Source organism: Carassius auratus, unplaced genomic scaffold (assembly GCF_003368295.1).
Source record: "Carassius auratus strain Wakin unplaced genomic scaffold, ASM336829v1 scaf_tig00017341, whole genome shotgun sequence".
Lineage (NCBI taxonomy): Eukaryota > Metazoa > Chordata > Actinopteri > Cypriniformes > Cyprinidae > Carassius > Carassius auratus.
Window position 1 is genome coordinate 1 of NW_020524775.1, and position 72,089 is coordinate 72,089.

Genomic DNA, 72,089 nt, shown 5'->3' on the forward strand with positions numbered 1-72,089 from the left:
TCAATAGCTCCAGGGTCATTTCTAGCTGATAAACTACTGTAGTTAAGAATAAACTAGAAAAATGCATATTTGCTATTGAAATTGACATTAATATTTAACATTTCCCATTATATTTTCCAGGCTCGGGGTTCACAGATGTTCCCGTGCTTTGCCATGATTGTGGAAGCCTTGAATACTGTAATATGCATAAAAAATTCATTTGGCAAGTGACTTAAGGTAAATTGGGGGCATTTTTTGCCATTGAGATTACTGAGAAATGGATGTCCCAGCTATCCTAAATTAATCTATGATTAATGAACTAGAACTAGATCTAATATCAACTTGAGAGCATTTTTGACTCAACATTTCAGACTGCCCAAGACATTTCCACACAAAATTAAGATGATATACGAATGCCACTTGCTAAATAATATATATATATATAATATATATATATATATATATATATATATATATATATATATATGCATAGTGAGTTACCAAAAAAATGTCATTCTACTGTTTCAAACTTTTTCTTTTTTTTTTGTCATTGCATTGGTGCATTATTTCACATTATTAATGGGACTGCACTTTCGCCATCCCCCTGACCTCGCTGACGCCCTCTCGCCTGTTACAGTCCAGTTCTGTCACAGAAAGACGGGTGTGATTTATTTTAACGCAGAATTCAATGAATGTCTGTCAGGTAATGGTGCCATTTTATGCGTGGTATTAAAAATAAATCGCGCTCTTAAAAAACAGTAGGCTGTATATACTAGTATTGCATTCTGAACAAACACTGAATGCTCGTTTTAAAGGGGAGGGAGGAGAAGGGAATCTCCATCTGCAGAAAAACCGAGGAAACCCCGCCTGCACGGTGCAATCCCGTCAGTCCCGAGCATTAAAGTGGCCGTTATCACATCGCTGACATTTAGTTTCATAACATCAGATTCAACAATCAAAACAATGATATATGAAGATCACACAATAAGCGTTCCGTTTATGTAACCAAAACATTTACATCCATCAAACATTATAACAACGGGTTTTGTCATGCATTTAAGACTATGCCATCCCCTATACGAACTGCTTTCATTTAAAATGATCACACTGACAGAGAAATAAACAAGTGTCCACAGACACCAACGGGAATCCCACATGAGTTTTATGTTTATATGCATGCACACATTATAAATATAGGCTGTATCCTAAAATCCTGTATAACAGTGTACATCCGCACATCATCCACACACAAACAAACATGCACTAACAATACTTTTAAGAGCTCCAAAAATAATAGCAATACTTTGCATGTTATCTGCACCGAAAGGACCAATAAAGAACATGATCTAACATTAAAAGCAAAACAAGCTGAAGGCGTCGTTTTATTCCATTACACCTGCTCTTTATCTCGTGCTCGTTTACTTTTCAGTCCCAAACAGAAGCAAGCATCATCATACTGAGATCATCTGAAGGATGAAAACGCTCTTCTCGTTTTGCGCGATCACACAGTTTGTTGATGGGAGAAGTTGTGTCTGATGTTCTGTCATACCTTGTATCCTAGTTCACGGTGTTGTTCAGGGCAGGCGTGGCTGAGAAGCGCATGTTTCTGCTGCTGCTGCTGCTGGATCATTCATTGAAACACTGCTCCGCTTGTGCTCATATGTGTGTCTCTCTGCGGGCTGACTCTGGTGTATTTCACTCTCTCTCGTGCTGTGGAAATACTCGCGTGCGCTCACTCCTGGGTGGGGAGGGAGGTACGCGAACGCGCAGACAGCTGAACGCGAGAGCGCGCATTGTTTCATCTGAAAGGTTCTATCTATCTGTCTGTCTGCAGTATGTGCTTCCTCAAGCACTCATACAAACCGTTGAAATGTATCAATATGAAATGTTATGGTAGTAGAGACCATCATTTTCTTAACTGTAGCCTATATTCAGTAATTAAAATAAAAAACAATTTCTGATGTCTGCTTTCTTAAAACAAAAAGTGAAAAAAAAAAGGGATTGTGGTTAAAGATTCTGCTTAAATCCAGAACAACCTTTGCTGAATGTAAAAGCCATACATTTTAACTGTTATAAATGACACAAGTTAGATATAGGACGTGGTATTTAATTTCACAGTTGCTGCTGTCACTTATACAGCTGCACATGTTTTTCATGTTCCAACCCTGTATGTGTTTTATCTTATGTGAGACACAAGGCAATATTTTGAAATATGTGTCAGTGGATTCCAGTGTTCTTCGAAATACCTTATTTTGTGTTCTGCAGAAAAAAGAGACCTCACGTAACAATTAAGGTAAGAATTATTAGGATTCGAATTTTAATGTTAGGGGAAAATATTAATTTAAGGTGCTCTGGAAGGAAAAAAAGTAATTAAAATGTCATTGAGAATGGCTGTAAAACTAATGTGTAATCGTTTAGCAAAGACATAATTGTTCATTTTTATTTCATTAAATTCCTGGTACATCAATACTAATATTTCCACATCCCGCCACATTCTGTAAAATTCTGTTCAATTATTTGAAAAGTCATTAACGCCCTCTGCTGGTTATCATGAGAACAATGCAGTCTAGTGATGCATCACAGGACAAAAAAAAAAAAAAAACATACAACTACTTCAGACATATTTCATGCATAGTCTGCGTATCTGTATTATTCTTTCCTAGATAGTCTCTATTTTGTCAAGATGGAAATTAGAAGTCTTAAGGCTGATCGTTTCAGTGATAGAAAAAGATATAGTAAAAGTCAGAAGTCAGATCAGAAATGTAATTAATCATGAGATGTATTATGTATCTTTACAAAACCAGATAGTGTGTTTGAGACTTTTTGTTCAGAAATATATATATAATCTTTATTCTTTGTGACAAAATGTTAACAAAGATGCAACATTAATGAAGTGTCAAGTCCCACAGGTGGTCTCCTAAACGTTAGTATAATATACAGATTGTTTAAACCGTGTCATGTGTTGCTTCAGATTTTACCAGCGAATCTTGCAATGCAAAATCGAGGAAATGAGAAAACGATAGGATAACTGCCAAACCCCCATTTACTTACAGCCAATCAGATACGCCTTCCGGGCACATTACGTAATTCATATTCATAAGCCATGTGTGGTTTTTGGAGCCAGATACACTCACCTAAAGGATAATTAGGAACACCATACTAATACTGCGTTTGACCCCCTTTCACCTTCAGAACTGCCTTAATTCTACGTGGCACTGATTCAACAAAGTGCTGAAAGCATTCTTTAGAAATGCACATCCAGGGCACGAAGCTCCCAGGGTACCACATCCCAAAGATGCTCTATTGGGTTGAGATCTGGCGACTGTGGGGACCATTTTAGTACAGTGAACTCATGTCATGTTCAAGAAACCAATCTGAAATGATTCAAGCTTTGTAACATGGTGCATTATCCTGCTGGAAGTAGCCATCGGAGGATCGGTACATGGTGGTCATGAAGGGATGGACATGGTCAGAAACAGTGCTCAGGTAGGCCATGGCATTTAAACGATGCCCAATTGGCACTAAGGGGCCTAAAGTGTGCCAAGAAAACATCCCCCACACCATTACACCACCACCACCAGCCTGCACAGTGGTAACAAGGCATGATGGATCCATGTTCTCACTCTGTTTACACCAAATTCTGACTCTACCATCTGAATGTCTCAACAGAAATCATCAGAGACTCATCAGAACAGGCAACATTTTCCAGTCTTCAACTGTCCAATTTTGGTGAGCTCATGCAAATTGTAGCTTCTTTTTCCTATTTGTAGTGGAGATGAGTGGTACCCGGTGGGGTCTTCTGCTGTTGTAGCCCATCCGCCTCAAGGTTGTGCGTGTTGTGGCTTCACAAATGCTTTGCTGCTTACCTCGGTTGTAACGAGTGGTTATTTCAGTCAAAGTTGCTCTTCTATCAGCTTGAATCAGTCGGCCCATTCTCCTCTGACCTCTAGCATCAACAAGGCATTTTCACCCACAGGACTGCTGCATACTGGATGTTTTCCCTTTTACCACCATGCTTTGTAAACCCTAGAAATGGTTGTGCATGTAAATCCAAGTAACTGAGCAGATTGTGAAATACTCAGACTGGCCCGTCTGACACCAACAACAACCATGCCACACTCAAAATTGCTTAAATCACCTTTCTTTCCCATTCTGACATTCAGTTTGGACTTCAGGAGATTGTCTTGACCAGGACCACACTCCTAAATGCATTGAAGCAACTGCCATGTGATTGGTTGATTAGATAATTGCATTAATGAGAAATTGAACAGGTGTTCCTAATAATAATTTAGGTGAGTGTATATCTTACACTTTTCATCACCATCGATGGCATCATTGTGTTATGACGAGAAGCGTCAATGCCGTTTTATTAGTCTTATCTAAAACATACTGTAAGGTTACACATTAACTAGAAAAAAAAGCCCTATCAGGCTAAAATTATTTCTTTCCTGATAACATGGAAGAAACCATTTTAGTCTTATAGGGCTTATAGTCTTGGAGGTTTTTCTAGTTAATGTGTAACGTTATAATATGTTAAGATACTGCAGTACAATCCAAAAGTGAAAGAGTTACAGGAGCCATTTTCCTTCAAACAACTGCATCAAGTTATCATAGGACAAAAAGTAAGTATCAAAGATAATGTTTGATACACAAAACTTGCGTGATGACTATATTTGTTAGATAAATGATTTGTAAAACGGTGTAAGTCTGTGTCGAATAAAATCGACGCGAAAGCAGATGAAGGTCGAATGTAGATTCGACGTCGCAGGGTTCTATATTAACCTAAAACGCCTTAATATAAATCACTAAAACGATGAACTATCTTCAATTATTGTTGTACTGCTTAGTTAGACTATTATTCTGACTCATTCAGCTTTAATGATTTGTTTTTTGTTGTTTTTGGATTGTATGTTGCTGACGCCACATGTACCCACTTCAGTGCTAATGACATTTAATAATCGTTAAAAAATGAGAATCATTTAAAGCAAAAAAAAACAAAACAATAATTATATCTAGAAACTAGAAACCCAGCAATAGAATATAACCTTCATTGCTAAAAACAATTATAAGCGTCTTTGCTCAGATCAGTTACAATCATAAGTGAACTTGACTTGTTCAGTAACATATTTTAATAGCCTTAATCCATGCCTTCTGTCTCTTGTTGTTTACTCAATCAACCCTTTAAATTTCAGAAATTTCAATAGCAACATTTCTACATGCAAGTTCATAAACATTCCCTGTGGCTAAATTTCTAATCTAAATACTGTGATAGTGTTTAATATGTCTGAATCAGTGTTATTTCCAGTCAGAGTCGGGAAGATCAGACTAATCAGACACACCAAGGGAATAGCGGGGATTAAAGTCCGAAACCTGTCATAAAATAATCTAAAAGATCAATCGGGACATTTCCCAATCAGTGTTGGGAAAGTGTACTTTGGAAATTTAATAGGTTATAGATTACAAGTTACCCTATTAAAATGTAATAGTAGTGTAACTTTTTCAATTACTTTATTAATGTAACTGATTACTTTTGATTACTTTTGGATTACTTTTCTAAATTTCTAATGAATGTTTATTTTACAAATGTTAAAGGTCCCGTTCTTCGTGATCACATGTTTTACTCTCTGATTTTACATTTCATATTTAAAAGATCTTAGTGCACACACAAATACAATACACAAATAATTATATAAATCTTCATACCAATTAATGTTTATAATACTGTTATTGAATATGGAAGCATATGGGTAGCAATATTCAATTTGGGATGTAATATGCAAAATGACAATGCATTTCTGTATTTACATTTACATTTTCCAATACATTTGTGCAATGTATGGTGCAAAATGAAAATGAAAGTTAAATTACATAATTTTCATTTGCCATTTCATACACCAGTTTTAATATGTAAAATGAATACTAATTTGAACTCTTTATAAGTTGCAAAATTACAATGAAAATGTATTACAGAAATGATTAGATATGTCTAACATGTTCAAGCAAAAACTGTGGCAAAATGATCATTTAAATGCAATTTTTCTTAAATGCATTAACACTCACAGTCAAGAAAATTACGATTTCATTTTCATTCAATGTCCCACAATGAATATAGCAAAATTCAATGTGCACATTGAAAATGCATTCCGAGCCGATCACGTGTCCGCCCCCTCCCTCCATGTCAATCACTGCGTGAACAAGGCGGGGCTTGCAGAAGGTCAAGAGACTCTAATCTCAAGAAGAGATTTATATTTATTTCTTTGATTATTTAAGTTGCATTTTCTGTATGCTTTTATCTTTGGACTGATAACGTCAAATAATTTTATGTCACAGAGTCAGCGCTGTAATATCAATGTGTTCCTAACTTCCTATTGGTCAGTTTAAGAGTAGATCACCTTAGCCTAACAGTAATCCTGCTCTTAATCAGTTTTCCAGCATAAGTTGCCACAGTGACAGTTTGAGTTATGGTAATTTTGCATTATGAAACCAAATCAAGTTCAAATAAATCAGACTAACTGAAATAAGCCTGGATTATTTTTTTAACTTGTTTTATGTAACAGCCCCCAGAGCAGCTTCATGAGGACAGAATGTGTCTAGTAAAAAATTTTTTTGAAGATTTATTTTTAATTAAAGACAACATGACATCAAAAGTTTACATTTTTACTTTGCTACACTTTTTCTGGTTTTATAATGAAAGACACTCATCAGTTGATGTCACCAAGCGCTCTTGTTTGCTCTATTACAGTTCAGTCCAGGAAGAGGGATCAGATTCTCAAGATTCTCAAGAGCTGTGTGTCCGAGAAGAGTTGACTGACAGACATGAAGGATGGAGACAAACCGCAATGTGTCAGGTGCACAGTTGCTTATGGTTTTACCATGACCTCTTGTGGTCTCTCCCAGTCTCTTAATGGTTTTATAAAATAGCAGCAATGATAAACCCCACCAGCATTCATTAAATATTGGGAATTTTGTAAATTGGTTTAAATCCCCTTATGAAACAAAAATATATTGCAGTATATTGGAAAATATCATGTAATATATTTGGCATATATTCTTATATATATGTATTTTTTTCCAATATATTGCAATATATTGAAAGCGGCAATCATTTGTATATTTTGCAATATATTATATAATATGTGTATCATCAATATATTATTAAATGTATTCAAATATAAAAAATATTAGAAAATAAAAAGGGAAAATAATATATTACAATATATCAAAATATATTTTAAGAAATATATTGGTAAATATATTTTCCTTTCGTATGGGTCTGTTGTGTTAAACATAAAACCTATTTGTAATTGTACGTATTGTTAAATAAATTAGCCACAAAAATTAGTAAACAAGCGTGGTGGGGATAATATCTAACATCCGGTTCTGCATTTGCAGGTTCCTGCTCATGGATTCACATTGTAAAGGATGAATATATGATAACTTAAAGAGTTAAATGTAACCTCTGTTCTGTTATAGGTCAGTTAAGCGGAAAACATCAGACATAGAGTCCAGCTGTGTGTCTATGAAGAGTGACGGGTCTATAGAACCTCCACCAACCTTTAAGGATGCAGACCAGCAGACTGTCAGGTATATAGTTGCTTATGGTACTGACCAGTCTCTAAATGGTTTTATAAAATGGCAGCAAAAAAAATTATAAACAATTACATTCATCAGTGATAATAACTATAAAAAAGGGTGCACATAAGTTTATCACCATGGTTCTCATAAGAGAACCTGGAGATCTGGGGCAAGTTGTGTAAACCATATTAAGATTGTGTCTTCAGAACTACCAGTTGCCAAGGGTTAATCAGTCTTACTTTTCCAATACAAATAAGAACAATGTACCTTTTCATAACTGATTTTAAAACACTTTGACCAGTCTTGAAGAAAAAAAAAAAGATGTAGATAGATGCAACCGTCCCGTGGTCTGGACCTCACGCATGGTACGACTCAGCTCGGCATGGTTTGTGCTTTCACTGCAGTTTAATACCGCTTTAAGTGGGTGGGATTAAAAGTGTCACGGCCAAGAGGTGAGCAAACTCCTGAAAAACTTTTTCATTCTGCATCACCCCATCAAGCTCTAGCTGGATCCGCTCCTCGGCAATCTACTAAAGAAGAGGTGCCAAAACTCAGTCCTGAAGGGCCGGTGTGCTGCCGAGTTTAGCTCCAACTTGCCTGAACACACCTGCCGGAAAGTTTCTAGTATGCCTAGTAAGAGCTTGATTGGCTGGTTCAGGTGTGTCTAATTGGGGTTGGATCTAAACTCTGCAGCACACCGGCCCTCCAGGACTGAGTTTTGGCACCCCTGAACTAGAGGAATGTCTGTGGTTCCTCAACAGACCACAAAATCATTTATTGGTTGTTAAAAAAGGTGTTGCTAGTTCAGTGACAAGGGTAGTGGCGATTCTCTCCAGCCAATCAGTGATCATCAGGATTTACGTCACATTTTGGTAACAGTACGGCTTGCTTGGATCCTCAGACGAGGTGGTACTGAAAAAAGTTCCAGGTACTGTACCCAGTGGAAAACTCCCCAAAAGTGAGCTGTACCTAACTGTACAGAGTCAACCCGTGCATTGGTGATGCACCAATAGTGTGACCCATTAAATATAAAATATAAATTAATAATTGTGATAAAAAAGATTATTTTTAAACAAAATAAAGTGGGTTAATAATACTATTATTTTTAAATAAAAATACAATTATTTTATAGTAAACTTAAAATGTAAAATGCTAATATTTACTTTTTTAATATCAATTTTTATAATTTTAAGACTTTACATTGGCAAGCATATATTTTGGCAGGTTGCTGGCAAGTAAGTATAGCTTCAAAGTATCTGATTTATTTACTTTATGCTGTTTTAAGGCGATCCCAGCAATCCTCAGCTGTAACAGAACCCATCAGTAAGAAAATGAAATATGATGAGTCGGTGAATCAACCACAAGACATCAATGAAAGCATGTATCCTGCTGTCAGGTAAAATACAAGGTCTTGATGCTGCAAAGATTCATCATATAGTTTATTATCAATAACATGATTATCCTTCACTTCAGTAGACTTCTGCACTTTTATACACGTGATGTGGTTAATTTTACAGCCATGAAGACCTCAACAAATTAAGATCCAATTTGAAGAAAAAGTTTCTGTATCTTTATGAAGGAACAACAAAGCAAGGAAACCAAACACTCTTAAATGAGATCTACACAGAGCTGTACATCACAGAGAGTGAGAGTGGAGAGATCAGTAATGAACACGAGGTGAGACAGATTGAGACACAATCCAGGAGAACAGCAACAGAGGACACAGCGATCAAATGCAGTGAAATCTTTACAGCTTTACCTGGAGAAGACAAACCCATCAGAACTGTGCTGACAAAAGGAGTCGCTGGCATTGGAAAAACAGTCTCTGTGCACAAGTTCATCCTGGACTGGGCTGAAGGACAAGAGAATCAGGACGTCCAGCTCATATTTCCACTTCCTTTCAGAGAACTCAATCTGATGAAGGACAGAACACTCAGTCTTTCAGATCTTCTACATGTATTTTTTCCTGAAACTAAAGAAATAGAAAAATCCAGTGATGAATATAAAGTGTTGTTCATCTTTGATGGTCTGGACGAGTGTCGTCTGTCTCTGGATTTTCAGAGCGATGTGAGGTTGTGTGATGTAAGTGAATCAGCATCAGTGGACGTGCTGCTGAAGAACCTCATTGTGGGGAATCTGCTTCCCTCTGCTCTCATCTGGATCACCTCCAGACCAGCAGCAGCTGATCTCATCCCCTCTGAGTGTGTCCATCGAGTGACAGAGGTACGAGGCTTCAGTGATCCACAGAAGGAGGAATACTTCAGGAAGAGAATCAGAGATCACAGTCTGGCTGATAGTATCATCTCACACCTGAAATCATCAAGGAGTCTCTACATCATGTGCCACATCCCAGTCTTCTGCTGGATCTCATCCACTGTTCTGGAGAAGATGTTGAGTCAAGCAGAGAGTGGAGAGATTCCCAAGACTCTCACTCAGATGTACACACACTTCCTGATGGCACAGATTAACATCAAAGACATGAAGTACAACAAGAAGGACACAGACAAAGAGATGGTTTTCAAATTAGGAAAACTTGCATATGAACAACTGGAAAAAGGCAATGTGATCTTCTATGAGGAAGACCTGAGAGAGTGTGGCATTGATGTGACAGAAGCATCAGTTTACTCAGGATTGTGCACTCAGATCTTCAGAGAGGAGTTTGGCTTGAATCAAGTGAAGGTCTTCTGCTTTGTTCATCTGAGCGTTCAGGAACATCTAGCGGCTCTATATGTGCACCTCTCCTGTACAAACAACAACATAAATGTGTTTGAGCCAGTCAGAAAACGTGGTTTGTTGACTAGACTTAAGGACTGGTTTCTATCAAAACAGGTTTCATTATCTGAGCTGCATCAGAGTGCTGTGGATAAGGCTCTACAGAGTAAGAATGGACATCTGGATCTTCTCCTGCGGTTTCTTCTGGGTCTGTCAGTGAAGTCTAATCAGGGTCTTTTACAAGGACTAATGAAACAGACAAGAGGGAGCTCTGAGAGCAATGAGGAAACAGTCGAGTACATCAAGAAGAAGATCAGGAGCTGTCGCTCTCCAAAAAAGTCCATCAATCTGTTCCACTGTCTGAATGAGCTTGGTGATCATTCACTAGTGGAGGAAATACAACAATATCTGAACTCTGGAACATTAGCTGAAGCCAAACTCACCTCTGTGCAGTGGTCAGGTTTAGTGTATTTCTTGTTGACATTAGAGCAAATGAGCGATGTGTTTGAGCTGAATAAATTTATTGGAAGAGAAAATGCATCTGATAAAGACGTTCGGAAGCTGCTTCCTGTGATTAAAGAATCCAGATCAGCACAGTAAGTAACACTGATGAAAACACTATCAAAACATTGGGATCTGTGAACCTCTGTTAGTTTCCAATGACTTTGCTTGTAAGCCTTTCTTCTAGGTTTGATATCATATTTTGACATATGATGCCATTAGACTGTTGTTTAACAATATAATTATTTAAATAAAATAATAATAATTATTATTCAGCTTTTTTCACCCCGATGAGTTTGCCTCCCTGGAGAAGTAATTTGCTAAAGTAAAAAAAAAAAAAAAATGGAAAAGCAAAATGTTGTTGTTTTATTGTTACTGTGTTGAATTTACTGTACCTAAATGTTCAATCTCTCTACAGTTTGGGTGGCTGTAATATCACAGCTAAAGGTTGTGCTGCTCTGGCTTCAGTTCTGAAATCAAACCCCTCAAACCTGAGAGAACTGGATCTGTCTGGGAATAAAATACTAGATTTGGGCATGAAGCATCTCTCTGATGGACTTAAGGATTCTCACTGTAAACTGGAGAAACTAAAGTAAGATAATCTCTTTAATGCTTTCTATTTCTGTGTGAGATAAGACATTGTGCATTGATTGATCAAAAGTGACAGTAAATACATGTATATTGTTTAATGTTACAAATGATTCCAGTTTAAAAAAAATAGCTGTTCTTTAGAGTTCATTACTCATCAAAGAATCCTGAAAAATAATTTGACAGTTTCCACAAAAATATGAAGCATTTATAATTAACAGAAATGTTTCTCAAACAGCGAATCAGCATATTAGAATGAGTTCTGAAGGATGATGTGACACTGAATTATCATAATTATTTCATTCTTCAGCTTTGAACACAATAAATTAGATTTGAACATATTACAATGGGAAACAGTTATTTTAGCTTGTAATAATATTCAAAATATAACTGTTTTTACTGTATTTTTTTTACTGTTTAAACACTAAGCTTCTAAAAGGCTGTGCGGTGATATAAAAGTAATACTAGTAGTAGTCAATTTACCAGTTCTAAAAACTTGAAATGAACAAAGATTGATCTTGAGACAAAAAGTTTGAGAGTGAGAATTGTCCTTGTTCTCTACAGGTTGAGAGATTGTGGGGTCACAGGTGAAGGTTGTGCTGCTCTGGCTTCAGCTCTGAGATCAAACCCTGAACACCTGAGAGAACTAGATCTGTCTGGGAATAAACTAAGAGATTCAGAAGTGAAGTTACTTTCTGATCTAAAAGATGATCCAGATTATAAACTGTCAGAACTATACTATTGTGAGTATATTTTTATTATACACTTTTGATATGAATATGCTAATATCTCTGGCTGTGTTTTTTCTGGCTGTGTATCTGCTGATGTGATGTGACAGCAGTAATCTCTCATACTGTCTGTGTGTTTTACTTTAGGACTGAGTATATAGACATCAATCCTGTTTCCTCAGGATCAGCTGATGTTGAACAAGGACCTGATACAGAGACGTCACAATCAGCAGAGACTGAAATAATTATCAACCTAGCACCTGTGTATTTTACTTTATATTTCTCATGGATTGATGTAAGACCATTACATTACCAGCCGGCTGGTTTTGAAATAGCGTACTACTCTTTCTATTTCTGCTAAATTAAGACAAATATGGCAGAAATAGTACAAGTAATTTTATGATACTGTAGATAGATGCCATTTCTTTTGTAAGTATTGTTTGTTCTCTGTTTTGGTGTTAGAGTTAGAGAAGTTAAGATGCTTTTCTTTTTATGTATTTAATTTCTTTTAAGTAATTTAGCGGGTTTTAGTCTAGCTATTTTACCCTGGTCCACTGCTGAAGTCAAATAATGCTAATAAAGTCAAATAAAAGTTAAATAATGCCGTTTTGTGTTTGTGTATATTTCTTCCAAGACATTGTTAGATCCCAGTGTTGTCTGTCGTAGCTATACAATGATTTGTTTTCAAAATCTGTATCATAGCTATTAAACTATTTCATGTTATGAATTTATCCTCAGTGTGATCTTAAACCTGTTAATTGTCACGTGACGCCTACATTTACTTCACTATATTACAATTAAATCTAATCTAATCTTGACAAGCTATATATTGTTGTAAAGGTCTAAGACTCCCAAATATATATTTTACCAATGTTTTTTGTTAAAATTATATAGGAAAAGTAATGGATTAATTTCTGACAAGAGTGCACCCTCATAAATCTACATGATAACAGGAGTTCTGACCTTTGTTAAAAAAAATTGACTTCTTCGTTTGCCTTGTTCTCTATCACATTTTAAAAATCATCAGAAATTATATTTCAACTGAAAGCTTAAAATCTCAAAATTCATCCTTTAAAACCCATTTTAAAATCAGACATTGCATTACCATGTAAATGGTACATCAATATCATGTTACAAAATGTTTTCATTCATGAATTATACAAATTTAAGTTTGGGTCGTGCACTACAAAGTCTGTGTTAAAAAATGTGAGTGACAGTTCAGGGGAAAGTAAATCTGAGTTTGTGGTGACTTCAATTAAAATAAATTACTATAATCTTAATTCTGTCGGAGAGTCAGTCAGTAATCAGAGTTCTACTGGAAGGTTAACCCTGCCTGGTTTACATGTTTCAAAATGATAACCAGTTACATACATTAATAAAGTAATTAAAATAGTTACTACTTATTACATTTTAAATAAGGTAATCTGTGGCCTGTTAAATTTCCAAAGTGACCTGCTCAACACCAATCTTAGGATGTTAGGATGACAAGCATGTTCCAATTACAAATGGAGGTCGACCAATTTTGGATTTTACTGATACAGATAGCTAGCCACAATAATGCAGTTTAATCAACCAATGCTGAACAGAAACTAAAATGGTGTTCAATTAAATTTTTTTTAAAAAGACTGAACCATACTTTGCAATTTAATACAACATTTTATTTTAACTAAATATTCATCATTAAAGTCAGTTCACAGTTTTTTAATGTTGATAAAAGCAAGTTTTTAAATGTTGAAATTAACACACTCAAACAAGGAGCAAAAATTATATTCTACAGCTTTTATCAATCTTAGTTAATGTTACAAATGGACTATTGCATTCTTTCATTCACTTTATTTATAGTCAGAGCACTTTAACTTTATTATGTTATGGCCAATGACTATAACTTTGTACATACCTCACATAGTCATGTGACTCTATTTGGTGATGTGATATATTTCAGACTGTCCAAGACATTTTCAATCACGCCGACGCCCTCTCGGCTGTTACAGTCCAGGGCCCACGTGACCTTGTATTGAATCAAAGACGGAGCCGGACGCGGAGCTTAGTCCATGTCAATTTTTTTTATTCTGCAAAACTTAAGCCCTTTTGACATTTTGCCTGACGTGGCAATATAAAAAATATTCGCCTCCCAAGACAGCTCATTATGGAGCTGCTGGACCTTCCCAGACCTGCGCTTGCCAGGCTAACGCGGCTGAATTTTGCTTTAAGCTCTGAAGGCCAGCGCTACGTTTTTTTGTTTGTTTTTTTGCTACAGAGATTCATCGAGGTCGAGGGAGAGGGCTACGGCCTAATCAAGACCTCGGTGTGGAGGTGTGTCCAAACTGTCACCAACGCCCTTCTGCGCCATGCCGGGGATTACATCCTGGTGGATGGCACACTCATCCCTATCACCAATCCATCAGTGACTGATCAGGCGTAGGCTACTTATCGCGAAAGGGATACGCGGCCATAAACGTGCAGGTTATAGTGGACCACAGGGGTGTGATCTCCGACCTGGTGGCAAGGTCCAGCAAAACTTCAAGTTCCTCTGAAGAGAGGCTTGGTGCCCTTTTTTACGTTGCTTCCCCACCATATTCTGTATCTTAACTCTCTCTCTCTCTGTGTTCATTGTAGATGGGTTGCTTTTTATTAAAAACATAAACCAATTGCAATCAATACCACATTAAACAGAAGTAACTACAGCTTACAGAATTGATTGTAAAGTATCTTACCATTAATATAAAAGTGTATTACATAAATTTTAGAAGTCGTTAAACCCATGTCAAGAAGCAGCACAAGACCAGGCACAACGGGATAAGGAGGAGGGTGGATGATTAGCAAGGGATCCCCGGTTCGTCTAACCGTCACAACATATCGTGTGTGAACATATTACTGACCATTTGATAAATTAATTTATAGTCTATATTCTACTGATAACTTAAACTATGTTAATATAAATTTTACTGTAATAATTTGAGGGATGTTTCATTTGCATAGAACGTGTTGTCTTTCTTAACGCTGTATTGCACCTTCGCGTGAAGTGGAAAATCGATTCATGAGCAATCGATCCCAACTAATTCAGCACCATTACTTTGGACAGCGCTCTTGTAACGTCGGACGTAAGAGGCAGCGTGCTAAGAAGCTTCCAAAGGGACACTTCGAGGGACACACTTAGGAACATAAACAACTTTGGAAAGCAGGACCGTTTCTAGCCTTTTTGGCACCCTAGGCGAGATTTCTACCAACCGCCCCCCCCCCCCCTCACCAAAGATTTGTATATATATATATATATAAACTCTTGGTGGGGTGGGGGCTCTCACTGGCGCCCCCCAGCTGTTTGCGCCCTAGGCGACCGCCCAGACCCTCTTGCCTAGTTTGCCTATGCCTAGAAACGGCCCTGTTGGTAAGATATCTCTTTCCAGGTCTTCTTAGCGCGCTAAGAGTGAGCGTTATAGGGGAACCGGGCCCAGTTCTGTCACAGAAAGACAGGTGTGATTTATTATAACGCAGAATAAATTAATGTCTGTCAGGTAATGTTGCCTTTTTATGCGTGCTATTAAAAATAAATCGTGCTCTTAAAAAACAGTAGGCTGTATATACTAGTATTGCATTCTGAAAAACACTGAATGCTCGTTTTAAAGGGGAGGGAGGAGAAGGGAACCTCCATCTGCAGAAAAACCGAGGAAACCCCGCCTGCACTGTGCAATCCCGTCAGTCCCGAGCATTAAGTGCCCGTTATCACATCGCTGACATTTAGACCGATACACTGTTTCATAACATCAGATTCAACAATTAAAACAATGATATAGGAAGGTCACACAGTAAGCGTTCCGTTTATGAGACCAAACATTTACATCCATCAAAATACATTATAACAGCGGGTTTTGGATCATGCATTTAAAACGATGCCATCCCCTATATACGAACTGCTTTTCAAACAAGTGTCCACAGACACCAACGGGAATCCCACATGAGTTTAGGAATTTATGTTTATGCATGCACACACATTATAAATATAGTCTGTCTCCTAAAATCCTGTATAATAGTGTATATTTGCACATCATCCGCAACTACGAGAATCTACACACACAAACAAGCATGCACTAACAATACTTTAAGAGCTCCAAAAAATAATAGCAATACTTTTGCATAATATCTGCACCGAAAAGATCAATTAAGAGCGCATGTTTCTCCTGCTGCTGCTGCTGGATCATTCACTGAAACACTCTTGTGCTCATCAGTAGCGGCGCCAGGATTTTTATTGTAGGTGGGCCTCCAGAAAACTGGATGGGCCAGTTAAAATATGACCCCCCCCCCCCCCCCCCCAAAAAAAACCCCCGGGTTTCCCTTCATCTCCGTCCAGCGCTTTTCTGCGGCGCTGAGGAGGACATCAACTTGTATCGCTGTCCTCAGCTCAGTGCTGAAGGCAAGCGGACAAATAAATACACCTTAATTGTTGTCAGTAAGCTAACTTCATTTATCTCCTATGAACGTTCAATACACAAAAAGACTGAAACGGAATTAAATCTTTCTGAAATCGTTCTGTTTCTCTCTCCATTTATTTGTTCATTTGTTACGTTGTTCAGCTGGTTAATAATATTTCCACGTCCTGGCTGGTGACTTTGTTTGAAACCATCCATTTTCCCCAGCGCTGCAGCATGTGCCCTGCTGGCTTCATGTTTGCCACAACCGTCAGAAATGACGGAAAAATGTTTCCAGTCTTTGAAGCCCGTATTAATGAATCTATCCTCATAAGCTGCTTCAGCGAAATGACGACAAGACTTACAAAAAACAGCATCTCTTGAGATGCTCATTTCTTGATGAATTTAAAATAAAATAAGCTGCTTTGTTTTGTTTTACGTTTCATATCGGAACAACTGTCTGTGTCTGTCTTGAATGAATGACGTCCGCCAACGTCATTCATTTCATTGGATCACTTGCTGGTGGGGTAGAAGCCGCTGATTGGCTGAGAAGCTTTCGCTCAAAGCTTTCCTCGGGCTGCTTATTGGATGAACCGCTAGAATGAAAATCACTCACTACTCATAGGCCTGGGCCAAAATGGGTGTGCCCGGACCTTAAATGGGTGGGCCCAGGCCCACCCGGGCCCAATGGTAGCGCCGCGGCTGGTGCTCATACTTGTGTCTGGCTGCGGGTTGACTCTGGTGTATTTCACTCTCTCTCGTGCGCTCACTCCTGGGTGGGGAGGGAGTTACGCGAACGCGCAGACAAATGAACGCAAGAGCGCGCATTGTTTCATCTGAAAGGTGACAGACATGAAGATAATAATAGTCAACTGACACGTATCTGTCTGTCAGTCTGTCTTTGAAATGTAACATTATGAGATGTTATGATATTAGAGACCACCATTTTCTTAACTGTATATTCAGTAATGAAAATGAAAAACAAATTATGATGTCTGCTTTCTTAAGATTCTGGTTAAGGATTATGCTTAAATCCAGAACAACCTTTGCTGAATGTAAAAGCCATGCATTTTGACCGTTATAAATGAAACAAGTTAGATATCGTAGATACAGGTCAGAGTATTTCACTTATACAGCTGCACATGTAATTTATGTTCCAAACCTGTATGTGTTTTATCTTATGTGATACACAAGGCAATATTTTGAAATATGTGTCAGTGGAGTCCAGTGTTCTTCGAAATACCTTATTTTGTGTTCTGCAGAAAAAAAAAAATGTGACAATTAAGGTTAGAATTATTAGAATAGGACTTTAGGGTAAAATATTACCCTAAACTACCCTAAAATCTGGGGAAGTCATGGCCTAGTGTTTAGAGAGTATGACTCCTAACCCTAAGGTTGTGGGTTTGAGTCTTGGGCCGACAATACCATGACTTGCTCCCTGCTCTGGGTGTGTGTTCATTGCTGTGTGTGTTCACTGCTGCGTGTGTGTGCACTTTGGATGGGTTAAATGCAGAGCATGAATTCTGAGTATGGGTCACCATACTTGGTTGTATGTCACTTTCACTTAATTTAAGGTGGAATTGAAATGTCATTGAGAATGCATGTTAAACTAATATGTAATAGTTTAGCAAAGACCTAATTGTGAATAATTATTTCATTAAATTCCTGGTACATCAATACTAACATTTCCAGATCCCGCCACATTCTGTAAAATTCTGTTCAATTATTTAAAAAGTCATTAACGCCCTCTGCTGGTTATCATGAGAATATTCAGTCTAGTGATGTATTATTTTTGCATTATTGTAAGGGGTAGATTTGGGGTTGGGGTAAAGTGTAGACGTTAATAAAACACAATATATTGGGTAGAAAATTCAATTTATTGTTAGCTTCCGGTTTTTACTGTATCTCTTCTAGATTAGCAGCCGTACCCGATTTATAGGCTATCATACGTCATCCGGGCAAGTTACGTAATTAATATTCATAAACCAAGTGTCTGCCACTACTGCGCTTGACAGTTTGTTCGCTGTTTGAAGCCTAGCTCTATCTTACAATGTCTTCACAATCGGTGTGTTTGTGAAAAGATCCAATAAAGCTTCTCATCCAAAACATCCTATAAACGTTGACTGGAAAAAATCCCGCTAAGACTAAAATGGTTTATTCCATGTTTGTTTATAGACTACAAACTAAAAGTGACAGTTAAAGGAGCCATTTCCTCCAAATAACTGCGTCCCGCTATCATTGCACAAAAAGTGAGTATCAAATGCATTTTTTGATACACGAAACTTCCCAGATAAACGATTTGTAAAACGGTCCAAACCTGTGTCGAATAAAATCGACGCGAAAGCAGATGAAGGTCGAATCACATTTCGACGTCGCAGGGTTCTATATTAATCAAACGCGCCTTAATATAATCACTAAAACGACGAACTATCTTCAATTATCGTTGTACTTCTTCGTTAGACTATTATTCTGACTCATTCAGCTTTAATGTTTTTTTTTGTTGTTGTTGTTTTTCTTGTTGCTGCGACATATCCTAAAGTAACCAATATCCTCATGCACCTGAAATTTAATCATCGAATATATCGAACATAGAATTTAACAAGATATAAAAATAGTACACTTGACTACACCCATTGTTTACAAAAAAAAAAAAAAAAAAAATAGTAGGCGTGATGAAAATGGATCGTACCAAAACATAGTGGTGGTGGGGGGAAACGAGGAGTCCAAAACAGGAAATGGTAGAAACTACTTGTAAGCGCCTTTGCTCAAACCAGTTAATCATAAGAGAACTTGACTTGTTCAAGAACATATTTCAATAGTCTTAATCCATGCCTTCTGTCAGTGTAGTGTGTTCTGACTGAATTCGGTTTACTTAACAGCAACATTTATAAATACATTCAGCATAATAAACATTCCACGTAGTTACATGTCTAGCCTAATTACTGTGATAGTGTTTAATATAATCAGTGTTTCTGTTATTTCCAGTCAGAGTCAGGAAGATCAGACTAATCAGACACCACAGATCAGCTTCATAAGGACAGAATGAGTAAGGCACAAAAAACCAAAGATGAAGATTTTTCTCCAGGATCCAGGTACTCTCATTAAAGACAACATTACATCAGAAGTTAACATTTTTACTTAATAAACTCTTTCTGGTTTTATAATGAAAGACACAAATTAGTTGAGGTCACCAAGCGCTCTTGTTTGCTCTATTACAGTTCAGTCCAGGAAGAGGGATCAGATTCTCAAGAGCCCAGCTGTGTGTCCATGAAGAGTGACTGGTCTAGAGATCCTCCACCAGACATGAAGGATGGAGACAAACCGCAAAGTGTCAGGTACACAGTTGCTTATGGTTTTACTATGACCTCTTGTGGTCTCTCCCAGTCTCTTAATGGTTTTATAAAATAGCAGCAATGATAAACCCCACCAGCATTCATTAAATATTGGGAATTTTGGAAATTGGTTTAAATCTGTTGTGTTAAACAAAAACCTGATTTGAAATTGAACGTATTATCAAATTAGTAATTATCAAATTAGTAGTAACCAAACATGTGAATGAATGATTAATGTTGTGGGGATAATGTTTGTAACTTCCGGTTCTGTAGTTATGCATTCGAAGGTTCCTGCTCATGGATTCACATCATAAAGGATAAATATATGATAACTTAAAAAGTTAAATGTAACCTCTGTTCTGCTATAGGTCAGTTCAGCAGAAAAGGTCAGGCAGAGAGTCCAGTTCTGTGTCTATGAAGAGTGACTGGTCTATAGATCCTCCACCATACTTGAAGGATGGAAACAAACCGCAGAGTTTCAGGTACACAGTTGCTTATGGTACTGACCAGTCTCTTAATGGTTTCATAGAATGGCAGCCAAAAAACCTCAATATTTGATTAATAGTTACATTTATTTATCATAACTATAAACAGGGGTGCACATAATTTTCAAGGGGAAATCAGTCTTACTTTTCCAATACAAATGAGAACAGTCTTGGAAGAAAAAAAAATTGATTAACTTTTTAAGACTCGTCTAACCAGTTTATGCAACCGGACCTTGGTCTGGTCCTCAAATTGAACATATGGCAATTTTCCACTGCATGGTACGACTCGGCTCAGCACGGTTTGCGTTTCCACTGCAGTTAAATACCGCTTTAAGTGGCAACCTCCTAAAAAATTATCATTCTGCGGCGCCACTTCAAGCTCTCGCTGTATCCACTTCTAGGCTATCAACTAGAGCAGTACCTCCCAATCCTGGTCCTGGAGAACCCCCAACACTCCACATTTTATATGTCTCCAACACACCTGATTCAACCCATCAGCTCATTAATGAAGACCTCAAATGTGTGTGTGCTAATCAGTGAACAGCAGGGTTTGTCACAGTATGGTTTGAATGGATCCTCAGGCAAGGTGGTACTGAAAAAGTACTAGGTACTGTACCCAGTGGAAACCCCCCCAAAAGTGAGCCGTACCGAACCATACAGAGTCATACCATGCAGTGGTAAATCACCAGTAGTGTGACCCATTAAAAATAACTATTAAATATAAATGATTAATAGTGATCTTATAATTATTTTTTTAATAAAATAATAAAGTGTGATAATAATACTATTACAATTTAATATAAAAATGGAGTATTAAATAAAAATACAATTATTTTACATTAAACTTATATGTAAAATGCTAATATTTACTTTATATATATTGACATTGACATCAAGTAAGTATAGCTTCAAAGTATCTGATTTATTTACTTTATGCTGTTTTAAGGCGATCCCAGCAATCCTCAGATGTTACAGAACCCATCAGTAAGAAAATGAAATATGATGATTCTGTGAATCAACCACAAGACATCAGTGAAAGCGTGTATCCTGGTGTCAGGTAAAATACAAGGTCTTGATGCTGCAAAGATTCATCATATAGTTTATAATCAATGAAATCATTTTTAATTGCAAGGTTTCCTTTCATTAGACTTATGCAGTTTTGCATGTAATGTGGTTAAATTTTAATTTTACAGTCATGATGAAGTCCTTAACACATTAAGATCCAAACTGAAGAAAAAGTTTAAGTGTCTTTATGAAGGAACAGCAAAGCAAGGAAACCTAAGACCTCTGAATGAGATCTACACAGAGTTGTATATTACAGACAGTGAGAGTGGAGAGATCAGTAATGAACACGAGGTGAGACAGATTGAGACACAATCCAGGAGAACAGTAACAGAGGACATACCGATCAAATGCAGTGACATCTTTACAGCTTTACCTGGACAAGACAAACCCATCAGAAGAGTGCTGACAAAAGGAGTCGCTGGCATTGGAAAAACAGTCTCTGTGCAGAAGTTCATCCTGGACTGGGCTGAAGGACAAGAGAATCAGGACGTCCAGCTCATATTTCCACTTCCTTTCAGAGAACTCAATCTGATGAAGGACAAAACACTCAGTCTTTCAGATCTTATTAATTTATTTTTACCTGAAACAAAAGAAATTGAAATATCCAGTGACAAATATAAAGTGTTGTTCATCTTTGATGGTCTGGACGAGTGTCGTCTGTCTCTGTATTTTCAGAGCGATGTGAGGTTGTGTGATGTAAGTGAATCAGCATCAGTGGACGTGCTGCTGAAGAACCTCATTGAGGGGAATCTGCTTCCCTCTGCTCTCATCTGGATCACCTCCAGACCAGCAGCAGCTGATCTCATCCCCTCTGAGTGTGTCCATCGAGTGACAGAGGTACGAGGCTTCAATGAGCCACAGAAGGAGGAATACTTCAGGAAGAGAATCAGAGATCAGAGTCTGGCCGATAGGATCATCTCACACCTGAAGTCTTCAAGGAGTCTCTACATCATGTGCCACATCCCAGTCTTCTGCTGGATCTCATCCACTGTTCTGGAGAAGATGTTGAGTCAAGCAGAGAGTGGAGATATTCCCAAGACTCTCACTCAGATGTACACACACTTCCTGATGGCACAGATTAACATCAAAGACATGAAGTACAACAAGAAGGACACAGACAAAGAGATGGTTTTCAAATTAGGAAAACTTGCATATGAGCAACTTGAAAAAGGCAACTTGATATTCTATGAGGAAGACCTGGAAGAGTGTGACATTGATGTGACAGAAGCATCAGTTTACTCAGGATTGTGCACTCAGATCTTCAGAGAGGAGTTTGTCTTGTATCAAGTGAAGGTCTTCTGCTTTGTTCATCTGAGCGTTCAGGAACATCTAGCAGCTCTATATGTGCACCTCTCCTGTACAAACAACAAAATAAATGTGTTTGATGACATCACCAGTATGTCAAAGATTTCATTATCTGACCTGCATAATAAAGCTGTAAATAAGGCTCTACAGAGTAAGAATGGACATCTGGATCTTCTCCTGCGGTTTCTTCTGGGTCTGTCAGTGAAGTCTAATCAGGGTCTTCTACAAGGACTAATGAAACAGACAAGAGGAAGCTCTGAGAGCAATGAGGAAACAGTTGAGTACATTAAGAAGAAGATCAGGATCAGTCGCTCTCCCGAAAAATCCATCAATCTGTTCCACTGTCTGAATGAGCTTGGTGATCATTCAATAGTGGAGGAAATACAACAATATCTGAACTCTGGAACATTAGCTGAAGCCAAACTCACTTCTTTGCAGTGGTCATCTGATGGACTTAAGGATTCTCACTGTAAACTGGAGAAACTAAAGTAAGATCATCTCTTTAATGCTTTTTATTCCTGTGTGAGATAAGACATTGTGCATTAATTGATCAAAAGTGACAGTAAATATATGTACTGTATAACGTTACAAATGATTCCAGTATTTAAAAAATGTGTTCTTTTGAGTTCATTATTCATCGAAGATTATAACATTATTGTTTCCACAATAATGTGAGCACCGTTTAATATTTATAATAATCAGAAATGTTTCTCAATCAGCAAATCGGCATATTAGAATGAGTTCTGAAGGATGATGTGACACTGAATTTTCAGCATCATTACTTCATTCTTCAGTTTTGAACACAATAAATTAGATTTTAACACATTACAGGAAACAGTTATTTTAAATTGTAATAATATACAAAAAATAACTGTTTTTACTGTATTTTCTTCTTTCAAAAATGTGGTTTTGTGATATAAAAAGTGCCAAAAAAAGACCTACTGTAACAATAATAATAGTTGTAGTCAATTTAAATGTACTAAAAAATTGAAATGAAGAAAGATTGATCTTGAGACAAAATGTTTGAGAGTGAGAATTGTCCTTGTTCTCTACAGGTTGAGAGATTGTGGGGTTACAGGTGAAGGTTGTGCTGCTCTGGCTTCAGCTCTGAAATCAAACCCTGAACACCTGAGAGAAATATATCTGTCTGAGAATAAACTAAGAGATTCAGAAGTGAAGTTACTTTCTGATTTAAAAGATGGTCCAAATTATAAACTAGCAAAACTGCAATACTGTGAGTATATTTTTATTATAAGCTTTTAAATGAATTCACAGGCCTTTTATATGTGTAAGTGGGAATATAAAAGATAAGATTTTCATGAATATCTTTGACTATAATTTGAATATGCTAATATGTCTGGCTGTGTTTTTTCTGAAATGGATCTGCTGATGTGATGTGACAGCAGTAATCTCTCATACTGTCTGTGTGTTTTACTTTAGGACTGAGTATATAGACATCAGTCCTGTTTCCTCAGGATCAACTGATGTTGAACAAGGACCTGATACAGAGACGTCACAATCAGCAGAGACTGAAATAATTATCAATCTAGCACCTGTGTATTTTACTTTATATTTCTCATGGATTAATATAAGACCATTACATTACCAACAGGCTGGTTTTGAAATAGCTTCCTATTCTTTCTATTTCAGCTAAATAAAGAAAAATATGGCAGAAATAGTACAAGTCATTTTATGATACTGTAGATAGATGCCATTTCTTGTAAGTATTGTTTGTTCTCTGTTTTGGGGTTAGAGTTAGAGAAGTTAAGATGCTTTTCTTTTTATGTATTTAATTTATTTTAAGTAATTTATTGGGTTTTAGTTTAGCTATTTTAGCCTGGTCCACTGCTGGAGTCAATCAGTATTTTTAGGGGCCAAGCACAGAATGTGCGTAGTGAAAAGTGAAAGTGACGTGACATTCAGTGACATTCGTAGGCACCTATTGTAATTGCTCCTGTTCCTATTTTTAGGGGCCAAGCACTGAAGGTGCAAGGCACCTATTGTATCTGTTAGCGTAATGTTTTTTCTTCCGCCACAAGTCTATGGCAGCCCATAGAACCGATTGCGGGAAAGTTGTATAATTTGGCATACTGATAGAGGACAGTCCCAACATTAACTATAGCAAATTTAAAGTCTCTAACTCCAACTCTCTAGCGCCACCACTTGTCCAAAGTTTCAATATTTTTAGTCAGAAAATGGAAATAATTTTTTCCTCTGAATCATTCGGTCATGCCAAGTAGAATGAACACCAAAATTCAAGAATCGCAAGGTTTACTTTTTTGCTATTTTCAATTTTTCGAAAAAACTACTTTTTCGAACTCGTCCTAGACGGTTAATCCGATTTTCATAAAAATTGGCTCAGATCATCTTCAGACAATGCTAGCAAAAAGTTATGGAATTCAAGTTGATTCGTAAAACCATTCTCAAGTGAAACGTGAACAAATTTGACAAAAAGCACGTAAGAATGCATGTGAGGCAATATCTCGGCAAAGGTTTGGCATATTGAGACCAAACTTGGTGTTTGTTATAACAAGCATGACCTGAGACTACCTGCAGTGTTTCGACACAGTGCCACCTAGTGGTCAGGAGATATGAAAAATGCATATTTTGGCTTATAACTTCTGAATGGTTTGGCCAAAACAACTGGTCACATTACACAACTGGTCTCTTTAGATTCAGTGAGTCATGTTGAGTCGAATGATATCCAGATTTCCCGTGTCAGCCATTTTAGGCGTCGGCCATTTTGAATTATGTTTTAAAAATGCTGTATTTTTTGAACGCATTATCGTATCATTACGAAAATAATTACAAAAATATTCAGCTCCATGCCCTGAAGGTACTCAAAAAGGTTGGTGGCAGCGCCACCTTGTGGTCAAGAGTTATAATGAAATATCAAAAAAATGCTAAAAACTTTTGAATCAATTAGAAATTGAAATGAAATGAAAATGGTCTCCCTATATTCTTTGCGTCATGCCGAGAACTTCGATTCTAATTATGCCAAAATTGGCCATACTTCCTGTCAGCAATTTTGATTTATGTTGAAAATCTACTTTTTCAAACTCCTCCTATAACGTTAGTCAGATTTTCACCAAATTTGACGCGGATCATCTTCATACCCCATTGGCCAAAAGTTTTGGATTTTGTGTCGATATATGAAACGGTTCTCATTTAGCCCATAAACAAATTTGCTGGAAGGATACCAAAATGCATTTGAGGCTGTATCTCAACAAAGCTTTGACATATTTGCACCAAACATTAGGGATGCACCGAAATGAAAATTCTTGGCCGAAACCGAAAACCGAAAAAGAGAAAACCAAGGCCGAAAACCGAAACCGAAACACCGAAAGAAATTATGCCAATTATTAGTACCATTGCATTTATTGCTATGACCGTGTACTAACTTTACTAAAATTAAGACATTGCAATTGCATAAATTAATATTAAAGTTACAAAGATAATTACAATTACATAACTTATTAAAAAAAAAAACATAAAAATACATAATTACAAATGATGCAAATATTTATTAAGCACATTGCAACAATGCACGGTATAAAATAAAATTCAAACTAAAAATGTATCCCACTCATGTGTATATTTTATAATAATGTACAGGTTTTAAAATGAACAGTTCTCTCATAAAAACAAAGTGCATTTAGGTGAAGTGCATTTGAAATTTTTCTCTGTAGGACTAGAAAGTGCATTACTTCTCCAGTTGGCAAGACTGTTATCACTTCTGGGGATGGGGACTTTAGACAGATAACCTGCAAGCTGTTGAGCAGTTGAGCTTGTCATCTGCCTGACATTTGAGAAATATTTGAGAGCGTGTATTTAAATAGGGCCAGGGCATAAATAAAATTTTTTATCAAATTAAAGCAGAAATCTAGCAGAAAATCTAGCATAAATATGGCTACAATCTGATATTATGTGTGTGTGTGTATATATATATATATATATATATATATATATATATATATATATATATAGTAGCCTAAAGAACAAAATAGCCAACGTATTATTATTATTTGAGGCACTTTCTTGCAGAATTCCACTGAACATATCAGACAACGATGGTGCATGCCACTCATCTGGTGCAGAGACCAGTCTTTTTTTTCTGCGCTCTGATCTGTCTCCTGCGCTTGGCGCTTCTCCGTCTCCACGCGGGTTCTCCGCATCCAGCGCGGCCTGGATCATTTCTCGTGCGCGCTGCCTTATTTCCGCATCTTTATAACGCGGATCAAGCACATTCGCGATGAAGTGCAGAGGATCCGACAAGATCTCAGTGAGACGTGTGCTAACAGACTCTATAAGACTGTACTTTTCTTTGTTTTCACTTTGTGGTCCGTCTTAATCTCTTTGTTAGGAGACGCTTTAGTGCTGCGAATAAAGGAGTAAGAAGAGAGAGAATATTCTCACTGGTGTTAAGTGAATGTCGGGTGGAGCTCGTGGTCTGCGCTATGCAGGTGCACGTGCAGGTCGCGGTTTCTGTTTGCGTCATCACAACATTTCGGGCGTGTTGTTTCGGTGATAAAAGTCTATCGGCCGAAAACCGAAAAGGCCATTTTCGGCCGAAAATTTTCGGTGGCCGAAATTTCGGTGCATCCCTACCAAACATTGTATGTGTCATTGTCACGTCACACTGACCATGCCACATCAGTTTGGTAACAGCGCCACCTATTAGCCGAGAGTAATTAACCATTCATTAACCTTCAATTGTGAAATTTCCAAAAATACTAATAACTTTTGATTGCATAAGGCTATTGTAATGAATCTGATGGAATTCAAGTTGATTCGTCTAAACGTTCTCGAATGACACGTGAACAAATTTTACAAAAATCAGGCAAAAATGCATGTAAGACTATATGTCGGCAACGGTTTGCTGTATTGAAACCAAACTTGGTGTGTGTGATAATAACAATGACCTGAGACTACCTGCAGTGTTTCGACGCAGCGCCACCTAGTGGTCAGGAGATATGAAAAATGCATATTTTGGCTTATAACTTCTGAATGGTTTGGCCAAAAATCACACAACTGCTCTCTTTAGATTCAGTGTGTCATGTTGCGTTGAATGGTATCAAATTTTTCCATGGCAGCCGTTTTAGGTGTCGCCTATTTTGAATTATGTTTTAAAATGCTGTATTTTTTTTAACGCAGCATCGTATTGTTACGAAAATAATGACAAAAATGTTTGGCTCCATGCCCTGAAGGTGCTCAAAAAGTTTAATGGCAGCGCCACCTTGTGGTCAAGAGTTATAATGAAATATCACAAAAATGCTAATAAGTTTTGAATAAATTAGACTATTGAAATGAAAATAGTCTCCTTGTATTCTGTGGGTCATGCCGAGAGCATCGACACCAATTATGCAAAAATTGGCAAATACTTCCTATCCGCTATTTTGATTAATGGTGAAAACCTACTTTTTCTAACTCCTCCTAGACCGTCAGTCCGATTTTCACCAAATTTGACGTGGATCATCTTCCGACTATGCTGGCAAAAAGTTACGGAATTTGTGTCGATATACGAAACGGTTCTCATTTAGTGCGTCAACAAATTTACTGGAAGGGTGCCAAAATGCATTTCAGGCTGTATCTCTTTAAAGCTTTGACACATTTGCACCAAACTTTGCATGTTCCATTATAACCTCACACTGACCATGCCACATCAGTTTGGTAACAGCCCCACCTACTGGTCTGGAGTAATAAACATTAATTATTAATTATTCACATTTTTGAAAATTACATAACAGTTGATTGCATTAACCTATTGCAAGGAAACTGGTCTCAAAATATTCCTTGGGTCATGCCGACAATATACATATCAATTATGTCATAAGCTAAACTTCCTGTCGCCCATTTTGATTTAAGTTGGAAATATACTTTTTTTTAACTTATGAACCATTGGTCCTATTTTCATCAAAATTGATTCAAATCATCTTCAGACTGTGCCGACAAAAAGTTATGGATTTTGTGTCAAGAGACGCAACCGTTTTCATACAGCGACGCTATAAACTTTAAGCACTGTGACAAAATGACTAAGGCAATACCACTTCAAAGCTTTGACATAATGACACCAAACTTTGTATGTACAATAGTCACCTCACACTGACCATTCAACACTGCCACCTATTGGTCAAACGTGATGAGCCAATAAATCCTATTACTAGTTGTGTTTATTGTTTTCAATCCATTTTGCCTCAAATTATCTTAAAACGGTTTTAATTACTGATTCCTGCCGTTCGTCTGAAGCTTGCTTCTGTAGGGCTTGGTCCAGTTATTGCTGCTTGCAGCTATATTTATTATTATTCTTCCTTCTGACTAGGAGTCTATGGCAGCCCTTAGAACCGATTGCGGGAAAGTTGTATTGGTTTGACATTCCAATAGAGGACAATGCCAACATTAAGTACACCAATTTTGGTGTGTCTAAGTCATTCCCTCTAGCGCCACCAACTGTCCAAAATTCCACTTTTATTTTGTTAATAACTTTTGAACAGTAAGGCCAATCAACAAAATTATTTTTCCTCTGATTCCTGAGCTCATGATGATTTGATTGCAACCTATGAAGTCATTTTCTGTCATAAAAATATGGCAGCCATTTTTTAATTTTTGAAAAAACTACTTTTTCGAACTCATCCTTTCAATAAACACTTGCAAAAACAGTCGTAAGGCTGTATCTCTGCAACGATTTATCGTATTCAGATCAAACTTGGTACATGTCATAACAAGCATGACCTGAGGCTACATGCTGCGATTCGGCGCAGCGCCACCTACTGGTCCGGAGATATGAAAAATTGCTAATTTTGTTTATAACTTCTAAACAGTTTAGTTTGTCCAAAAACCATAATTGGTCTTGTTAGATTCAGGGCAACATGCCGAGTCAACTGATATCCAATTTTACCATTTTGGCCATTTTGACTGTCGGCCATTTTGAATTTTGTGGTAAAATGCTGTATTTTAAGAACGCATCAACGGATTGTTACGAAACATTGTATGGGTCATCAGGACAATGTCCTGAAGGAGCGTGAGAAGTTTCGAAACAGTGCCACCTAGTGGTGAATTTCTTTTTATAAATGATTAAATCTTTGGGTGTCGCTCACTTATTTTCACGCAACTCATCTAATTCTACTCGAGAGAACCTTACCAAGTCCTACGATACCAAACATGGTAGGTTTGTGTAGCATTGTGATTTAGCGCTTAAAAACTATTTGGCTATATCTTTGAAACCGCTTGTCCGATCGAGACGAAACCACGGTCAGAAGTTTGAAAACATAGGTCGATAGCTATACACCAATGCCCAAATGCAAAAATATTGATACTAAGGGGTAGTAAAATTCAATCAAAGTCAAGAGTCAGTCATTTTTTACGTGTTTTTTTAATATAAATATCTATAACTCTGAATTTAATTGAGATATTTTCACCAAAATCAACACACATATGTATGGGCTCACTCCGAGGACACATAAAAAATGGTGGGACTGAGCCTCTTGGTGGCGCTATAATAGAACAAAACATGAAATTCCCATTCACTTCAATACAGTTTTGTGAAATAAAATGCTATACTAAACAAATGCATTGGTGCAATATTACGAAACTCAGAATGTGCCAACAACACCATCCCCTGAAGGTATTCAAAATATTTCGAAACAGCGCCATCTAGTGATCAACAGTTATAACAAAATAGCCAAAAGGCTAATAACTTTTTAATAAATCTGGCTATTAAAATGCAACTGGTCTTAATAGATTCATTGGGTCAAGCCAAGAACATAAATATCAAGTTTTCCTTATTTGGCCAAACTTCCAGTCTGCCATCTTGATTTTCATTAAAAACCTACTTTTTCGAACTCCTCCTAGACCGTTTGTCCGATTTTTATCAAAATCGAATCATATCATCTTCAGACTGTGCTGACAAAAAGTTATGGATTTCGTGTCGATAGACCATTTTCGTACAGCATCACTATGAACTTTAAGCACTGTGTCAAAATGAATCTAAGGCTATATATCTTCAAAGCTTTTATATATAGTAACACCAAACTTTGTTTGTGCAATAGTCACCTCACACTGACCATTTTACACTAATTTGGTAACAGCCCCACCTATTGGTTACAAGTGATAAGCCAATTAATCATATTACTATTTGTTGTGTTTGTTTTCAAGCCATTTTGCCTAAAATAATCTTAAAACGGTTTTAATTACTCATCCCTGCAGTTCGTCTGAAGCTTGCTTCTGTAGTGCTTGGCCCCGTTATTGATGCTTGCAGCTATATTTTTCTTTTCTTTTTTTTTCTTTTTTTAAATAATGCTGTTTTGTGTTTGTGTATTTTTTTCCAAGACATTGTTAGATCCCAGTTTTGTCTGTTGTTGCTATACAAGGATTTGATTACAAAATCTGTATCATAGCTATTAAACTATTTCATGTTATGAATTTAACCTCAGTGACCTGTTAACTGTTACCCGTCTCGTATACTGGATGCCTACATTTACTTCACTATATTACAATTAAATCTTATCTAATCATGACAAACTATATATCGTTGGAAAGGTCTAAGACTCCCAAATATATATTTTACCAAAGTTTTTTTGTTAAAATTATGTAGGAAAAGTAATAAATTATCTTCTGACAAGAGTGCACCCTCAAAAATCTACATGATAACAGGAGCTCTGACTTTGTTTAAAAAAAATGACGACTTCGTTGCCTTTTTCTCTATCACATTTTAGAAATCATCAGAAATTATATATCAACTGAAAACTTAAAATCTAAAAATTCATCCTTTAAAACCCATTTTAAAATCAGACATTGCATTACCATGTAAATGGTACATCAATATCATGTTACAAAATGTTTTCATTCATGAATTATAAAAATTTAAGTTTGGGTCATGCACTACAAAGTCTGTGTTCAAAAATGTGTGTGACAGTTCAGGGGAAAGTAAATCTGAGTTTGTGGTGACTTAAATTAAAATAAATTATTATAATCTTAATTCTAGTGAAGAAGGATTTTGAAATTCTGTCAGTAATCAGTGTTGAGTTCTACTGCAAGGTTAACCCTGCCTGGTTTACATGTTTCAAAATGATTAACAGTCAAAAACATTCGTAGGAATTTTAGAAAAGTAATGAAATGTAACCTGTTACATACATTAATAAAGTAATTAAAATTGTTACTACTTATTACATTTTAAATAGGGTAACTATTAAATTTCCAAAGTAACCTGCCCAACACCAAGCTTAGGAACAAGCATGTTCCAATTACAAATGGAGGTCGATCAATTTTGGATTTTACTGATACAGATAGCTAGCCACAATAATACAGATTAATCAACCAATGCTGAACAGAAACTAAAATGGTGTTCAATTAAAATTTAAAAAAAGGACTGAACCATACTTTACAATTTAATACAAAATTTTATTTTAATTAAATATTCATCATTAAAGTCAGTTCATAGTTTTTTAATGTTGATAAAAGCTAGTTTTTAAATATATAGGTAAATGTTGAAATTAACACTCAAATAAGGAGCAAAACGTATATTCTACAGCTTTAATCAATCTTAGTTAATGTTACAAATGGACTATTGCATTCTTTCATTCACTTTATTTATAGTCAGAGCACTTTAACTTTATTATGCTATGGCCAATGCTTATAACTTTGTACATACCTCACTTAGACATGTGGTAATGCGATATATCCCGGTAATTAATATGCATGATATTGTTATCATGGGCACTTCTAAATACCGTGAATAATTATATATTACAAATTATTCAGAATTTGGAATGCATTTTAAGAATACTTTTCTCATCAACTGGTCAAAATGCTCAAAACTGCTGTATGCTGCTTGAAAGAGACTCTGATGTAAATAAGCACACATGAGAAGCACATGAGGAACACGTGAGAGGCGTGCTGAATGAAAGCACATTCACTTTCTTACAGCAGATGGTGCTAAACTGCCCTTACACATAATTCTACACTAAAATGCCCTTACACTGGAAACCCCATAAATAAAGCAGCTGCAGCTACTTTCTAAAAAATATTTAAATAGCCATTCAGATTTGTGGATTCGCTATGTTGTTCATCACAGTGCCAAATAATTAAATATTTAGACTTAATAGACTATTTGTTTTAAAACATTTTTTTATCTGGACAACAACATGCCCTAGATATTGTTTGAAAGTGAAAGTTAACAAACTGCCAATAAAAAATTATTCTGAACATTCATTAATCTAGGTATTCCAACATTTAGTAATATGTTGTTAAAATCGAAAGTTGCAGCTGTGTTATTTAATGAGCTAACATGAACTAAGAGTTGTATTTTTAAAAAAGGTATTCTGTAGCAAATGTAGCTATTGCTTATTATTTAGCTGTGCATTTACTGAATGAGTACTATGCGATGTCCGAACTGATTACACTATATTTTATGTATTGCACATTGATTGGTAAAAATTGATAGCCTGAATGCACTGTAAGTCACTTTGAATAAAAGTGTCTGCTAAATGCATAAATTTAATTAAAATTAAAATCATTTTCTATTTTTAAAAAGTCTTAAATTGTCTTTAAGTCAATTTTTGAATCATTTTCAAAGTTCTTAAATTGCTTGTTTTATTGTTGTGATTATTTTTCTTCATGATTTTTTTTACTTTGGTTTTTACTTTCTTGCTTATGTAAAGCACTTTTAATTACCATTGTGTATGAAATGAGCTATGTAAATAAACTTGCCTTGCCTTGAATGTTAATGCATTAATGTTAATGTTAGGGGGAAGTCGTGGCCTAATGGTTAGAGAGTAGGACTCACAATCGAAAAGTTGTGAGTTCGGGTCTCGGGCTGGCAGGAATTGTAGGTGGGGGCAGTGCATGTACAGTTCTTATTTTTGTTATACTGTATTATGACCACTTTTTCTAAACTAAATTTCCATACCTTGATAATACCGTATACCATGATAAAAGCATTATAAATTAAATCACAACAGGAACATATCTGGCACCGGATACCATCATATCCCTAACCTCACTGTAAAATGCACCTATTTATATTGAGATTGTACAGTCACTTATAATGTATATAATGCATATTAATATTAATAGTTAATGCAAAGGAAAGCATGTTTGAAACTGTTATGTAATATTTCCTTTCTTCCTGGTTTGTGCATGATTTTGGGTTCCCAAAAATTATTACATTTAAATTTTCAGTTGTATACAGGGGCGGATCTAGAAAAATATTGATGGGGTGGCGAGAAGGGAGCAGGAATTTTTGAGGGGTGGCAACATATGGCAGACGTATATATACTGAATTTAGTCACAGTTATCAGAGTCTGATGATAAATATATGTGCAAAAGGACACAGGCTGCCATTAACAAACTTAATCTCATACAATCAATGTCTTGCATTTGAAACAGTTCATATAAGGAATAAGTGACCATACCCCCTAAGCACCACCACACTCACTAATGCATACAGTATGCATCAACATGTAATTAAGAGCATTATAAAAGCTTCAGTGTTATCAATATGTCAATTTATTATAAGAAACACAAGATTTTAACAGCCAATGACATTTCCAGCTGGGGAGACTCAACTGATTTTCTACAGTTTAGTGTTAATCATCATCTAACTCAAGCAGTCAAGAGCTACATTTAGATTTAGATGTTATATTAATATGGTCCCTGAAGAATAGGTTTTATTAGCTGACAATAATAATAAATAAATAAACACTATAGGCACAAATACAGATGTACTTTTAGAAATTGTTTTTGAAAAATATGGTGTTATTGTTTTGGCAAGCTTAAATTAAAACTTCTATGAAAACTTGTGTGATATTCCTTTAAAATAATGTTTTAGTATATCTTTTAAGTATATTTTACTAAGCAATTTCTTACATAATTTCTTTGAGTTAGACCTCATCTGATCTGAACTTTTATTTTGGTGGGTTGTAACCAGAGTTTCTGTGTTTTTTAATTAACTATTATTATTAGCTAATAGGCCTACTTGAAGTATAGCATACTCTACTGTGCAATAGTACTATATTTCTTTTTGAATTTCTCCAAAGTTATACCGGAATTTTGGTGAAATCCTCTCATAGCGCGCTGACCTGCACATGTGTAGCCTACATCATGCATCCCGCTTCGCTCATCCATCAATTATGAACATTCCCAAACTGATTCATTCATTATGAATCAGTTTGGGAGTTCAGAGCGGCTTCGCGGATCATTTGAATCAATTCGAGAGTTCAGAGCGGGTTCACGAATCATTTGAGTCAGTTCGGGAATTCGGAGCGGGATCGCAAATCATTTGAATCAGTTCGGGAGTTCAAAGCGAGTTCGCGAATCATTTGAATCAGTTCGGGAGTTCAAAGCGGGTTCGCGAATCATTTGTGTCAGTTTGGGGATCGCAAATCATTTGAATCAGTTCGGAGCGGGATCACGAATCACGAAAGATTCGCTCTAGTAAATTTTCAAATTGGCCATAACCTTTAATTCGTTGCTGCCAACTGGGGTGGCAAGGCTTTCTTTTAGGGCGGCATAAAATAAAGTTTGTTTTAGACTTTTATTCTTATATAAAATGATTGTCTGATTTAACAAAAGTGACTGTCTGTGTATTTTATTTTAGTATTTACAGATATCCGATGACATATTCTCATATTTACCAGACCCTAAATTTCCAGTTGTTTCATACTTTAACATAAGGAATTTGTCCAGACACTCCCCTGAGCAGGGTCATGTATTAGAAAGACAAAAAAAAAAACAGCTAAAGATCCTCACTGTAAACTGGAGAAACTTTGGTAAGATAATTTCTCTCTAACATTCACATTTTTGTCCTCAGTAAGACGTGTCTTTTAATGTAAAATCAGCCAAGATTATAACTGTTCAGTACTACATACAAAATCTCCGCACAAATGATCTCATTACTCTTTGAATTTCTTTATTCAGTTCACCATAATACTATTAAGTTTATAAGCTGCCAAAGACCTAACATGACACAGTTACTAATCTTATTTAACCGTTCAGTTCTGAATCAGTTTCAAAAAGCACCACGGAGCATCAACATGCATAAATCTCATTCTTTTAGCAGCAGTATGTGGCATTTCTACTAAGGTTCACCTTTTATCATTCTCTTCAGGCTAATAGATAGTGGTGTCACAGATTTAGGTTGTGGTGCTCTAGCTTCAGCTCTGAGATCAAACCCTGAACACCTGAGACATCTTAGTTTGTCTGAGAATAACCTAGGATTTTACACTTCTGCTAAAATAAGATTGTAATACTTTATAAACATTGTCTATACAGATGAGGTATAGGTGAACCCGTTTACTGAGGGGAGGACTTGCTGTTCTTCTGCCTTACCAGTAGAGGGCGGCAAACAACAAATTATTACAGTATTTGATTCACTGTCAATTCCTGAAAAAAATTAATGTATTGCCATTAAGAGTCTATGCATTTAAAGAATTAGCAAAGCTTTTCATATTTTCTATTATTGTCTCTTTTCTGAATTTCAATGACTTTTGACATTTTATAATATTGTACATACTTTACGACTTCTATTAGTTAATGAACAATGTTCAGGTGAATATATTTCACAAATTAATCTCCACTTTGACTACATTACTTGTCACGATAATTACATTCCTTCCCACTTATGCACAACAATCTGTTAATATAATTTTGTAAGTGTAGTTAGTTTTGTTGTCATAGTATTTTAGGAAGTAAAAATACATTCAAGGGGCCTTATTGTTTCCTGTCATAGAGAACCATTTAAAGATTTTAAAAATACAGAGAGAAGATGGGCAGAAGCACTTATAACATTTAAGATGCATGAGTAAAAAAAGAAAAAGAAAAGAAAAAAAGAAAGACATCACACATGCAGAGAAAGATATGAAGAGTCAGATTATTCCAGATATTAGAAGCGCTTCTATACTGAGATCTGCTCTGAGGAGGAAACAGCTGTGCTGAAGCACAAGGTCATAGATCCATAATCCTGCGCTGCGCGACGCTAGATTAAAAACCCAGTTTTGATTAAGAAAGCAGGGTTAGAGGATTACGGTCCGGTGAACAAAAATGAAAGCAGTTTTAAAACTCAATCCCAGAGTTCATCAAAAATATAAACCTCAGACTGTCATCTCAACCTCAGATTAATGCAGAAGCTCCTTCAAGCTCCTGTGCAGCTCAGAAGAAGAGAAGATGTGTGACAGTGTCTTACTACAAAATAAAGTCAGAATTATGAGATAAAAAGACATTATGGCATGGTCAACTTTCAACATCTTATCTCACAAATGAATGTCATAATTCAGAATTTTTGTCACCAGTAGTATTTTTTTCTAAATAGACTACATGTTTGTCAAGATTTCAAATTATTTCAGTTATGACAGTATCTCAATAATTGTTTGTCAATTTAGACTTTTTAAACTCGCAATTAAAACATTATGTCATAATTTGTATTTTATTTAAATTATGTCTTTTGTGTAGTAATTTTTAATGACTATATGATAATGATGAATTTGTTTATCTCGTAATTATTTTCCAAAGCAATACTTTACTATTCCCTTATTCAATATCTAGACAAAAAATGTGTACAAATTCGCTTGTTTTGATGAAAAAAGTTATTTTTTAAATGTTTCAAAAGGTTACTTATTGCAAATAAAAATGTTTGAACATTTTGCATTAAATCAAGCATCTTTGCATGCAATTTTCACTCAGCTTCTTAAAAAATACAAATAAAAAATGTGTCCCTGAGAAATACATTTTAAAAATAAGTGTAAAAAGTGTGTACATTTTACCTAGATCTATAGAGACTGACATGTTTGTTTTCATCGTAAGATTCATCTCATGGACAGATTCAAGATTTATGAAGGGAGAAAGAAATGAGAGAGCAAGACTTTTTCCATTTGCTTTTCTCTGACTTAAAATCCCATTTGATGGGAGGCAGAAATCACACACACTGTACGTGAGACATCTGATCTGATCTTCGTTTACATGGAATCATTTCACAGGTCTCTTATGAACTCCGAAATGATTCTTTTGATGGGCAGAGCCCTGAAGCCAGCGCTCATAATCATATGCAAATTGTGAGACATGACAATTCAAAAACTGGCATATTCACTACAGATATCAGAGGGTTCAAGGAGTTACCAAACCTGTGGAGAGATGTCAAGCACTCAAAGAAGCTCCATATGATCACCTGTTTTCAATAATTAAAAAAAAAAAAAAAACACATGTAAAGGGTCACAAAACAGCACTGGTTCACTTGTGTAATTTTGAGAGTTTCTCAAAAAAAAAAAACCTGTTGACTTTAGAAATATCACCCTCTCTGTTTGAAAAAAAAAAAAAAAAACGCCAGTAATTTGCGGAGTTATTTTTTACGAGGGTTGTGCTTCGGCACTGCTCCTGTGCGCGGATGAATCTGATCACCTCATCAGAGCGCATCTATCAATTGTATCTTACAAAAACATCGCCTACAACAGGTACGTTAAGCACATAACTGTTTATTACGATCCAATAAAAACGTAAATGTTTTCAAATAAATCACGTTACTGACGTTTAGTAATAATGATTGCTCAGGCAGTTTAGCGGATCCCAAAGTAGAATTACTCTCAGCATTGTCAGCAGAAAGTAAATGCCATTTACCTCAATGATCACAGCAAAACAACACCAACTACAACAACGAATGATGCTATTTAACTCAAACAAACAAACAAACAAGTGTTCTAATGTTAGCTAGATGCCTACAGAGTCACTAAAATCAAATGTCTTACCGGTTATATCTGCGTCGGTCTTTAATCAATTCGGATCTCGGAGCTGTCGCCACTTCTCAAAAACATACCGATATTTACTCTGGTTTAAACACAGACTTCTGCGCTTTCTCTTTACGGCCGATGCAAAGTTTAAGGTTTCTTAGATTTTACACAGGTTCCCCAGATGTTAATGATAATTGTTGTTAAGAACTTCAATAATTTAATGCACCCATCGAGATGACGTTTAAATTCCAAGAAACCGTTGGAAAAAGGCTACAAACGCTGTATTTTTTTCTGTTTATGAACGTGACGTAAACACGAGAAGACGCCAATTTCCCGCGAAATCTTACTCGACATCTCAAATTATAAATCAATAAGGATTCAATTTTAAAGCAAAACATTTACATACTCCAGCTTTGATAAAAGAAGGAAAATAAATGCTGTTTCAACAGAAGCCCATCAGCAAAGAGGTTCAACAAAAAAGTACTTGAATTCAATTCACATATTTTCATAAGCTGAAAACTGAACGTCCATTTCTGAAATAAACTTTGTGCCAAACTCATTAAAGCACTTAGCAAACTACAAGAGACAAATCAAAAACAAAATGAAACTAATCAAGAAACCAAGGAATATAAATAATTTAAAAGTGATAAAATATTTATATGCATTTTCGTAAGTGTCAAACAATACAAAAGCAGAAATGATGAAAAAATTTACTTGCACTTGTAAAATTTAACCTGCCTGTTAATCGGAGGTTTTGTTGTAACCAGCTTTAACCAAAAAAGAGCCATGACAAACATTTACTTGTGTTGCGCAGAATCCACATCACACTGGATATGAAACATTGCTCTGTTTAGTTATTATTTTGTCACTTCACTCAACATTTTCAATTGTAATGCTGGTTCTGCATGATAAATCTGCATTGTAGACATGTTTGCTCATTACTATTAAAAAAGGATTCATATAACACCGTTTTAAGACAAATATTACCCACAGTCGTTAAATAAAATAAGTCATTTCATAAGAGAAAGGCTAAGACAGTCAGAATGAGTCTTTCAAAGTGAAGTAGGCCTGTGTAATTCCTACATCATCAAATGGGAATGCAAAAATGGTTTCCCATCTACTATTTGACATTTCATGCATGCTAAAACAGAGGAATACTGCATAAAATAACAAATGAATCATCATTACTGTGCAGCGAGAAACTGCTCTAATCTCCATTTTGAGAAACTGATAATATTTTAATGCTATACTATCAGTCTCAGTTAATATGCTCTTGATAAAAGTAGCCAGAAGTAAACGTAAATTCTTGTGAAGACTTTACTGTAAAAATGCTTTTACTGAAAAAGACATAAAACCAACCCATTTTTCCAAATAAATGTATCCTTTCTTCTTTTGAAGCACCAACTTCCCCATAGTTGCAATAAATTGTAATATTTAAAACAAAATACGTAAAACAGGATAATGTTGTTTTGCACTCTTCGTGAAGATCAACCTATGAATGAATGATGTATAATTGACTCATTTTAACATGGAAAAATTACACACATCACCTATAATAAAACTCACAGACATGTCTTGTCATAAATTAAGGAGGAATATGTCTGTAAAGAATAAAACGTTCAAGTCTTTCAATCTAAAAAGACATGGATGTGAACTACTCTACAATATAGTAACTGGTGTAATAGTTGAACTGCAAACTTACATTTCCTGTCTTCATTCATATTTTAATGACAGATACTTTTCATCTTATTGTTTGTCCATCTGAAAATGAAAAATGTTAAAAAAAAAGTTCACTCAGTGTCCAACGTCGCCACCAATTTTCACACGGCTGACATCATTTAAGTGTTGTTTAGTCAAAAGTATATCTGTTTTCCATTAAGGTGGAGGAGCTTAAGTACTTTATTAAACTCCCACTGATGTCCTCTGAAGAAGTCCTGTGATGTCCATCAGTATTTATTGTGCCATTCACAGTGTCCCACGCTCACCTCCTCGATGTCCAGATTCTTCCTGGATTTATAGATGAACTCGCCGATGGCCACGAACACGGAGAGGACGAGTCCGGCCGCCAGCACGATGAAGATTCCTCCGATGTTCTCCACTCCCAGAGCGCTGGCCTCTTTACTGTCCTCCTCAGGACAGCCGTTTCCTCGCCACCACTTCTCCTTCATCATGTGCAGCTTCCCCTCCTCCTGTAACTGCAGGATGGCGATGGTCACCTTGTCACGATACGGGGAACCTGAGAGAAACCCACAGTTATTATCGTTAACTAAAACTATAAAAGAAAAGAACAATTTGCGCTAAGAAAATAAACTCAAATAAACTTTAATTGAGATATAAATGATATACAAAATTAAAAAAACTTCATTTTAGCTAGTTTTTTATGCATTTAGCATGACGCTTTTATCCAAAGCCACTTACAGTGCATTCAGGCTAACATTTTTTACCTAACGTTTTCTCTGGGTATCGAACCCACAACCTTTCGCTTCTAACGCAAAGCTCTACCACTGAGCCACAGGAACACTAGTTGCAACTTTTCAGATTTTAATTAAATTTAATTTATGTACTATAGTGACCAAAATGGAAATAAAATTAATAAAACTATACAGACATATATTTATATATATAAATAACTAAAACTACTAAAAACTACAAAAAACACACAACAAAATTATGAATAAAAATACAAAGTAATATAATAAAGCATTGCAAAATTTCACTGGTCCAAATTATGGTTCCTCCAACTAAAATAAAGAAATGAATAAAATGTAAAACCAGTTAACTTGATAAATAACCTTATTAACCAATAATATTTATTAATGATTTATTGGTGAAATTTTACAATAAATGTTCACTTATTAGCATTTGTTTTTATTGCTTAACATGAACTAACAATGAAAAATACTTTTTAGCATTTAATAGTCTTTGTTAATGTTAATTTTACATTTAATAATAAAAAAAGCTGTATCATTACTTGAATATTTTGACTAATTTTGTCGGTGTTTAATGCGAGAGTACCAATAGGAGTGCCGACTCCGTAGCCCTTTGAGTCGATGAGTCCTCCGATCTGCGTGAGGTTGCAGTTTCTCTGGCTGATGTACTCGATGCTGGTGGACTCCATCAGAAGAGCGTAATCTGTGGTCATCACGCGCTGGATTCCCTCTCTGTTGTTCTTCACCAGCGCCGTGTTCTTTCGGCTGCTCATGAACGCCCACATCTTCTCATAGGTGGAGATCTTGGATTTCTGTGAAAGATATACAGTATAATGGTATTATAGTAGAGCCCATGTGTTTTGATTTCCAAGGAGATTAAAAGTTAAAAGTTAAAAATAAATTAAAATAATAAAATAACATACAGTACAATAAAATAATACAATATAACATTGCACAACCTTTAAATAAAAAAATACATTAATAAAATAATACAATTTGACATTACAGTAAATAAAATCTTAAGTGGTTCATTGTTTTTATAAAATTTCAGTAACACTAATATGATAAAAGACAACAGTTGTTAATAATTAAAATATTAGTATATATCTGCAAATTAGTCTAGTTCATTAATCTTTTTAGTTTTTATGATTATACTTATTTTTTACAGTTTTGAATGTTGATCTTCTAATTAAGAACTAAGATATGGCTGTATTATATATTTAAGTATTTTTTTTAAATGTTATTTTATTAATCAAATTCATAAAGATTCATGAGGATATCTATAGATGACATGTAAACGAAGCTGTTTATCATAAGGTTGATATACACATTAAGCACAATTAAATCATTGTATTGATCACCAGTCAGCATCTAGGTCCATAACTATAATTTCATTATCAGGACAGGACATCAGAGCCAAAACTATTGTTTTCTGTAAGAGAATATTCATAATCTCCACTCCTAAAAAACGTTTGAAATTATTTACAGCCATAAATGCAAATGTAAAAAAAAACTTAAGAGGATGAACAGTGTTTCTTCTTGCCAAAATTTGTGTTACTTATAGCTGTGAATAAATTTACAGTATGCTGATCTAACTACTGGATTTCCTGTGCTCATGTCTTATTTTTGCCATGAAATCCTTCTTTGCTGTGACAGATGTCCTCATAATGCTCTCTTTCTCTATAAGCTGCTTTAATTCGCTGTGTACATGTATTTTCTGCTGGCTGAGGTCCGTGTCCCACCAATCTGTGCGTGTAAAATCACAGGTTTTGTGTCTGGAGGTGTAACTGTTGTTTGCCCATCAAACCTCAAACCACCTGTCGAAATTCAGTGCCAAATGAATGTATCACAAACCACCCACATATTGCATGAAATAATAAACAGGCAGTTTTTTTTCCTTGTAGAGACAATATCACAGCGAATTGTCTAACCTTAAAGAAAGTCATAGTGGAGCCATCCCTCACAGCACCATACTCAATCTTGGTCTGTTTGGCCAAATCATCGGCCGAGTCTATGGGCGAATCCATTCGCTCCACGGTGAGGAAGGCGGCCAGGTTAGCCGTGTAGGACGAGATGATGATGAGGGTGAAGAACCACCAGATACCTCCAACAATCCTGGTGGACAAAGCCTTGGGCATCAACTCCGATCCTGACCATGACAAATGTTCAACCAGTTAACAGATGAAATGTTCGCCTCTTTTACAATATATAACATATTGTAATATAAAATGCATGAAGAGAACATTATGAAATTGAAAGCACACAATGATACTGTTGTTTAATCGAGACATTTTTGTAGATTTCAACACATTTGGTCACCCTAAAATAGGAAACCAAGTGTGTTTTATCTCATACCTTGCTGCATAAGAGCTCCAACACCAAACCAAACGCTGTTGATTAAGGTGAAGTTGTTCTCAACAACATCTGAATCAGGGTTGCAGGGATGAGGGTTGTACCATTCATACGGGGTGAACCTGCAAAACAGCACCAACACACCAACTTACTGTACATTGACTGTAAATGGACAAATCAGCACTATGTGGCTAATGCATTTTAAAAAATAAACTCAGGGCATCTGTTAAAACAAGCTAAATAAATACATGCTTGCTAGCTGAAAATACAGAATTATAATTGTACAATTCTGATTGATTTATTTAAATATTTTAAGTTTCCAATAATATTTGATGAGCTGTCACTGACATAATAATGTTGATCATTACATCCACTTACATTGTGTGTAATATAAACTAAAAGTTCTGCATTAATTAAATTTTTTAAATAACTTAAGTTGTCCTGATAACCTGAAAATTGGCCATTAGATTTCTAGTTCTCAGTATGCTTAACATACGACTGAGTAAAGAAAACAGATGTATCAATGAGGTATTATGCTGAAATAATGCTAACCTAAAATGGTAAATCTAAAATATTTAATATCACTGAATCAGCCTAAATATACAGATTTAACTATTTATATAGCTAGCCTATTTATAATTCCTGTTTATTATTTAGTTGGAATGATAATCAATTTAAACAATTTTGTTCATGCTACAAATTAAGCTCTACTAACTCAAATTTAATTTATTATATTTCAAGTTAAAAAGCAAAGAACTGAAAATGTTCAAATAGAAGTATCTTAAACCCATATATTTGCAAACTTAGAAAAATAAAGACACATTTCCATTAAAAATGAGCTAGCCAAGACTTTTGAGCTATTACTGCTGGGCAGTAAAACAGGAGATAATGAACCACAATCCAAGAAGACATCAGAAGCATGAAACCGGTCCAATGATATGGATTTTACCTGGCAATGACAAACAGCACACAGCTGACCCCGAGGCAGGCCAGCAGCACATACATCCAGATGTCTGGAGACAGTGGGTTCAGGAAGGAGAAGACGCCTGGATTGGTGCCATTGGGTTTGTGGTAGAGAATAGAGATTCCCAGAGTCATGAAGGGCTTGGAAAAATCAATGACTTTCTCTCGTACGTAAGTAATGGTGAGCGGCGCCACGGCCAAATCTGCCACCTGTAATGAAGCCAGTGAGAATGAATTCATGCGAACCTTCTTGTGTCTTTAAGACCATTTGAAATGATTGACAGATGACCCACAAAACTCTTAATCATTAGACTTACATGATCGATCAGCTCTCTGACCATGCCGTTCCACTCTCCTTTATCATTCTGAGCTCCGTATTTCCCATCGGACACCAGCTTGACTTCATAGGAAAATCCCAGGATGTTGGACAACTCCTTCAGGAGATCCAAACAGTAGCCTTCAAACCGGTCGTTCCCATACAGAGGCTTATCTGACTTCTTGTACATCACATATGGGTTTTCCTGCAGGGTCAAAACTACTGTTAGTTACAGGTGGGATGGTCTTGTTGATGCTCTGCATTGGTTGATTCCTACCAGGATTGTGGTGACGATGAGCGTGCGGTTGGCCATGGAGTCGGTCACGTTGCTGTTTTTGTCTTTGTTGCTGTCTGTCAGGTTAAGGCCTGTGTTTGAGTTCCACACACCGATCTAAACAGATGCAGAACCACATGAGCAAATAGTTCTTCAGGACAGGACAGAGTAATGGACTAATACACCCCAAAATGACATGAGAGTATTACTAAAGAGTATTAAAGAGATAGAACAACAGATAGAGTGTCAGACAGAGAGAGAGAGACACACACACGGATAGATAGATAGATAGATAGATAGATAGATAGATAGATAGATAGATAGATAGATTAAATGATAGATAGATAGACAGACAGACAGATAAAAATTACACACTTCAGCTTTGGCACTTTAAGTTTAAAAGAGTCAATAAAAAAGACAAAGGGATTAAGGGAAAAATGAGAATAAATGCATTAAGTATGCATTACTTAGTAGAGCGAAGGAAAAGTCATTTATCTAAGAGAAAACATATCCAGAAAGCCTTAAAACTGCTGAGAACTGACTGTATTTTGAGTAATCTAGCACATATATTAATGTGCAAAGCAAGTGCTCTATCATTGCCTTCTTTACATGACCAACTCATATAAATCCAGTGAAAGACGAAGGTCTGTGTGTGTTTCTGTGCAGTGCTACCTCACCTCTATCTGACAGCTGTTGTCACGGGCAGCGTTGTAAAATATGCATTAAGAGAGAGTCCTCAAATTGAGCGCTTGCCATGTGATTAGTGCTCATAAACAGATTTTTAATAAAATAGGCTCTCTGCATTGTTGACTCTATGAGTTATATATTTCATAAGTGGATGCAGAGCTCTTAGCTGCATAATGTAACATTTGGTTTAGAGCCACCCGCTGAGAGTTTGACAGCATTAGAAAAGGAAATAAATTAAGTTTATTTAATGCAATTATAAATAAGTAGTAAAACTAAGTATAATGCATAACTGAGCCTTGAACTTCCCAACATGAGAGTTTATAAGACATCAATAACATCTAGGAACCAGCACAAGAGGTATTGGCAGGTTGAGGGTCATAATTGGAAAAAGTACCATGGTAATACTATGTTTTTTAAGGAAAAAATCATGGTATGTTTTGTAAGGAGAAAAGGGACTCAATTGTCACATTTCTGACGTTTGATACAAACCTTCTTCCATACTTTGTTAAAACGACCACTTTCCATAAACTGCTTGTGAAAAGAAAAGAAAAATTTGACATGTATGACAGATCTCAGTTTAGACCAATGCTGCCCATGCAAAAGGAATTATTTTCTGGTTTTACCTTTTCCATGCCGTCCTCTTTCAGACTGATGATGTCGAGGTCGAAGTCTTTCCTCAGGCCGTCTGTCTTGTTTACCATGATCTGTCCAGTCAGTCCGTTCAACTGAGCCTACAAGAAGAGAAGAGATTTCATTCAGTTTAGATTAAAAATTAGGGTGTTGTAATAAAGACCGAGATGATAAAAGTCTGATTAAGTCTCACTTTAGAGGCCAGATGCAGCATCATCATCATCATCATTAGCTGAGAATGTGTTTTTGGCTCATGCTTAGCCCAGTGTTTCCAACTTTTCCTTGATGCATTAGCTTACACACACATTGTTATGTGTTTTGGGAGGCTTTCTGCCATTATTTTAATAATGCAGTGAAGTGCAGACAGGAAAGTAAAAGTGAGAGAAGAAAGAGACTGTAACATAACTCAGACTCAAACCTGGGAACCCATGAACCAACACAATTACAAAAATGTAAACAAATATGTATTTGTTTATATTATATTTTATTATTAAGGGAATGTATATAAGGATGGTGATTCATTATTGTATCATAAAAAAATACATTGTTCTTTTCTACTCTGTTATAATTAAATTTTTATAATTCAAATATTTTTTGACTTATTAATAATAACTTATTTATTTCTAAAAAAAAAAGCACGTTTTAGTTTCAGTATCTTGAGCATAAGGCTTTTATGTGCAATGTTGAATTGAACTGTAAACTTTCCACCTTATAATTTTCCCAAAGACATTTTTAGAGATAAAGTATATCTAGCTTTCAGGTTGAGAACGCAGACTATTCACACACACAAACGCACACACACACACACACACACACATATATATATTTCATCTAATTTGTTTGATTGGGTTGTCTTTGTCAACAGCACTGTGTGTGTGTGTGTGTGTGTGTATATATATATGTATACATAAATAAATATACATACAGTATATAAAGTATGTATACAGCCTCATTCATCTAGTGACAAATAGCTAAGAGAAATAATAAATAAATAGTCACATGATCAACAGAAGTGCCCAGAGCAATAGATCAGGTCAGTTCTGTAAGGAGTTGTTAGTAAATGGACTCTATAATCAAGCTCATGGAGTGAATATGAGCGACTGATCTAACAACACATGATTCAGTGGATCTTTTATCCAGAACATGTTTATTTATGAGGATGCGGTGCTCATATAGTCAACAGACGTTCAAGTCTCCTGTGCAAATCCAATGGATTATTTCTTTAATTTGCTGTTCTTTAAGAATTAAAATGGAGTGGATAGCATTCATAATCTTTAGATACAGTAGTGGAGCTCGGACTGAATTCATATACTCATATAGGTCAGATGAACTTTGTGCAGATTTGTTCTCTTCATTATTTTCTAGTATAAATCTCACTTGATCCTTCCTTCCCTATCACGCCAGAACCAGCCAGGCTTAACGTAGACTGCATTAACAGTCTCATTAATGCTTCACAAACCATAGTTTAACCATGGTATTTTGAGTAAAACTGTGAGAAAAAAAACATGGTTAATTTTCTTAAAAGATTTGTATACAGTAGAAAAAAAAAAAAAGAAATTAGACACATAGTATGTGTATAATTGTTTTTATATATATATATTTTTTTATTATTAGTTAATAAAATTGCAATCGTTATTGCCTTAATGATTTGATGTTTTGTCCAGTCAATTTAAAAAAAAAGAAAAAAAGAAAAAGATACTCAATGTGCACTCCGAAACCCTTCTGTATCAAATGATTTGTGCTCTAAAGTCCTGATCTAAATTAAATGATTTGCAAACCTGCTCCGAAGTCCCGAAACTAAACCAAATGATTCACGATAAATGATCCAGTTGGAGCCTTTAGAAACAGTGAATCTGACCTTTTACACATTTCTGGGTTTCTCAGCAGCGGAAGTTAGGTTTAACGTTGTCATGTGGGTCCATTCGGTAACAATCAGCAAAAATGACATGCTTCACCTTTAAATGAACACAGCCCCACTGTAATGAGTTCACATCACTAATTCAGCTAGAGCCATTACGCTCTCGTCCAACACACATTCATCCTCAGACTGCAATGCCAACATACTGACTCAACAATACCTCCTCCAACACAGAAAGCTCTGACAAGAACAGAAGTTATCATTGGGAGAGAGAGACTGTCCACACATAAATCATCTGCAGCTCTTTAGAAGTGGCTTGAAACACTTTCCTGATAAGTGAGTAATGATGCATTAAGACCAAACAGACTGAACTCAGCATCTGACACAGTTTAAAGATTATAAATGATAATTCAGCCATCATTTACTCATTCCAAACATACATGATGAGTAAATGATGATCTGTGGGTAAACTAGGTTTAGGACGAGGGTTTAAACAGGTGCATTACCTCTCTGAGCATGCTGATGAATCGCGAGCCGAAGCGCCAGGGTTTGTGTCGGTGACACTGCAGTGAGCTGACGGTGACCTGAGACGCTCGCTGGGACGCAGCTGCCACCATATACACAGCGTCATACATCAGCGCTGCTTCAGTCTGCGGCACACACAGAATGAGCCATTCCTCATCAAACTACACCGCATGAATCTGTTCACATAATGACATGACTCACTTGATTCCGAATCAAACTATGGGTTCAAACAAACTTCATATTCAGTAATTTTATCAGTTTGACTGTATTGATGATCAGATAAGAACAAAACTGTATAATGACAATGTTGTCTTCTCTAGAGCTGCCTTATAGCTTCATCAAATTTGTTTCAGAATCGATTAACTTTACACAGTTATTGAACTGAACTGAATCAACACTGAACTGTAGACTGTAAACTGTAGAGCTGCTTTATAACTGAACTGAATTTGTTTCATAATTGAACGTTGCAATATTGATATATACAAAGTATTCAACTATGTTAAATCAAGACTGAACTTAATTGAATCAGGTTCATTTTATAACTGACATTAGCTGAATAATAACAATGTTTTCTTTACACATGCTTTACACACGAATTTAACTTGTTTTATAATTGATGAACTTTGCAGTTAATGAACTGAACTCAATCAACACTCAACGGATTCAGCTGAATAATGACACTTTTTTCTGTAAAGCTGCTTTCCATGAATGGAGTTTCTTAACTTTGTTACTCTTACACGGTTATTGAACTAAACTGAATAAACACTGAAACAAACTGAGCTAAATAATGACACCATTGTATCCTCAGCTGAAACAGAGTTTATTTAATAATTGATCACTTTTGCAACATTGATGCTGTTTGCTGTTTTTAATCTGTTCTGTATAAAGTACTATTTTTATTTTTTATTTTATTTTTAAGTTGATGACTTGATCAATGCACAGTAAGACAGCATATACAGTTTAGACACTCCAATTAAAGAGTAGTTTTGTCTTTTGGTCAAGTACTATGACATAACTATGTTTCTTAGACATGTACCATACCATGGTAAAATCATGCTATCCACCAAAATACCTTGGAGTACTATCATATCTTCATATATATATATATATATATATATATATATATATATTGTATGAATCATATATACATATGAATATATTCAGTATCATCATATATATACTGTATACTGTCCTGCACTGTACTGTATGCAGTATATATATATATATATATATATATATATATATATATATATATATATATATATATATATATATATATATGGCATCTCTGTAAAAAGTCCTTTGTAACGTTTATGTTAAAGATAATACATAGAGAGAGAGAGGACAGACTGTCATCATTCCGTCCAGCAGGCCGGTCTCGGGTTTGGGGGGAGCCTGCAGTCGCTCCATGGACCATTTCTCCACCACTGACGCCACACGAGGATGGTCGATGTTGAGCAGACGGAAACCCGTCATGTTCACACCGCTGTATCGGTACGGCTCCAGGTCCAGCGAAAACAGATCCTGAAGTGTGACATACAGTTACTGTACATGAAGTTTAACAATGCATTCCTTTTCTTAAAATGCTGCTTGGTTTCTAGCTGTAGAGCGTGGTAAGGATGAGCTATTTTTTTAGGCCTAAATCCAGAAACGAGATTTTAGGAGTTATGCTTTTAACATTCTGAAGTCAATGAGTTTCTGGAAAATGCCTAAAATACGGTCTGTGTTGAACACAAGCTCTAGATATTTCAACTTTTATTTTATGACATAACAAACCTCAACAAATACAACTTGAGATTAATATATATATATATATATATATATATATATATATATATATATATATATATATATGTCTTGTAAAAGGAAAACTCATATATTCAATAGTTACATTCACAGCCTCATTGTGTTTATAATGGCCAAATATACTAATTCTCATTTTTATTAAAACCTTGTTTGACCGTGGTGTAGTTTCTGTATAGTCTACAGTACATTTAGCTTTTTACTTATGGCAGTTGCATTTAGGCTTCAGGATTCATAATAGTTGTTAAGATTATCATGATTAAAAAAAAAGTAATAATCTTAAACTTTTGTTGGTCCTAGAGCTTATTTTCTGCAATAAACCAAAAGGCAATGGAAAATAATAATGGGTTTTTGTTGAGGGAACCAGAGTGATGTGAATTTCCAGATTGGCCTACAAAAATATATATATTTTCTGCAGCACTTGACTAAAAACAAAATGCACATCAGCAGAACCAACCTGTTGAAATTTCATATCAAAACAGTAAAAGAAACAAAGAAAAACTCCATCTATGAAACTCACCAGAGTGGTAAAGAAGAAATGGTAATATTCAGTCATCATGCCCATAGACAAGAGCTACAGCAGAAAGAGAGAGAGGAGTTAAACCTCCATCTCCATCCTCCATTCAAACAGATATTACATCACTCATATTATGAACAAAGAACCCACAGATATCATTTTCACATCATTTGTGATTATTCTTTTCCTCATTCCCAATGTCAGGTTGAATAAAGGACCTGCTGTAACAGGAAGCATGTGTTTAATATCTAGAGCGCATCTGTATCCTTTAGAACATGCATCAAGAAACGTTTTTAAAAACAAAATGGGACAATCAAATGCATCACAACTGATGGGGATTTAGTTTAGGGATTAGTATTAGTTTTTTTTTTGCTGTAATACAGTAAATTGGATTTGATGAAGTCTATGCATGGCATCAGACATTATAGAATTATGTAAAAATATATCAGAATCAAAATTGTATTTTAAATTTTTTTCAGAACTTTCTTTGAGTTCTATTCAAAATTCAAATTGCATTCAAACATTCAAATTTGAGTTTCAAATCTGCATCCTGTTTGGTACCTCGATTTAAATTCAAAACTAAATTGTAATTTAAAAGGGAATCTCAATTAAGTTCGGTCCTGGTGTATAACCTGTTTGAGGACGTCTGCTGCGGTCTGGTACGAGCAGTCAAAGATGACACAAAACTCTTTCCCCTTCTTCATTTCTTTAAGAAGCGGCCGAGCATCTTTACTTCCCGTCGGTAACTGTCGGATTTTGATCTTGATGCTGTAGCGTGACGGAGCCTTGATCAACTCCTGAAGACGAATTAGCCCTAAACATATCACAGGCTAAATCAGCAAACATTACAGAAACACACTTCTAGGTTTTGTAAAGAAATTAATAATTGTATTTAGCAACTGTGACAGTTAAGATGCATAATGTTAGAAAACTTCACAGAAGTGCGGTTCTCTAGTTATTAAATAGTCCTGAAATAAAATGTATCATGGTTTCAACAAAAATATGAAGCAGCACAACTGTTTTCAGCACTGAAATTATAAGAAATCAGCATATTAGAATGATTTCTGAAGATCACTATGTGACACTAAGACTGAAAATATTTCACACTATTATTGATTTTACTGAATTTTTTATAAAATAAATGCAGACTTGGTAAGCAGAAGAGACGTCTTTAAAAAAAAAAAAATACAGTAATGTAGAGTGTTAAATGAGTTAATCAAGTTCTGCTTTGACTCAGATTTAGCACATACATTTTAAGATGATTTTCAACTTTAATTCAACTATTCATCATCTGAAATTAAACAGGAAAAATATACTGTTTTCCGAGCAGGAAATTAGGGTGTTTTTAATATTTTTCAGCCCTTATAAAATACACACAGTTAAACATATCCTAATCTTTTTAATAATGAAGAAAAGTCATTTCAGCAAACAAATTCCAGATCTGATCTCCAAGTCAATATTTACCACACCAGTTTCCGCAAAAATGTCAAATTCAGAGCCGAAATGTGAATTATGGAAATTTTTCATAAGGCATCGAGAAACCATCAGACACTCACGGGATGGTTGATAATCACAGTATATACAGTACACAATAATATGATGACGATAAATGCATCTAATTCCTGCACACATGGAAAAGTTCCATATAATTCCATTTACTTTTATCACTGCTGAGGCCATTGCATATGTGTGTGTGTTTCCTGTGTTCCATCTAATGCAAATATCAGTCTCATCTGTGTCTGTTTTATATCTAAGCAATGAATGAGACATTTCTGAGCAATGAAAATCATCCGTCACACCTGTTGCGTCCTCGTACACCACCGTCACTGCTTTCCACTTGTAGAACTGCACGATGTCGAGTACGGCACGGCTGATGGAGGCGTAGTCTGGGTACAGGTTGATGTAGAAACTGTCCTTGTTGTCTACAGACGGGTGTTTCCAGCGTGTCTGGATGTGGGGAACCTCCAGAGCGTTGCAGATGGACTGAACCGCACTCACTGAAGAACTGTGGGACGGCCCGAACACAGCAGCCACACCGAGAGCCAGCTGATCACATGCTGCCATTGAGAAAAGAACATCAGTCACTTTATTAACCAACTTAAAATACAAATACAGTCTTGTAACTATGCCATTCATGGGTTTGTTTCTCCCAAGAGTGTAAACATTGAGCCTTTCAGGCACCATTAAAACATGTGTCCATTCTTTATTTTTCTAGGAAGGTCCCATTGTGATTGAATGAAATCTCTTTTTCCAGGAAGTCAAGGCCAAGAGGATCGTACAGAGGTTTCACATAAATTAAAAAAAAAAACTTATACAATTAAGACACAAAGCAAAACAGTAATCATAAATCAACAGCTTAAATAAAACAACAACAAGGTTCATTCATTACATGCTGCAATGATTTTTTTGAAAATATTCAAAGAAGGAATTGCTTCTAATGAATAATAAGAGAAAGCTGGTTTTCATGTTCTGAAAACACCCCAGGCTCTTCGAATTTAATTCTTATTGATGATCTGGTGGGATCTGATAAAGAATAAATAATGATAAATAAATTCCTTTTTGTTTTTTTCTATGGCAAAATACAAAATAAGAGAATTGAAAGATGTAAACTCGGAATTCAGAGAAAAAAAATAATTGTGATATATAAACTTGGAACTGCAAGAAAAAAAAATTCATTTCACAATTCTGCCATTTTTTCAAAAATATTAACTTTTAAAATTTAAAACATTTATTCCTTGGTGAATACAGGCTCCCATAGCAATTATATTAAAACAAACTAAAAGGACACTAAAACAAATTTGCTGTTGAAAAAGTCTTCACATATTGTTTTTCAAAGATTGACAAAAAGAATGCAACACATTCAACTAAATATTAAATTTTAAAACAGAAAAATTTAAAAGGGTATTTCCCGGTAAAACATAATGCAATAATATTTGTTCAAAAAATATTCTTCTAAAAAAGAGTTTTGGTACTGCGCTCATTTTTCTGCATCATTCCTGCAGTTTAAATGGTAAAGCGAGACACTAGCAATGCCAAAGTCATGGGTTTGATTCCCAGGGGATGCATGAACTGATCTGTGTGTGTGATGGATAAAAGAGTCAGCAGTGTGTGCATGTAAGAATCAAACCTCGTCTGGAGGCCTCGAAGCTGTCGAACAGATTGATTCTCTGGATGTCGTAGGTGAGGGTGGTGTTGGGCATTAAACTCCTGTTTCTGTTAATGTTGGTTACAGCAAATTTGAAGGCAAGTTCTTCCACGCTAATAGGTTCATTCTCAAGTGTCTCGAAAATCCCACCTGCACAGACAGAGTTCAAAACAACATTTTGGTCAAAAAGTTAGTCCCAAGAGTCTGAAGCTGATGTGCTGCTCAAAGAGAACAGTGTTTGATAGCATCACAGTGTGTACTACAGAATAAACTTTAGTAAGACTTTTTGAGAATTTTTTTTACTCCGAAATTTAAATCTCGCAATTATGAATCTCGATCTTAAAGTTATATACTGAAAATTCTGACTTTTTTTAGTTATTCATTGAAAAATCTAAGATGAAAAAAGTCAGAAGTGCAAGATATAAACTCACAATCGAGAGTTTATCTTCAGTTTTCAGATTTTCAGTTATGACATCTCTAATCCTTAAATGACCTTTAATCTACACGACAACTACAGCCAAAATATGACAAAACACATAAATAATACAAAATCTGCTTTACTGCAGAGCAGGCACGCATATCACAATCCTTAAACGGATGAGCTAAAATATTATGTTAATGTACATCTGCTCACAGTATTTAAAATAAAAAAAATTAACCTGCTGATAAATACACAAAATATAAATGTGCCTATGTGACAATAAATTTTACCTAATATATATATTGTTATATATACTGATGTAAATATTCTAAAACCCTTTGGAACATAAATATATATATATATATATATATATATATATATATATATATATATATATATATATATATATATACACATGAAATATTCTAGGTGTTTAATTAATAGTAAACTGAGTTTGTGTTTCATGTATACTGTATAGAAAATCTATTGTTTAACATTTATGATGTTTGATCAAAATAGTTGTTGTTTTGTTCTCTACCAATTACATCAAATCAGCACATCGTTCTTTCAGATGTGTTTTTTATAAATGACAACACAGGAACAATCAGTGATTGGCTGCGAGCACCTGGAACAACAATTTTAACAGGATTTTTGGAGAGATTGTGATTGATGTTGTAAGAGAGGAGAGGTAAAGAACGAGAGGGCAAGGCCTCCCTCTGGGCTCTGATTGTGAATGACCTTCTTCATCCAGCGGCGTTGGTGCACCTTTCATGCTCACACTGAGAGAGCCTCACATCCAGCCCTTTAAACACCAGGGTTAATTACGGTTAGCAAACTACACCGCATCGGAGCCGCTCTGTTCCGCGGGAATATTTCATTCTCACAGGACGGAGAAAAATACAGACTTTCTCGTTGTTAACTCAAGGTAATGACATTTCCCTGCGGCTGCTCGAGCAGAACCACTTATGTGAAAAGGGCATGAAAATTAAATATGTACTAAAGCTTCAGATGTTTAAAACATTCCTGTGGAACGGCTCGAATTCATTTCAACAGTGTTGACAGCTTCATCGTTCCACTTCTGCTGCCATGTTTGCTTTAAGGATGCTTTCTGTCTTACGATATGCTGCATAAACTAATTAAAGTATATATTTGTATATTAAGCTATTCATGTATTTTTCTCCTATGACTTCTGAGTTTAAATCTCACAAATAAAAATAAAATACAAAATACAAAAATAATTGCTACTTTGTATCTCACAATTCCAAGTTTTTTTCACATAACAAAATCACTTCTTTGCAATTCTGAAACAAAAAGTGAACTATCTTATCTTTTTATAATTTTTTATCTTGTAGTAGAAACTATTTTAGTAGTAACATTTTACACAGTAAAATACATGTAATAATATATTATATCTCACTTAAATATGAATATAAAATATTTTATCATAATTTAAATTTTTCAGAAATTAAAAATAAAAATAGACTTTTTACAATTTTACACCATTTTTTATTCTTATTAGAGTTGCCTCAATACCTGCCAATCTGCCAAGTGCTGTTTATGACATATAGAGTCTCTTTCTATTTATTGTTCTCCAAATAAGTCGCTTATGATGTTCTCTTTCAGTTAGGATGCTGACTTAAAAGTCTGCTGCCTATTTAGGCGGTATACAGCAAGTAAGCTCACTGCGTTTTTGAACAAAGCCATAGAATACATAGCAGATATTAAGCCCAAGCTGACTTTATTACATTTAAAATTGATACAAGGTGAGAAATACATCACTATGAGCCCTTAATAGAAGAGAAGGTAAAGTACAGCAACCTCAAACTCTCACATTGATTCAGAATATTAATGTGGAGCAGCTATGCAACAATAACATTCATTTTTTCATTCCTTTTAATGCTATTAAATAAGAGCTGTTTCTCTCTCAGGCAGCGAGGAAGTCAACCATGAGGGGGTCCTGATCTGCTTGTTGCCAGGTTACTGGTTAAGGCTGAACCCTGTGCCTTAACCAGTAAGAGGGCTGCAGAGTCAATGCCTCACACGGCCCAACAAAATTGCTTTTTTGACTTGCTGAAATAAACAGCATACTTTACATTCAATGATATATGAATATAGTAATTATTCACTACTTTAGTATACTATTATACTGGATCCATAGCATTCAGTGCAGCCTAAAGTTGACATTCATTAATCTTTGAAATTAAAGTGTAATATCAAATCTCAACGGCCAAGCATTACCGGATTATTTACTGTGCAGAAGCTTCACAAACTCATCTTGTGCACATGCTAATCCACGTCTGTAAACACACTGCATGCTCTGTTTGGATATTAACCACCTAACACTGTGGTGAATGGTGAATCCACTGGTACTGTACAAGCCTCTCCATGTGACGCTCTCTGTTTGAGTTCACCAGCATGACATGAGCTTCCTGCTGACTCTCCCAAATAATCAAGAAACCCCACCGGCCCAACAAACTCCTGCCAATCAACCTGGAATCATCATCAGCAAAATATCATGTGCCAACTCGCTTATAGACTCAAATATTTAAGCCTAAATTTAAGATTTATGTATTTTAATTGCATAGAAATGTCCATCCATTTGGTTTACACAGTCTTAACACAAACTAATAAATTTAATATGATGCTAATATGATGATTTGTCAGTCATTCAATTCACGATTTTTGCATTAAAAAATATATATATCATGCAATTGTTTATTATTAACTACTTGCATTTATTTAATTTTATTTAAATAATCATATTTTCAAAATACATTTATTCTGCTTTCTTATAATCAATTAGTTGATATGTATGAGAATAAAATAAATTGTATTTATTTATGATAAACTTAAATACCCGGTTATTATACTGGTATTTGTTACAAATATTTTAAGTCCATTTCTTCCTATATTAATCCTCAGTATTTAAATTAAATTAAATGTAATTAAATTTCAATAACATTTATTTTGAATTACATTTAATTATTTTATAATAATCATTTTTATTTACATTTTATTTTTCAGTTTCATTTTGCAATATTTCTAAGTCTTTCCTTTCTCTAGCTCTTCTGTTCATTCTTTTGGTTATTTGGTAAAAGCTTCTTTTCTTTTTATCCCTCAAAACGGTATTTTATATGTTAAGATGAAACAACTTTGTAGTCACTTAAAATCTGATTAATTAAATTAAACTAAATTCAGTTTGAACTGCATTTAATGAATCGCTTTGTGTTTTTTTTTTCATTCAGCTTTCCTCTCTCAAACTCTCCTGTTCTTGTGTGGCTCTTGTTTATTTACAAATACCAGAGGTCATCTCAAGGTTCTCAATCAAATCCTAATCTGAAATTTGCGTATAGGGCAAATATCACTCAAAGGCAGCAATGCATTACGGGAGCAAATCACAGCTCTGATGAAAATAAGGCTGAGCAGCCAAGCAAGAAACATTGAACATGCCAGATTCCTCCAACATCCTCACCTTCATGTGACTTCCAGCAGAGATGTACTGTAGCAGCACAAATGAGGACTGCTTTTCATTAGAGAAGCGTTCCACTATTCTGACCTGCTTCGCTGGAAACTGATGCTCAGATTACAGCGGTTTCTGTTGAGTTTGGCTGTTTTTAAGTTCAGAGAGCAGACGCATATGAACCTGAAGAGAGTTTTTATCTTTGCTTCCTACAGAGAGAAATTAAATGATTGGCTGACCTGCTGACCTGTTTTATAATCATCCAATCACAGACCTACATGCAAATTAGAAATCTGAGAAAGAACTGGGCGCAACTTCAGCGAAAGAAAAACTTGCTGAAGCTTAAACACTCAAATCATCACCGTGCATGAAGTTCAGTCGGTTTGCATCTCATCGGCAGACGTGTCTCCAGCTCTGACATCATTGCAGGGGCTTTTGGGTAATGAAATGCTAATCAAATGAAGGCATCAATTAAAAGTGTGACTTTGACAAATTGCACAATTCGCTGTGAAGCGGAATAAATCGGAACGAACTGATTCCAGGCTCTGGGTTCGTCATGTTTGTGTGTCACACTGAAGACCTTGGTTTGTCTTTGAGACTGCTGATGAGAAACAAAGCAGTATTTCACTGACTGACTCAAACTCCATTAAGACCAACAAAAAATGTATTATTTTCAGCATCATTCCTCCAGTCTTCAGTGTCACATGATCTTCAGAAATCAGTATAATATGCTGATTTGCTGCTCAAGAAACATTCCTGATTATTATAAATGTTGAAAACAGTTGTGCTGCTTAATATTTTTGTGGAAACCGTCATACAATACCAGAGAGAGAAAATACATGAATACTCTTACTCAGTAAGAATCCAATCTATTTCAAATAAATGCATATCTTTTCTAAATTGATATGAGAATCTTTAAAAATAAAATGTAACAGATGCCACAAAAATATTAAGCAGCAAAAAAAAATTCAACACTAAAAATAATAAAAACCTGATAATAATAAATTAATAACTGAGCACCCATATTATTTGTCAATAACTGAGTAAATCATCATATTAGAATGATTTCTGAAGATCATGTGACTCTGAAGACTGGAGGAATGATGCTGAAAATACAGCAGTGCATCACAGAAATTCATTTTTTTAATTAATTATTTCAATAAAATGTTTAATTGTAATATTATTTCACAATATTACTGTTTTTATTGTGTTTCTAATCAGTAAATGCAACCTAGGTGAGCGTAAGAGACTTCTATTAGACTGAAACATAAAAAAGTAACCCTTGCAAAACCAGTTTGACTATCAGGGTAGGTTTTAACTAATACATTTTGAATCAAATATCCTAATAAGCAGAGGTCTGGTGAAACCCATCCCGACTGTCCTCAAATCTGTGTCATATAATCGTGACACTGTGCCAGTTAAAGTGATGGAGAGCTGCTGGGAGAGATGGAGCTCACCGAGATGTGAGTGAACCGCTAAACAATCTGAGCACAAAGATGCAGTTGTTTCCTCCATTCAGTCAACATCCCACAATCCCACATCACTGGAAAACAGCCAGTGTGTGTGTGTGTGTGTGTGTGTGCGTGTGTGCGTGTGTGTTTGATGAGTATGAGACTCTGTCTTTGTTCTGGGTACGATCGCTCTAGAACTGGCCAAAAAATTGTTTGTTTTTATGCTTATAATCGTTTTAATTCAAATAAATTTAAATAATCTTATTTATCACTGTTTTGAGTGATTCATCTGATCATGCACTTCATGGTGATGCTTTACATACAGTACTTTATAAGTGTATACTGTACTGTATAAGTGTTATATTTTGCAACAAGGGAATTGCGGCTATATTTTAAGACCATAAAATGAGGCACTTTTCAACATAATTTCGACATAATTTTCATTTTCATTAAGTCATGAAACACACATAATATAATATTTTATATTTGTTATTATAAAACATAATTAAAAAAATATGTATAAATCCTTTTAACCCCCCTATATAATTATTATAATGATGCAAATAAATGTATATATTATAAAATATACTATATATATATATTTTGTATTAATTTATAACATATGTGTGCATATATACATTGAAATACACTGAAGTCCTAAAATTCATCTTTTCACACCATAAATGGTAGACAGCATCTCATTACCAGACTGTTAATGCTCTACATTTCTCAATCAAACTGCTAAGCTCATGCATCCTCGCAGTGTTGTGAGGGGTTTTCTGGACGCCGGTCACCTTCCTCACTCTGAGGGTCTCTGAGCAGAAAGCAGATTAGCTCCAGCTCGTTTAACATGCTTAACGGGGACGATTTTCCAGTATCACCCAGCTACTGCGTTTCTAACCAGTGAAAGCAGAGAGGACTAATTGAAACATCAGCCATATGGAGCAGAGTAAATGTCTGCAGAGAAACAAAGATTAAATTCGACCTCAAACCAGGAGAAATTATACAGGCGGATAAAACACACAAATAACGTTATGAAAACACCTCAAAGAGAGTTATTAACCTTCTCTGATGCCAATCAGTCTACCTGTTATTTAACATGACTTCACTGTTAACACCCAAACTATGTTGTGAACAACACCACACAATCGTATCATGAGCATCACCAAACTTTTCTGAAGTGCATTCATTTAGAAACCTCAGTAACCCACAACAGATCATAAGATACTGTTGACAGACGTTTGACCTATGCATTTATCATAACTGTCCATGCTTTATCTCAAAAGACATCAAGACTGATAAATCAGGATTAGAAGGAATGGACATCAATGTTACCTCATGCAAAACCATTTTCAAAGACATGAAAACACAGACTTAGTTTGAAGCTCTCAGGTTAAATTATATTCTGTTTGATAGGATGGTGGCCAAGATCAAACTGAGCCAATGTGAGGATAAGACTCGACTGTGATTCCAAGCAGATACATCTGGTTTACTATCCAACAAGAGTTGCACTCACCAGTGTCAGCCACATGCTTTACACAACAAAAGATTGTTAAAATTATTTTCTAATAAGAAAAACCAAATGCAATCTAAAAGTTAACCAAAAGGCACCAAAATTATTTTTTTAATCAAGAAAAACATACTTAGGTTGCACCGAATGTCTGAATGTCATAAGAAAATATCAAATTGCATCTGCAGAAAATAAACCAAAATCTTCTTCATCAGTGTTACTCAGTTACTGTCAATCAACTGGTGCTTTGATGATTTTAAGTGGATTTATCAAGTCAGTTCACAGTCATATTCACACAGGTGTCATTATAGCCATTGTTTTATTAAAAATATATTGCTTTTTTAACCTTCATTCATAAATTGCTGGTCAATTTCACAAATTATTAAAAAGAAACGACAACAACACATTAAATGTAATGACATTTTTAAAGCATAAAGACTACTTAAATACTCCAATAATCTTTTTTTTTTTATTTACATAAAAAATTACAGATTATATATATTTTCTTTTTTTATGTGCTTATGTGCTTACTTTCAAACAAATGTAACTTATTTTGGTATTAAATCTAATAAAATGCCATCCAGACATTTTAAGTGACTGCAGCTACTTCTCAAAAATTATATTTTTATCGAACAGAAGTTTGCATATTTTTTTAGGCATGTGACACTTAGCAACAAAACCTAAAGAAGTTGATTTCTACTGTAGTTTGTTATCTAATGCAGTGACATTCAGACTCATTTTAAGAGTTTGAAGCCACCAAATAAGGCAAAACAAACACTAAATGCATCTAGAAATGTAAATAAAAGCACACAGCTGTTATTAACAGAGGTTTTCTCACTCACCGATCCTCAAGACCTGCTGTGCGCTGAGGCTGACTTCTGCCATCAGACACAGCAGGATGAAGCTCACACCTGTCCCCTTCAGCATGCTGCACCTGCAGGAGGAACATTCAACATCCATCTCCTGCTTCTGTTTGTATCCATACAGGAATAGTTTCCACTCACTCGTAGGCTACTGGAGGGAGTCACCCATCCTCACATCCATAGGTGCTAACTGGGCATCACTTTCCAGAATAAGTCACCGTGGATGAGCATCCCTCCCTCGGAGCTTTCAGGACGCACCGGTACCGAGAGACCGAGAGCGCGCGCACGGGCTCAACCGAGCGCAGACATGGGTCCGTGGTGAAGATTAACTTCAAAGCTGGCAGCAGTCGACCTCGACAACGTCTTTGCTCTTTGGTACAGCGAGGAAATGATTAAATCTTGTGCCGGGGATCTGATGCAAACACGCATCTGCCAGCGGATTAAACACCCGATTATCCGTCACTCTCTGAAGACACCTCACCCAGCAGCAGTTTGACCTAGTTTTAATTAAAAATCATTCTTAACATTAAAAAAAGTCAAAGAATCCGTGCATGTCAGGAGAGAAGTGCGCGGAGGCATCAGTGGGAAGTTAGTGTGTGAGGCAATGCAGGAGATTTGATTCATTCCAATGACTCGAATATTATAAACAAGTTCTGTTCAAATGATTCGATTCGTTTTCGGAATAGCGTTTTACGCTTCTATTTCTGCTTAATAAAGACAAATAAAGCAGAAATAGTACGAGTAGATTTATGAGAGAAAAGAACTCAGCGTCTTGTGTGTTTTGAGTAAGTCATCGTCTCTCGACTCTCAAGTCCACAGTGTCTGTAAATTTACCCAAGTAAGTTACGCATTGTCATTCACACCCGACGAAAACCGCGCACTGATTCTAGTGCTTATGACTGACATGTAAACTGGCCAACCATCGATGAGCGTCTGTACGATCCAGCCAATGAAATGAGATCTTTTTGAGGCAGGCGGTTTGTTGGCGTGTAGTATTTTACTAGATCAATTTATTAAAATGGATATTGCAAAATTCATCTTCTTCTTCTTCAAAAAAAAGGAAGTAACCCCCCCTCCCCAGCCAAAACACTTGAACGCCAAGATACAACAGCTGCAGGTATCTGTAACTTTTAATCGTAGTATTATATTTCTTTTTCGGTTTTAAATTGTGTCTGATTTAACTTTTGAACAACTAACAGTTAACGGTTGCGCAGCACAGTCTTTAGGACACACACACACACCGCTCCGAACTCCCGAACTGATTCAAATGGTTTGCGATCCCCAAACTGACTCAAATGATTAGCGAACCCGCTACGAACTCCCGAACTGCTTCAAATGATTCACGATCCTCAAACTGACTCAAATGATTCGCGATCCCGCTACGAACTCCCAAACTGGAGTCAGATGACTCAAATGATTCGCGATCCTGCTACGAACTCCCAAACTGGAGTCAGATGACTCAAATGATTCGCGATCCTGCTACGAACTCCCGAACTGCTTCAAATGATTTGCGATCCCCAAACTGACTCAAGTGATTCGCGATCCCCAAATTGACTCAAATGATTCGCGATCCCGCTACGAACTCCCGAACTGACTCAAGTGATTCGCGATCCCCAAATTGACTCAAATGATTCGCGATCCCGCTACGAACTCCCGAACTGACTCAAGTGATTCGCGATCCCCAAATTGACTCAAATGATTCGCGATCCCGCTACGAACTCCCGAACTGACTCAAGTGATTCGCGATCCCCAAATTGACTCAAATGATTCGCGATCCCGCTACGAACTCCCGAACTGACTCAAGTGATTCGATCCCGCTACGAACTCCCGAACTGATTCAAATGATTCGCGATCCCCAAATTGACTCAAATGATTCGCGATCCCGCTCCGAACTCCCGAGCTGACTCAAATGATTCGCGATCCCGCTACGAACTCCCGAACTGATTCAAATGATTCGCGATCCCCAAATTGACTCAAATGATTCGCGATCCCGCTCCGAACTCCCGAACTGACTCTAATGATTAGATATATATATATATCTAATGATATATATATATAAATTACTAAAAAAAAAAAGTAATGATTTCAGATTAAGTGAAGTCTAAATATAAAAAGGTTATTCGTGTGAATTAGATATACTGGCCCACTAAAATAACTAAAACTAAATAAAAACTGATAAAATCTGTATGGACATACATTTAAAAAAATAATAAAATAACAAATAAATAAATAAATAAATAAAAGAAATTAAAATGGAATGTATAAAAATAAAAACAGAATCAAAATATTAATAAAATTATAACAGTATATAAATGATACTAAAATATCACTGGCAATATTTACGTTTTTGTTGACATTTCTATTGCGAACATATATTTATTTTATATGGTGTCTACTTTGACAACATACTTGACTACGATTTGCAACTACGATACTTTTTGTTGCCATTTTATATTTCTTTATAGTGTAACAGAAGGAAAAATCTCTGTAAAATAATTCCAGTGCAATTTATCATTTATAAAATGTCCATACAAAAAAAAAAATTCCATTCCCATTCACTACACTAGTAACGTAAAGGGACAGCTCACCTTCAGATACTGTCCCCATTGACTTCCATAGTATGAAGAAGAAGAAAAAAACACTATGCAAGTCAATCATGACCAACTGAAGGTGAACCATCCTTTAAGGCCCTCCGCTGGTTAATCATCTAATAAGTGATGAGGTCAGGGCAAGTGTAACATTGTATTTTAAAGTCAATAAGAGCCTATTTCAGGAAAATGAAACATCAATGAAACACGCAAAAATCACATTCGAAACGGAAATATCCCTTGAGACAACTAACCCTGATCTTATTTAATACATATTCTCTCTCAAAGCCACATTTGATAGAAACAGCAAAGACTTGGATAACAGTGCATTATTTATAAGGGGTGATACAAAAAGTACATAATGATGCAGTATGATTTTAGTCCTCTGCTTGCCAAAAACAGAGAACGATGAGATTCACATGACATCTCTTCAAATATTGTCATGTTCTCAGCTCCAGGACAAACTCACTGCTGTTTATTTAGAGAATAACACACCGCTTTCTTAACAGCCAGCCGATATGCTCCACCAGTTTGATGTGCCGTGTGCTGATTCAGTGTTTGCTGTCCACATGCCCCAATGTGAAACAGAGGTTGTTTATGGGGGCTTACTGCAGCTGGCAAAACAAACACCTGTAGCATTGAGTTCACAACTCTAGATCTCTAGTTCACAACTCTGGAGTACGAGTGGTTTACGTTAGTATTGACATTCAATGACAGTTGCTCATCCGGTGAGGGACGCCCTGTATTCCACATCCATGCTGTAATTTCAGCTCAGGACAAACACTGGAGACTGGAGTCAAATGAACAATTTGTGATTTAGATGTTGCATGCATTGCATACTGTATATTGCTCTCTCTTTCAAAATAATAAATAAAAAGTTTGTGTAATACAGAATTAAACAGGGAAAAATATCTTAAAGGGGAGGGGGGGTGAAATGCTATTTGTCACAAGTTTCGGAAAGTTTTTTTAGAGTATGGCTCTGTGTGACGTTAGATGGAGCGGAATTTCCTTATATGGGTCCTGAGGCACTTCTGCCGGAAGAGCGCTCGCTCCCGTAGAGCACTGACTGAGAGCACAGACATTCACTGATCAGAGTGAGAGCATCGCGAAAAGTCACAAAAGGAGTGTGTTTTTGGTTGCCAGGGCAAGACAACCCTGCACAGATTACCAAAAAAAAAAAAAAAACAGCATTAAGGGACCAGTGGATGGAGTTTATTTTTACAGAGCATCAACGGAGTTGTGCAAGTGTTTGTGTTTGTTCCCTGCATTTCGAAGATGCTTGTTTTACAAACAAGGCCCAGTTTGACGACGGATTTGCACATCGTTTATTTCTTAAGAATAATGCAGTCCCAACGAAAAAGGGTCACGATCGTGTGTTGGAACCGCATGCGGTGAGTAAAACTGCTTCAAATATCTCTGTGTTGTTAACTTAGCTATCGGCGCGTAAACATATCAAGTAAACAACATGCGATGTTGTCATCAAACTGCACTTTCCACATGTACAGCTTACAACTTAAAAGACGACATAAAGTGGAACTTAGTCATTTTCCAAAACCGCTAAGCAAATATATACAGTTTCAGTACATACCACATAGAGACGCTGTTGTTGCTGCTGCTCTTGTTCAATTTCAGCCTCTGGATCTGATTCTGGATCATAAATATACGCTGAATCTGACTGTTAGCCATGGTTTGTTTTGGATGATGTTTTTTCCTCACGGTAATGTCACAGTTTCCAAACGCTCTCAACGCAAAAGCCTACTCGCGCTCGTGATTCTTTAGCTCCACCCACACGTCACGCCTCCAGCCGCTCGTGTTTTTCCGGGAAAAATCGGTACAGACTATCTTTCTCTTATGAATATAATGTTATGAAGGATGCAGTACTACTCTATAGGTACTCAAGATTAACAGGATATTGAGTGAAAACGAGCATTTCACCCCCCCCCCCCCCCCTTTAAAATAAGACAATCTAAAAACAAACTGCAACAGTTAAAAAAATTTATAAAATGTAAGATTTCATTTTAATCTGCCATTTTATTTAAGATCCAAGCCTTGGTTATGAAAGAATTCATGGAAAACCTGAATATGACCTGGAAAAGTTATGAGAATTAGTAAAATCTTATAAGAAAAACATAAATATATATACACATTTTTGTAGTTATATCAAGCTCTAAAATATTTTATTGGGTAGAAGTTGCTTAGAAATATTTTTTTGTGAGTAAAAAAGATTAATTTAACAATCACAAGTGACTAAAAAGTCATTTAAATTAATTTGTAATTAAAAAGAGGAAAACCTGAAGAATACTGAGTTACTGAAACTTCTGGAATTGTGGAAAATATAATTTTTTTAATAATTATTATATTTAAATATTTTGATACAATTTCAGTCTCTTTGGTTGAAAAAATAAAATAAAATTAGTGGAGAATATTAATTATAACTGTTTTAAGTATTGTCTTTGATAATGCGGTCTTTGGGATGAAAAAGAGCTTTTCAAGAGCCTCATATCCCCACAAAACATTTGAGCATATTTGTTTTTAAATTAAAATTCATCAAAACACTTATATGCGCAATGCAGTGCTACTGTCCGAGCTGTACGACTGCATCCTGGAGTAGTTGTACCCTACGAAGAGTGGATTCTGTGGCACAGGATGAAACGTGGATCCGGTGGTGAAAGTGTACGGATCACTGACAGTGCTTCCTTTAAAGTGTGTGGAAAGCTGAAGTGGGTAATGTCTGTTCCTGGGTACATACTGCATCACATTTTGGCCATAAGAGTTTGGATTCTGACCGTTCTGACTGTACACTAAAGACCCCGTGGCCATGGCCTGCATACTGTAGGGTGAATGTTGACCACTAGAGGGCGTAATAGCGTAGCTGAACACGGACACCGAAGGCTGTTGAATGGAAAGACTGTTGCTCTGGACCAAAGGCTGGTGTCTCATAGAGTTAAAGGTGTGGACGTGGTTTGAAATGGGTTTGTTAGCTGGTGGACGAGCATGAAATGAGACTGGTTTGGGATCAACACGACGACAAAGAAATATAACTCCAGACGCCAACAGAAAAGCACTAGTTACCCAACCGATATACAGCGCCTCTCCTAGTTCCCTGCGCTGGGCGTCAATCAGTAGAGGGTTGTAGAAGTCTCTAATGATGGTTTGGGCCGTCCAAGAGACAGGGATGATTATGCAGAAGGATGCTAAAATCTGCATTACCCCCGTGGCCATCATAATGAGGCGTTTGGCCCGCGGTTGATCCCTGAGACACAACGTGCAACGAAGGCCTACGAGAGACACAAGCAGCCCGACTCCAGACAGAGCCAGAGCACAACACGTCAACCCACGGGCCGCCTGCAGCTCCGGCGGCAGGAACAGCAGAGAGTCGTAGACTTTGCACTGCATGTGGATGTTGGCCTGTCTGAAGCACGTCATCCACAGACCCTCCCAGCGCGTCTCCATCACGATGATGTTCTCACCGATGAACGCCGTCACTTTCCACATGGGAAGACTCGTGACAGCCACCGTTCCGATCAGACCGATGATGCCCAGACACAGAGCGATGAGTTCACGCTTGCCCTGAACCATCACTGACTATGTCATCAGTTTTCCTAAAAGTAGAGGAACAGACATAATTGGTTTGGAAATTTACATGAGAGGTTTTTGGCACAGGATGCTTCTTCCATTTAATCGGTCAAGTGTTTAACAGCACTAGACTAATGCTTTTAAATGCAAACAGCATTAAGGCAATTTTTCACTTTTAAGAGCCACTGCCAAAATATCTACTGTAATAAATAGCTTTTATACACTATTTGGGATCTACAGTACTCTGCAATACTCACAACATTTGCTCTAAGATGCATGGTTTTGTATCTTTTGCTTGCTCTATTTTGCTTTAGTGTTCCAGTATCAATTTTAGAAACATTCCATTGCATTGCAAATATTGTAATGATTTTTAGTAGCCTAAATTAAGGTTTGTATTTAGCATGCATTAAATTGATCAATTTAGACTTTCATCATGTCACAAAATATATATTTTTAAATAAGTGCTGTTTCTTTAAAAATGTAGAATGATTCCCATACAAATCTGAAGCAGCACAAAAAATTTTCAACATTGATAATAATCAGAAATGTTTCTTCAGGAGCAAATCAGCATATTAGAATGATTTCTGAAGTATCATGTGACACTGAAGACTGTAATGATACTGAAAATTCAGCTGTGTATCACAGGCATAAATTACATTTTACAATAAATGTAATATAGACGATGGTTATTTTTCGATTGTTATAATATTTCACAATGTTACCATTGTTAACTGTGATTGGTATGGCTACTTTTGAATAGATAAAGATGCTTTCAGCCTCATGATGGTGTAGTTATTACCTCCACCAACAGGGTCTCTGGACCGATAAAAATCTTGACCTCTTGACCTTTTAAACAGAATTCACCATTTCCTTTAACATGCTCACTTTAATTTGCATCAAATTATGCTCAGTTTGGTTCTTAATCATATGTTTAATTCAGTTGTACAATACCTAAGGTTTTATTTTTTCTTCTGAAGAACATGTCCTGAATGAACGTCTCCTCAGATGACAGCAAACCACCCTGAACAAATGAATGAATCCACTCACCCTGTTCTGAACAAAGATAATCCTGTTGGCCAGCGATTTAATGTCCAAATCCAGAGGTCTCGAGTCTGTCAACAGGTGTGTTAGATGTAGTAAATGATGTTTCCAGATTAAACAGGACAGTGTGGTATTATATGCTTCAACAGCTTCATGTTAAACTTACTCTCTTTGTTGTGGGAAAGTGGCGTAGCTGTATTGTGATTGGTTGAGGATGATGAGGGTAAGTGGAGATGCTGATGGTGTGTTTACTGACCAGTGGTCATATATGCTGCCAACAAGGTCTTTCTCACATAAACAAACACTCTCTCAAATGAACAGATGACCTTGACTCACAAAGTTACACAACTCTCACACTTCAACACTAGAGAGAGCCGCTGCGCAAACCTGGTTACAGGTAAGTTAGCTCTGTCAGGGATGTTCAACTAGCCACTTAAGTGTCCTTTATTCACCTGTTAGGCAACGAAGAAATAAGCTATTTTATGTGAAGACTTCCTATTCATTAGGCGCTATAGATAAAGTGTAGTAAATGGTAAAATTTGGCTATTTGTGCTGCAAACCACAGTAATAAATTAAAATCATATGATGAGAAATACCAGTTTACAACATTAATCTGCATAAATAAATAGAAGTTAATGACACCGAAAGCATTGAACAAAAATGCCTGCGTCCTTTCTAACCTACAGTTTTGCTAACTATGTTTGGTTGCTGCTAAAAGCATTATCTGTTTTGGCTGTCATTATTGTCATTTATCATGCATACGTTATATCCAAAGCACAATGTGTAGTTTAGTTTCACCAATGACTTCAGTAATATTCTGGGTCACTTCTGCCTGGTGATGACCCACATATTTTGCATTAGTAACCTGAACTGATGCCGCCACGGTGCATATTACCTAATACCTCTGTTTTAAAACCTAGTGAGCTGTCTTGCTGTTTACTAGCCTAAAAACTCAGGTAGCTAACTTTAAAAAAAGAAGCATCCTCACTGAAACTGAACCACAGAAGTGAGTGATTTAGAACACTCAGCAACTTTTTGCTTCACATGAACAGTAATAAAATAGGACACAATTGATTTATGCTTAGCATATGTTTGACCAGTATTGTTTGGTATTAAATCAAATGCAAATTAATTTGATTTTTTTCTTCAATGAGCTCATCACAGTGCATTCTGGGATTGCATTCTTCTTGAAGGATGGCAACAAAAGAATCTCATCATACAATCTGCTGCCTACATTAAGTTTACATTTAAGCTGATGCACTCGATATTACAGCTCCCAGTGAAACAGGTCTCACACCTTACGTCTGTCTAAAAGTATGCAGTTAAAACTTTAAAGCTGCGTGTTCAGTTTTCATGTGTGGGTGTGTATTTCTCAGTTTTCACAGATAGTTTCCTGGTGCTGTTGTAGCTCTACTATACTAACAAGCAGCTCTTGTTTGACTCATTCTCTGGGTGTGTCTGTGTCAGAGACGCTCGAGACAATAGTCTTCTTACGTTTCACTGCGGCTTTGTTTATTTGAAGCTGCAGGGCATAAAGATCTTGAACGCACTGAGCTGAACTAAATCACCAAATTCAGCACCTGCCTGTAACTCAGACATGTGACTTTTTGAGGAAACATGTCCTCTGAAGCATATAGATGAACAGATTTCTTCTGAGAACTATTACTGTGTAAATACACAGCAGAAACCAGAACACAATCTTTGAAAACCACCTGTAAATGCAGAAAGATATGAGGAGGAATAGCAAATATCTTATGATTAAGGATATGTTTTACTGGTTTATTGAGTTAAATCATTGTATTGTGCTTTGATATTTACATAAAAAAACATAATATCTGAACATTAAACATGTATTTCCTTGTTTCTATTTTAGACAGCTTATAGATAACACAAAAATACCTCAAATGACATACGTTATGTACTTTTCAATGAATCATATAAATTTTTTTTTTATTTTTTACAATTCTTCATCTCAGTCAGTTCTCTTACTTGCATATTTAAAAAATGCCATTGAAACTATATTTAAATTCTGTCAAAAACATCCCCAAGAAATAAAAAGAAAAATATTAAATGTAGAACTAAACAAGTAGGACTTGTTACATTTAAAACATTTATTTATTTATTTTCATAACACCTCTGGTTAGAAGTCCATCTTTCCATCTCTCATTTACACCTACTTAGACATTTAAAAAGCCAAAGTATTCAAAAAACATTCCTAAGAATGAAACTGGAAAAAATAAAATGTAGGCTCAAGTTTGTTATATTTGAACACGGTTAAATATTTCCAAATAGTACTTATTATCTTTTGTAAAAAAAAAGAAAAAAAAACTTTCTTTAGAAGTCCTTTCCATCTCCTGCATAGATATGAGTAGAAATAACATCTAAATGTAGCCAAAAACATTCACAAGAATGAAATAATAAAATAAAATGAAATGCATGACTAAAAATCCTTTTTTTTTTTTTTTTACTTTTGGTTGTCCTGTCCATTTCTCTCTAACACACACACACACAAGCCTGTGAAATGTCCGGCTGGATTCAGAGATAAGCCACGGCGCTGCGGGCGGACGGATGTCGGGACGGTTGTATGAATGACTGCTGTCTGGAAGGCTGAATGAACGACTGCTGTCTGGACGGTTGATATGACTGCTCAATGAACGAAGGTGGCCCGGACGGGTGACTGTACACCGAGCGAGGCTGAGGGTGGTAGGCCACGGGTTGTGGCTGATAGGGCACATAAGGTGCGTTCCTGTTGTACATGTACCTCCGATCCGGGCCCTTGTCCAGAGGCCCGTTGCAGCAGGTGAATATGCACCCACCAGCGAATAAGAAGGCGGAAGACACCCAACCAATGTACAACGCTTCCCGAGTTCCCTACGCTGGGCGTCGATGAGCAAGGGGTTGTAGAAGTCCTGGATGATGGCGTGTCCGGTCCAGGAGACGGGGATGAGGCAGCAGAAGCAGCCCGCTAGGATCATGCAGCCAGCGATGATCAGAACCATCCGCTTGGCGCGGTCGTTCCCTTGAATGCATGCCGTGCACCTCATCCCAGCGATGGAGATAAGTAAACCCAGCCCCGGTCAACGCAACAGAGCAACACATGAGCCCCCGAGCGGCCTGGAGGTCCGGAGACAGAGCCAGCAAAGAGTCATACACCTTACATTGCATCCGAATGTTGGCCTGCCGGAAGCAGTTCATCCACAAGCCCTCGTAGCGGGTCTCCATCACGATGATGTTCTCCCCGATGAAGGGCCGTCACCCCGCCACATCGGCATCCCGGTGCTGGCCGCCACCCCGATG

General features: G+C 36.1%; 4 protein-coding genes and 1 pseudogene across 6 annotated transcripts; 2 read left to right on the forward strand and 3 right to left on the reverse strand.

The window, feature by feature from the left end:
* The first annotated feature begins 4,512 nt into the window (after positions 1-4,512).
* Positions 4,513-12,681, forward strand: LOC113075627 (NLR family CARD domain-containing protein 3-like). The gene is made up of 8 exons (XM_026248306.1): positions 4,513-4,601; positions 6,722-6,827; positions 7,453-7,563; positions 8,840-8,950; positions 9,072-10,862; positions 11,186-11,359; positions 11,920-12,098; positions 12,231-12,681. Coding segments are annotated over exons 2-8 (2,400 nt in total). The 5' UTR covers positions 4,513-4,601; positions 6,722-6,795; the 3' UTR covers positions 12,233-12,681.
* Positions 12,682-18,499: 5,818 nt separating this feature from the next.
* On the forward strand, positions 18,500-25,277 carry LOC113075628 (NLR family CARD domain-containing protein 3-like). Its single transcript, XM_026248307.1, has 8 exons — positions 18,500-18,735; positions 19,472-19,578; positions 19,705-19,821; positions 20,187-20,300; positions 21,250-21,360; positions 21,497-23,161; positions 23,729-23,907; positions 24,114-25,277. Coding segments are annotated over exons 2-8 (2,238 nt in total). The 5' UTR covers positions 18,500-18,735; positions 19,472-19,528; the 3' UTR covers positions 24,116-25,277.
* A 14,412-nt stretch (positions 25,278-39,689) lies between these two features.
* LOC113075629 (glutamate receptor ionotropic, kainate 1) lies at positions 39,690-62,559 on the reverse strand. 3 transcript variants are annotated; one of them, XM_026248309.1, is made up of 17 exons: positions 61,729-62,559; positions 61,567-61,658; positions 53,865-54,032; positions 52,537-52,794; positions 51,370-51,551; positions 50,741-50,794; positions 49,768-49,941; positions 48,399-48,542; positions 46,028-46,135; positions 45,894-45,932; positions 44,721-44,834; positions 44,445-44,648; positions 44,114-44,337; positions 43,168-43,286; positions 42,744-42,961; positions 41,399-41,624; positions 40,330-40,619 (listed from the first exon to the last, which is right to left on the reverse strand). In XM_026248309.1, the coding sequence occupies exons 2-17, from the start codon at positions 61,649-61,651 to the stop codon at positions 40,330-40,332; spliced, it is 2,607 nt and encodes an 868-aa protein (XP_026104094.1). In that variant the 5' UTR covers positions 61,652-61,658; positions 61,729-62,559. The 3 variants fall into 3 exon arrangements, with proteins under 3 accessions (XP_026104093.1, XP_026104094.1, XP_026104095.1); XM_026248308.1 differs by having other exon boundaries at positions 39,690-40,619; positions 61,567-62,559; XM_026248310.1 differs by lacking the exon at positions 45,894-45,932 and having other exon boundaries at positions 61,567-62,559.
* Positions 62,560-66,545: 3,986 nt separating this feature from the next.
* LOC113075631 (claudin-8-like) lies at positions 66,546-68,904 on the reverse strand. The gene is made up of 2 exons (XM_026248312.1): positions 68,799-68,904; positions 66,546-67,777 (listed from the first exon to the last, which is right to left on the reverse strand). The coding sequence occupies exon 2, from the start codon at positions 67,752-67,754 to the stop codon at positions 66,732-66,734; it is 1,023 nt and encodes a 340-aa protein (XP_026104097.1). The 5' UTR covers positions 67,755-67,777; positions 68,799-68,904; the 3' UTR covers positions 66,546-66,731.
* Positions 68,905-70,883: 1,979 nt separating this feature from the next.
* LOC113075630 (claudin-8-like) overlaps positions 70,884-72,089 on the reverse strand; it is a 1,695-nt pseudogene continuing 489 nt past the window's right edge.

Bases quoted from the DNA above. Each gene is read 5' to 3' on its own strand.
- LOC113075629 (XM_026248308.1), bottom strand. From the start codon at position 61,684: ATGGATGTTGAATGTTCCTCCTGCAGGTGCAGCATGCTGAAGGGGACA. The intron at 46,136-48,398 runs GTAATGCACCTG...CTCTTCTTGTAG, and splicing joins TCATCAGCATGCTCAGAGAG to GCTCAGTTGAACGGACTGAC. The intron at 40,620-41,398 runs GTACTCTCGCAT...GGTTTCTCTCAG, and splicing joins CGGAGTCGGCACTCCTATTG to GTTCCCCGTATCGTGACAAG.
- LOC113075627 (XM_026248306.1), top strand. From the start codon at position 6,796: ATGAAGGATGGAGACAAACCGCAATGTGTCAG. The intron at 10,863-11,185 runs GTAAGTAACACT...ATCTCTCTACAG, and splicing joins AAAGAATCCAGATCAGCACA to TTTGGGTGGCTGTAATATCA. The intron at 11,360-11,919 runs GTAAGATAATCT...TGTTCTCTACAG, and splicing joins TGTAAACTGGAGAAACTAAA to GTTGAGAGATTGTGGGGTCA.
- LOC113075628 (XM_026248307.1), top strand. From the start codon at position 19,529: ATGAGTAAGGCACAAAAAACCAAAGATGAAGATTTTTCTCCAGGATCC. The intron at 21,361-21,496 runs GTAAAATACAAG...TTAATTTTACAG, and splicing joins AGCGTGTATCCTGGTGTCAG to TCATGATGAAGTCCTTAACA. The intron at 23,162-23,728 runs GTAAGATCATCT...TGTTCTCTACAG, and splicing joins TGTAAACTGGAGAAACTAAA to GTTGAGAGATTGTGGGGTTA.
- LOC113075631 (XM_026248312.1), bottom strand. From the start codon at position 67,754: ATGGTTCAGGGCAAGCGTGAACTCATCGCTCTGTGTCTGGGCATCATC.